The sequence below is a fragment of the Humulus lupulus genome, chromosome 3 (assembly GCF_963169125.1).
Source record: "Humulus lupulus chromosome 3, drHumLupu1.1, whole genome shotgun sequence".
Classification (NCBI taxonomy): domain Eukaryota; kingdom Viridiplantae; phylum Streptophyta; class Magnoliopsida; order Rosales; family Cannabaceae; genus Humulus; species Humulus lupulus.
In genome coordinates, this window is record NC_084795.1 from 270,541,086 (window position 1) to 270,613,174 (window position 72,089).

Below are 72,089 nucleotides of genomic sequence, written 5' to 3' on the forward strand. Positions count from 1 at the left end.
ATATTAACAAGCAAAAATAAACAAATACATATAAAGCATTAAAATAAAAAAAAATACATATTCAAAACTGTTTTTTTAATTTTACAAAAAAAAAAATAATAAATACAAAAAACATATATTATAAAAGTAACTTAAAAATAGTTGTTATTAAGAGAAACAAATACATATAAAGCATTAAAATAAAAATTAATGTTAACTGCTATAATTTTTGTAATTAATGTTAATTTTCCTAAAACTAACAAAATTTGGGCAGCATAACAGCTATATTTTAAACTATCCCAAAATTTTATAAAGCCTGCAAACTACACACAAAAATATAAATAATATTACTAAAGCAATATACAAAATATTCCCAGAGCATGCATAACATAAACCAAGATTAATAACATATATCAAATCTTTTTATATCAGTAACATCAAAACAATTTATTTAGTAAATATTTATAAACAAATAATCTTTAATATAAAAAAAAGTATAATACAAATATACGATATAATATAATAATCTAATCTATTTTTTTAATATACATATAAAGCATTAAAATTAAATAAATACACTAAAATCTATTTTTTTTTATTTTTTAATAAATACTAAAAACATATTTCTTTTTTTCTTTTTCATTATTAATCTGATTTTTCTAAAACTACACAAATTCATTTGTTTTTTTTAACACAACAATATAACTATAATACAAAATATCACACACATACATATATATTAATCATTCACAATTAATTAATCAATTTTCTAAAAAAATTAACATTAAATAAACATATGTACACACACATTCACATATTTAAGAATAAAATTTCTTAAACAATAAATATTAATTTAATTACCTAAAAAAAACTACCTCTTGGAGTTATTCTGCCTATTGCCAAGAGATTGGAGCTGCTCAACCACTTTGGTGGACCTGTTTATAGAGAGAGACCAAGATAGAGAGAAAGAAATAGAGAGACCCATTAAAAAAATTGAGAGAAACTGTAATGCCCTGGTTACCCCAGAATAGTTACGATGATCGGTGAACAAGAAATTTGACCCGCTACCCGAGTCGTTTGGTTAAAAACGTGTTCTAAGTGTTATTAATAGGTTAGGGTGAAAAACAATAAAGAGGAAAGGATATATTTTATTAAGTATATAAACTGCTCATGAGCTATTCAAAACATTTACAAGTTGCTCATTATACAAAATGGCCACTACTGTTTCAAAATTTACAACCCCGCCGACCTAAGCGGAAAAAATAGGGTAAATCCCTTAGTTCCTCTGAGAACTCCCTGGCCGTGGTGGTCAAGCGGCTGCATATGTACACATCACCACCTAAGCTCTCCACTCAAGGCTGGGTGAGCTTTTCTTTCCCTTTACCTGCACCACATAGCACCCATGAGCCAAGGCCCAAAAAGAAAACACAATATAGCATGATATAATATCAACAATGATCATAATAATCATTCAGGACTATCAGTCCAAAACAGATAGGTGACAGTCGCAAAAGTCACTAAATTGGGAATAGCTCCCTTCAGCCTTGTGACGATAGGGTCACCGGGGCTTAACGGATAAGTGAACCTTTCACTAGCTTAAACAGGATAGGTGCATGGTGAGTGGTCACCAACATAACCTTCCTCATGACCATATAGTCATAACCCTGGAACATCGTTCCCTAGCCATGTGACAAGCAGTAACCTGGGCCTTATGCCCTGGCTCTCAGTAACTAGTCTTAGACTAGCCAAGCGCTTATAAGTTCATCGACCTTAGGGTTGGTCCAGTGTTAATGCCTTAGAGCCATTCAACACTGATATCGATTAGATCTAATCTTCATTCGGCCCTGCGTTCAGGACGCTTATGCTAGTTCTGACCCTTAGGTGAGTACCCCTGATTAGTCAGTGCCATATACAAGTAAACAACATTCACTAGCATTTAATATGAAATACATGTCCACATTTATCAACCAACATGCCTCAATAACAATCACGCATGCCATATATATACAGGGTGCAGTTTTCTTACCTCAAGTTCGAGTGAGAAATATTATAAGGACGACCCCTGAGAACGATCGATCTTTTGGTTCCTTAGTGGATACCTAATAACAATCAATTACAACCTCCATTAATGGAAATCAACATGGATAGGGTCTTAACCTAAGCACCACTCTCGCGACCTCGAAACATGCCTACACAGTGAGTAGATTCGATCCCGGGCCTTAAGGATTGAAACCCCAAGTCAAAAACCCTTAAAAACACTCAAAACGGGACTTTGAAGGAACAGAGTAGTGCTACAGCGCTGATCCCTAGCGCCCCAACGCTAAACTCAGAACCTCCAACACGCCCAAATGCCCCCTGAGTAGCGTTGTAGCGCCCTAGGGTGGGCGCTATAGCGCTACCTCCAGACCAAGAACCCCCTGAAACGACCTTCTTCATCTCCTTCGATTCCAACCTGATTCCAAAGCATCCAAATCCCATTTTTGATGCCAAATGAACCCAAAAAACATCTCAACATACCCCAAACATCCCAACCATAGGAACCCTAGCCAAAACTCCCAACAAAACCAAGATCTCAAACTAGAAATCACAACTGCAAAACAGAACTAAAACAGGGCAAACCAGGGAATTCTATGGTTAGAAACTTACCCAAAGCTCAGCTTATGATGCTCTTCAAGGATGGAACACACTCCCAAACTCCCAAGCCTTGCTTCCTAAGCTTGAATCCTCAAGAATGGTTCAAAAATCTCAAAGAAAGTGAAGGAGAAAGAAGATACGGGAAGGCTTAGAAACTTACTTTGTTTTTCTACCTCCTTCTACACCAAAATGGTTATATCTATCCTAGGGGTGAAATGACCATTATACCCCTAGGTCAATTTAAAGTTTCTAAAGGCTCCCAAGGGAAAAATTGGTATTTTCCACCTATCTCGTTAATCATAATTAACGCTCTCCAATTTCCTCTATTCTCAACAATATCAAACACCAATAATTCATGTCCCGTTACCCATTAATTCCCGGTAACGCTCTAATCATCATAATCACCCCGAGACTCAACCCGAGCCTTGAACTTAAACCTTTTGTGACTAAACCGCTAATCAATATTCCAAGATCGTTGTTAGGGTCATTTTAGGTTTGTTTTAGAGATCGTTTTAGGTTGTGTTTTTAGTTATTTAGGATTGTTTAGTGCAGATTTATGCTTGTTTTCTTCTTGTTTCAGGCTTTAATGGTCAAGTACATAATATGGAGTGAAATGAGAAGAAACATGTTAAATATGATAAATAAGATGGATTTCGTGTTGATTGGGGAGTTTCAAGACATTATGTGTGGAAAATACTACATTGAAGATGCTCAACACACGTCGTTTATGCTTTATAACGCAAGTCTGAGACTTCAAGCCACATTTTGACCATGATTTATTCACTTTCTGGAAACACTTCTAGAAATAGAAGTTATAGATATTTCTCTTAGCTTTCCATATATTTTTGAATCATTCAATTCGGAGTTATATAGAAGGAGTTATGATCAAAATAAAATGAACTGACGCTGCAGGCTGTTCGAACCTAGTTTTGTCGATTCTGACTTTAGCGCTACAGCGCCATAATAAGAGCGCTACAGCGCTAGTGCACCAGATTTTGAGGTATTTTTCCACTGTTAATAGCGCTACAGCGCTCCAGAAGTAGCGCTATAGCGCTAGAGACGCGATTTTGACATATCTGATCACTTTTTGATGGGCAATTGGGTCTTTTCACGTGGGGATTTGGTAGGGATTTTTGGAGAAACATATGGGCGACTGAAAGAGGGCGGAAGGGGGTTCGACGGCTGGGAGTGAGAAGACCATCTTGGAGGATTCATTCCTGAGTTTTTCATCTTTTTCTTTAAAATATTATGTTTGTAATTGAATTATCTTATTGCTATAATGAATACTATGAGCTAATTTCTTTTTTTAGGGCTATTATGTGAATCTTTTGGAAACCCTTTTTATGGTTTAATGCAAAATTGATGTTCTTCTTCATCTCTTTCAATTCCTTACAATCTGTGTTATTTGTGCGATTATTGATTGATCACCTCTAATTGCTATTTCATGAATCAAATTGAAATCTGAAAAGTGAAATTTGATATGCTTTGATTGTTTGGATGCAAATTTAATTTAGAACGAAAGTATCTAAATTGTTTGTCTACTTTTCTGAGTTGCGTGTTTAATGCCTTCTTCATGATTCAACTTACCATAGAAATATAGGAAGTTGTCATTTAGATTGAATTTTATAAATCTTAACCAGATTATGAATTGTTTTTGCAACTTATTCTTGAATAGGGAGAAGAGGATATAAATTTTTGCATTAGGAAATAAAAGGGTGGAAAATAGAGGATCATAATTGTCCTAATTTCATTTTCTCTGTCATTTTGTTTAAATTCTCATTGTACTTCGTTAATATTTTTCTTTGTTTGAAATCTCTGAAATTGTTTAATCAAATAGAATTAAAAAGATTGGTTGATTGGTAATTGATAAATCAGTCCTTGAGGATGATACTTGGTTTTTACCATTTTATTACGAATTGCGACTGTGTGCACTTGCATAGCATATAAATTTCGCAACAATCGTCTCATGCCGAATAGCTTGAACAAACCCACATTATAATGTGGTCTCAACATATAACATCAACATGCGTACACATATACAATTATGCCCTCAATGAGCCAAATTACCATCACACCCCTGTAATTAGAATGTGGACCACATACATACATTTAACGTCATATTATAATATAATCCACATATACATGCATATTATCATTTAATGGCATAATTAAACAAGTATGGCCCTCCCGGCCTACTAATCTCGCCATTAAACACATCGGAGAATTCGGGGCATTACAGAAACCGAGATAGAGAGAAAGAAAGAGAGAGGCATTGGGATTATCTTACCTTGAGAGAGGAGTGGATGACAGCAGCAAGGCTAGGCTGGTCGGATGGAGAACTAGAGAGAAGAGAATAAGAAAGAGAGAAAAAAAGAAAAGGAAGAAGAGAAAAATGGGGAAGAAGGGGCTCGGCGGCTGTGTAAATCACTATGACTTTTTCCGGCACGTTTCGTTGTGCCGACAAAAGTCATTAATAAAACCATAGGACAAAACAACGTCGTTTTAATTAGTCCGACTTTTATCGACGCAAAAGTAAACTTTTGTCGGCACAACGAAACGCGCCGACAAAAGTCTAGCTACCTACTTTGTTGAAAACGTGCACAAATTTAAAATGCACGTTTTGACTTTTTCTGATGCATTAGGTGAAATGCGCTGGCAAAAGTGTATGGTTTTTTTTTTTTTTAAAATTTATAGATCTTTGCCGGCGCAATTTTGCTCTGGCAAAAGTCCTTATTTTTGCCGACGTGATTCACTAAATGCGCCGGTAAAAGTTTTTTTTGCCGACGCAATTCCGAATGGCCTTCTTTCTTGTAGTGTATGTTACTTCTTAATTTGTGTTAGCTTTGTATTTACTTAACTAAAATAATTAACTTGGTGGATTATTTTGTAGGTTTACTGCTAAAATTATTTCATTAATTGGAAGAAAAAAAAGAAAAGTGACAGATGTTGTTTCTCAAAAAGAAAACGAGATTGCTAGACTCACAAAAGAAATTGAAGAGCTGAAGAAGGAAAGAGCTAGACAATTGGAGGAGAATGAGAATGAAGAACAATTCTACAATGAAGATGAGAATATGGACACTAAAGTAGAATACAATAATGAAGAAAAAATTGAAGAAAAATTTCAACCTGTAGTTATGTATTAGTTCCCTCCACAACATAGTTGCTGAGGGTGTCATATTTGATTCAGTGGGCTCTATCACAATTCATACAGTTCAACTGGGTGATTTGGTCGGGTGAGTTTTGGTCACCAATTTTATACAAGAGGATATTGAAATGCCAATTGCAGTTGGTGAAGTACGATATGTTCGTGATACAGCAGATACATTCCTTCCTTGGCCGGAATATTTAATTATGACTCATGAGGTATAAAATAATTCATAATTTTCTTCATTTGTTATATATGTATTGTTAGAGAATATATGTATTATTTCTCAATGGAATTATGGAAAAACCAAATACAACTCTATGCAAAAATACAATGGACAAGATAATATTGATTCAATAAGTATTACAACTCAATTGCTCAAAATACAAGTAAATAAAAAGATGTAGAAGAGGAAGATTACAAACTCAATACTATAACAATACAAGTAAGTAAGAAGAACAATAAGAACAAAAGAATGAAAACACAAACAAACTCTCACACAACCAAAGTGTAGAGTAGTGGGGATCACCAACTTGAACAAGGTTCAAGACCTTTGTCCAAAAGCTTATTTCCCCCTATTCTCTAAGCACTAAGGGGTCTCTCTAGGAAATAGCTCTCTGGAATTATCAAGCCTTTTGGTGTATTTTTCAGCCAAGTGCTTTGTGGATGAAAAATGGTGTGTCTTACAAGTGAGCATTAGGCTCCTATTTATAGAGTTTAGAGACACCCTTTGAATTTCAAATTCCACCAACCCCATGGCTGTTACCAATGATTAATTGGGTGTTTTATGGAATTAAAATAGAGATTTGGGAGTTACTTGGCTGTTGGAATCGTTCAAAATTGGATAAAAACCGAAATTATATGAAGCTATCAGCCATTAGGGCCGCGACGCTTGTTCTAGGCGCCGCGGCGCTCAGTCAAGTTCAGCCACTAGGGCCGCGACGCTTGTTCCAGGTGCCGCGGCGCTCAGTCAATTTCAGCAACAAATTTTTTTCAGTTTTTTTCCAAAACGTTCCAATTTATTCCCACTTGATTTTGTAACTTCCATACACAATATGGGAGTTAAAATCACATCTCTATCAGCCATTTCTCATATGGCTTTATGAAATCCAATCTCAAATGTGTAACATATAATATACACATTATTGGGTAATATTTGGGAGTTACAAATTTGTAACTGATTTTGTAACTCCAAAATATGTCACATTTGGACACACACATGTGCCCAATTTTGTGACTCTCAATTATATGTTACAAGGTGTGACAAATCACATTTGTGTGACAAATCACATTTTGTCACATTATTTAATCTAATATTATATTATATGAAATAATATAACATGTATATAGTATTAATGATTTAAATAATATTATACAAGGTCTCCTACAAAAGAACCCTGCAATGTTAAGAAGTGTGTCCAAGGTAAAACATAAATCAATGCCTAGCTCAAATGTATCATCAACTGGATCTCACATCAATGTAGGAGAAGCTGAAATAGAACCCCAACTATTCAATGCTCACATAATGAATCACATCCACATTAGTCTTAGAATTATTGTGAAGGAATACTATTTGATTAAAGGAATAACATGAGTCATATTAATTCCCGTTGACCAATCATTTATGAGTTGCGAGTCTATCTTCATCACTTCAGAAGATGTAGAGCAAGTAGCAACTTTGGATAATATTGGAGGCTTAGCCATGCTTTTTGGCATGAGGTATCCGTTCAACTTCAACTTAATCTTTAATTTAAGATAAACAGGACATGATTCTGCTTATCTCCTCTTCAAACTGTGGAATATTTTAGTTATAAATTGGATGTTAACAGATTTGGGTAGTCCTATTTATAGGGGAAACTCTACCAAATTTTTTTAAAAAAAATTAATTCTTGAGAAATTTTTACAGATGCATTTGGGAGAGCCTTTACGAAAATACACGTGTCTATTTCAAGTTTTTTTATGCCGAGCTTCTTAGTACTAACAATGCACAAGATGTGGAGCGTACAACTTCAATTATGGCCAATTGGTTGATGACAATGGATAGACCAGGACAAATGTACTTTATTCATTGGAATGTGAAGTAAGAACTACCTAAAACTACTTTAACTACTCTTTTCATATAATCATTTAATTAATTTAACTTAATTATTATTTTAATCAATATTGGATGCTAGTGATCGTTATGCCACAAGGAAATGTCGTATTTCTTGGCCCATTAAAAATACATGAACGACCTCCACAAATTGATGTATTGATGATGAGGTAAATTTTATTTTTAAAATTATGTTTCTTAAATTTTCAAGTTTAAATTATTAAATTTTTACATCTTTAATTTCTTAATGTAGTGCATACGAAAGGGCTTCTTCAAATTCCATGCTTGAGAAGTATACAAAGATCTTCAATATTCATTGCCCAAAACAACCAAAGAGTCATGAATGTGGTTTCTATGTATTAAAATACATCCGGGATCTAGTAAGGGCAACAAATGCGGTGGGAGTCCTAAAAAATAAAGTAGGTTTGTTTATATTTTTATAATTTATTTTGGCTTATGATAAACTATAAAATAATTAGTATGCTCATTAATTTTTATTTTTCAATTTTACAGTTTGATTGGAAAAATGTGTACAGTGAGATCGATGACCTCCTCCCAATACAACATAAATGGTTAGCAAGATTGACAACTTTTATTTATTATTAGATGAATTTAGTTTTATAGCTACTTATAATTATATCAATTGCTATAAGTACTATGCCTTTTTTTAGACAAAAGAATGAATGTTTAGTATATGAATGTTTTTATAAGATTACAAATTTGTTGAATTTTATTTATGCAAATGATAAATTAAATCATAATAATATTAGTAAAGGAAATAAAATATTATTTATATTAAACTAAATTAGATTTCTAAATATTAAATCTAAAATAAATATTTGTTTTTATAATATGAAACAAATATATATATATTTTGTTTATTACAAAACAAAAATATATATACAATTTGATTATTACAAAACAAAATAATTTTTTTAAATAACCATCTAACTTCGGTTATTACATAAAACCGAAGTCTATTCATACCTTTAACTTCAGTTTTTATGTACTAACTGAAGTTAAAAGGTTTAAATATTCACGCTAGATCCCTTTAACTTCGGTCATTACATAAAAATCGAAGTTAGAGGTAAGAATAGACTTCGATTTTTATGTAATAATCGAAGTCTATTCTTAATTTTTAACTTCTCTTATTGTAAGGTTTTAACTTCGCATGGATAGACTTCGATTTCTATTTCAGCGAGAACCGAAGTCTATTAGCCTAAAAAACCAAAGTTAAAGGCTATTATTGTAGTAGCGTGCTCACTTTGTTTTAGTCTTTCTTGAGTTTTTTCAGTCATGAAAGTTGTTTCTTGTGAGACTGTTACATCCACTTATGTTACATATGTGTGTGAACTTAAAGGAAGAGATATAGAGAAAGAGAACAACTTTGAGTGAAGACTAAAGATTCAATCATTTTTAATCTTTTAAAAAAAAAAATTCAAAATTATGAACAACAGTAGATGTTGAACTCGAAAAGGAAACTAATTGTAACAATTTAAAAACATACTACAATTTCAATTTCTAAAGTTTAAATATATCCTAATTATATTATTTTGCATCACATATTGCTTCTCTTTGGTAGAGCCTATTGAGTAATAGGCATCACTACATCAGGTGTGCCTATGGAATTTTGTGAATTTACAGGTGTGTATCATAGATCTAAATAAGATTATGTTGGGAAAACTTTGTTGCGTGTATGTTTATATCCATAGTTGTTAAACTAAACAAATATAGATTGAAGCTTAATCCTTTGACAGTCCAAGTCATTGACTGAGCATTCTGTTTAGTATGAATAATTTTATGTAGGAAAGGATTGTTAGCTGTGGAGATTTTTAATGCCCTTCAATCTTGGATTAAATCAGTCAAAACTCAAAGAATAAATCAGCACAATAATTAGAATTAAAGAACTAGAGCAGAGACAACTTTGCTTGGTTCGGATCTAGAAGGATCCTACATCCAACTCAGGGCTTTTCACCCTAGTCCAATTCACTATTAGATTCAAGGATTACTCCCACAACTCAAAGAGAACACATAACACTTTTCTGTAGATACTCGTTTTGGGCTTGGTCTAAAAATTCACGTACATGACCTCAAGGAACATAATTCAACATCATGAAATCCCAAAAATAACTCAAACTCAACTCAAGCTTTTTCCTTGATCATTATGATTGTTTGTTATTATTTGGTCATATTATGGTAGTATTGGAAATCTCAAGGAGTGGGGTTATGAGCTAATAGGAAATAAATAAGATTTATTGATCATGATATTTGTGTTTGTTGTCTTATATTTGCTATTCTCTAAGATAATTTATGGTATGGAATATTGCTAGACTTGAAATATGGTCACAGAGTTCACAAATGTTGATGATGCATGTTTATAGGAACCAACTGTAGATAAGATTTTCGTTGATATTATGGTTGATGAAGTGAATAAAGGAAATATGACAAGTGGTAAATTTGGCTAAAAAACATGGGCAAATATTCTTGAGGAGTTGCAAAGTAAAAGTAAAGGGAAATACTTAATTAAACAAATTAAGAAAACGTTCAATAGGTTGCACACTAAGTATCGCGAGTTTGCTGAGTTGTTGAAACAAACTGGATTTGGATGGGATCGTAAAACCAATACTGTGGTTGCTTCTGAGGATGTGGCAGAATTATCTAATGGTAAGAACCAACTAAGTCTATTATTTATATAAAAATTAGTCTTGAATGAAATTAAGTGATATACTAATTTTCTTTCTTATTTTAGGCAAACCCAAAGGCAACACAATATTGCAAGAAAGGATGTGAACATTTTGTATTGTTGGAACTAATTTTTAGTAAGTCAACTGCCACTAGTCAGTTCCATTGTTCTGCTGCTTCAGGTCCACCCAACACTGATGACGAAAGGGAAATGGAGAATGAATTTGATCGCAAAGACGCACTTGATATTGATGAGAATGATTCTACTAGTTGCTCTCGGCTTGTTGATGATATTTTTTAACGTTCAACAAAAAATTTCAGTAACTACAAGTAGAGAGCGAAGAGCAAAGAGACAAAGATCACAACAATTGAGTGATGCAATTGTTGCATGGACTGAGGTAGCTAAAGTAAGAGCTGAGGCACAAGAGTACACTTGAAGGAGAAAGCCAAAAAGATGATTTTTCTCTCACAAAATGTATGCAGATCCTCGAAGGAATGGAAGAAGTCAGTGATGATGCCTACATGAAAGCTGTTGAGAAATTTAAGGATCCAGATTGGAGAGAGATTTCTATTAATATGTCTGGTATTAGAAAGAGAGCTTGGTTAGATTAGCTTTGACTATACTATGATATGTTTGACTGTGTAGGCTTTGAGTTTTATTTTATGTGTGCTTGACATTACTATAGTATGTTATGTTAAGATAATCTAGTGGAGACTTTGTTATTAGTTTCAAATATATATTGTTTTTTTTTCTAAGTTAATTATGCATGTCAAATAATTTGCAGGATTATGAGTAATCAAATGGATGATTCTAGTTCATCTTCTGCAGATAGCAATTTTTCATATTTTTTGATGCTAAACTTTTTAAGTGATTATAATGAAAAGTTTATCGAGAAAATCCCTCAAAGAACATCTGCTTTATGTAGAGAAGATTTTGTGAGAGAGTTATTAGGTGGTCATGAGAGAACATGCTATGAATTTTTGTGAATGGGTAAAAGTGTATTCATCGAGCTTTGTAATTGTTTAAAACAAAAGGAATACATTAAGGACAGACGGGAGATTAAAGTTGAAGAAGCAGTTGCCATTTTCCTTATAATTGTTGGTCAAAATGTGGGAATGAGTCTTATAGTGGACCAATTTCAACATTCGATTGAAACTATTGATAGGCACTTCCATTTAACAGCAAAGGTAATATATAAATTAGGACAGGATATCATTCGACCAACTCAATCTCCGTTACCTTCTCATATTGTCAACTCCTCAAAATTATACCCATGGTTTCAAGTACTTATTAATTTACATCCAATGTAATATAACTTTATATATAAATTACATTTTCACATATTTTTAGTTTACATTTTTCTTCGATAAATGTTTGTAATGGTTTTGGATTTTTGTACTATCAGAATTGCATTGGTGCCATTGATGGAATACCTATGAGTGCATCTGTCCCTACAGATAAGCAAGTCAGTTACAGAGGGCGAAAAATGTGGTAACACAAAATGTCTTGTGTGCTTGTAACTTTGAAATGTTCTTTACTTTTGTATATGTTGGTTGGGAGGGCACCGCAAATGATTCCAGGGTGTTTATAGATGCAATTAAGAAACCTAAATATAAGTTTCCATTGCCTAAAGAAGGTACGGAAAGTCTAGGATTGAATTATTATTGTTATACCCAGATTTCGAGCCATGATAAATGTGACCTAGAAAGCTGGATTCGCAGCGAATGAACTCATAAAGTTTGAAGTATGTTTCAAGACTAGACATCGAGCCTGCAAAGCTGAGATGACTTCGAATATGGTAGCCTTGAAACCTACACGATCTCGAAGGGAAGCTCTCGAGAAGCATCTACCCTCAGGGATGACCTCGGATCAAGGGTTCTGAGCCTGACGCGCGAACGATCTCGAAAGCCATGTGACCTCGGGAGATGTCATTAGCTCAAACGTTGATGAGAGACCTGTGAGAATAAGGCCTTGGAGATATATGATAATAATCTTGAACATCTACAAGTGTTGTCCATAAGAGACGTGGTCTACATTTATTACTGTAAATCCCCTAAAATCATGGGGATATTATTTGATTAGTTATACACCCCCTGGTCTTCAGGGGACGTTTCCTTTTATATCGGATTACACACATTTACAGTCATTTGATTTATTTGCACAAAAAGAGTAACTACCCAAAATATGTGGGATAGTATTCTGCAATCTTCTCTATAAATAGAGAGGTCATGCACCATTGTAAAGGACCGAATTTCTGAATCTTGAGAGAAAACTCTGAAGAATTCATCCTTGAAGAATTTTCAGAGATCATCTTGAGCTTAATAAAAAAGACTCGTGGACTAGGCAGATTTAACTGCTGAACCACGTAAAAAATCGTGTTTTATATTATCATATATTTATTGGCCATTACTAGTTATTGTTTACGTGCTCTTCTTTCATTGTTGACGAAAAACGACGTCAACAATTATTTTATAATTTATGTGATGGTGCATATAGAAAACTAATTTTTCTTTTTGACATGTGTTTATTATGTAGGTGAATACTATGTTTTGGATTCTGGGTTTCCATGCACAAAAAATTTTGTCCCACCATATCGTGGTGAAAGATACCATTTGCAAGACCACAATGGTGGAAGTAATCGACCACTGGTATGAAAGAACTATTTAATTATAGGCATTCTTCACTTATGATTGTCATTGAACGGTGCTTTGGTGTACTGAAAGCACATTTTCCTATATTGAAGATGATGCCACCTTACAAATTGAGTAGACAACCTTGGATAGTTATTGCATGTTGCACTCTTCATAATTTTATTCGTCAACGCACATAATATGATCATATGTTTAGAGAATGAGAAGAAAAAGAACTTGAGGGTGAAGACAACATAGAGGAAGCCAACACTAGTGTGTCAAGAAGTGAAGTCTATTTATCTGATGAATCTGTTGTAGCAATGGCAATATGTTGAGATCGTATTGCTCAAGCTATGTGGACAACTTATAATAATAGAAATTAGTCAACTATATTTTATTATTAGAAAATAATTTTAATATTCATTTGTGTTTATGGGGACATATTGTAGACTAATGGTGATTTTCTATCTATGAAATATTTTATTTAACATTCATTTATGTATTAAAATTTCTCATATTTTTTAAGCATTATAATATTTTATTGATTTATCTTACTTTTAAAAATTATTTATATATTAAAATTTCTAATTATATTTTTTTAAGCAATATGATATTTAGATATTAAATATGTATGTGAAATGTCACTTTTTATTAAAAAATATCATAATAATAAGTATTAAAAAAATAGTAAAAAAAATAAGTTTACTAAAAGCTACTTGTTTTTTTATCATCCAAACATGTTTTTAGCTTTTGAAAACTGTTTTTAGAAAATATTAGCCAAACACAATTACATTTTGAAAACTACACAAATTGTTTTTTATTCTCACATTTGAAAACTCAAAACAAAAAACAATATTGCCTCCAAGTAGTTTAGAAAAGAAAAATTGTTTCCAAAATAAGCTTAAATTTAATTTTTTTATGGAATGTACAGTATTAATAAATGTGTGAACATAATAATAATAATAATAATAAATGAGAATTGAGAAAGCTGAAAAATGAACTCAGAGGCAACTGTAATGCGTGCCTTTACTGTATTCCATTGAATAATATATGTACACAGAGAAGCTTATCAAAGCTATAAAACAGAAAGTAGTTACAGGGAAATAAACAGCATAACAGAATGGTTATTCTAACAGAAATCCAGCTGGAAAATAACCCCAAATGTAACTAACTGACAGCTGTATCTAAAGCATCCCTAATACCCCCCCTCAAACAATATTTGGAGTTAGCCAAATGAAGTTTGTTACACAGATATTGAAATCGAGGAGAGGATAACGGCTTAGTGAACAAGTCAGCCGGCTGCTCTTCAGTAGGAATATGACGAATTTCCAGGCGATTTTCTGCAACTTGAGCACGAACATAATGAACATCAAGCTCAATATGTTTAGTCCGAGAGTGAAAAACTGGATTAAGAGCTAAGGACTGTGCACTCTGATTGTCACACCAGAGAACTGGAACAGTAGGCTGAAGAGAAAGACCAAGCTCAGTAAGAAGAGAATGCAGCCAAACAATTTCAGTGGCAGCAGAAGCTAATGCACGGTATTCGGATTCGGTGCTGGACCGAGCTACAGCACGCTGTTTGCGAGAGCTCCAAGTGATGAGATTGCCGCCAAGGAACACACAAAACCCACTAGTAGACTTGCAATCATCAAGACTAGTAGCCCAATCCGCATCAGAAAACGCCTCAAGATTAAGCATAGAAGAAGGTTTAAAGTGTAAACCCAAATGTGGAGTGCCTTTAATATAGCGTAGAACACGCTTGCAAGCATTCCAATGATGCACAGAAGGAGCCTTCAAGAACTGGCTAAGCTTATTAACTGAGAAAGCCAAATCTGGTCTTGTCAAGGTAAGGTACTGAAGAGCACCAATAGTGCTGCGATAAAGCTCTGGCTGATCAAATAATTCACTGTCATCAAGTGAAAGTTTGTTGCCTAAAATCATGGGTGTTGAACACTCTTTGGACTCATCAAAATGAGTTTTAGCTAAGAGATCAGTAGCATACTTGGACTGAGTTAGATATAAACCAGATGCATTACGATGAGCCTCAAACCCCAAGAAATAAGAAACAGATCCCAAGGATTTTAGAGCAAACTGAGAGTGCAGATCAGAGATTAAGAGACGAATATCAGCAGAATTTGCACCAGTGATAAGAAGATCATCAACATTAACAAGCACAAGCAGAACTGATCCATTCTTGGTCATATAAAAGAGAGAAGAATCAGAAACTGAAGCCCGAAATCCCCAAGTAACAAGAGCAGAGCGAAGCTTGGCAAACCAAGCACGAGGCGCCTGTTTTAGGCCATAGAGAGCCTTATGAAGTTGACAAACAAAATCTGGTTTAGATGGATCCTCAAAACCAGTTGGTTGTTTCATAAACACCTTCTCTTGTAAGTCGCCATTAAGGAAAGCGTTGTTCACATCAATTTGTTGGATGTCCCACCCATAAGTCACAGCTAAGGAGAAAACAACTCTAATGGTAGAAGCTTTAATAACGGGGCTGAATGTATCATTAAAGTCAATACCAGGAGTTTGTTGAAATCCTTTCGCCACCAGCCGCGCCTTAAACTTATCCAAAGACCCATCAACATGATATTTAGTGCGAAAAATCCACTTACTGCTCAGAATATTCATGGTAGAATCTGGTGGAACCAAAGTCCAAGTGCCTTTGCTGACTAAAGCAGAAAACTCAGCAGCCATAGCAGCCTTCCATTCAGGAATACAAAGAGCTGACTTGGCTGATTTGGGTTCTTCATAAACTGGAAGAGAAGAGGCAGCAGCTAAAAAAACTTTTGGCTTGAATATTCCAGATTTTGAACGTGTCTGCATGTGATGACCCATAGGAAGAGCAGGTGGTGACCGAGAAATAGCTTGCTCAGAAGGAGAGTCAGAGGCTAATAAATTCTCAGATGACAAAATGTCACAGCGACCAGCAGAAGGCTCAGCAGAAGGAACCACATCAGTAGAGAAATCACCAATTATAGAGGTAGTAGGACTAGAGGACAAGTGATCAGCAGCCATACTTAGTTCAGGACAGGAAGGAGAAGAAGACGGAACCTGATTAGAGCTGGAAACAGTAGGAGATATAGGAGGAACAAAGGCAGGTGCAAGCATATTGCGATGAGATGGACTAGGGCTAAGAGCAGAAGACACAGAGAAAAGTGAGGAATAAGGGAATTCACACTCATTGAAATTAACACTACGAGAAATATAGATGCAACCCGATGGATGAAGACAACGATAACCTTTGTGAAAAGGACTATAACCCAGAAAAACACATTTAGAAGTTTTAAACTCAAACTTGTGACGATGATAAGGACGAAGAAAAGGAAAACAAGCACATCCAAAGACCTTCAAAAAAGTATAATCAGGTTTGTAACCATAGAGACACTCAAAAGGGGATTTAAAATCACACACAACAGTTGGGAGACGATTAATAAGGAAAACAGTAGGCACAAAGGCATCCCACCAAAAATGAAGAGGCATTTTAGCATGAGCAAGAAGAGTCAACCCGACTTCAGTGACGTGACGATGCTTGCGTTCAACACGTCCTTGTTGTTGGTGGGTATGAGGACAAGGATGACGAAAGAGAATACCTAAGTTTTGAAGAATAGGTTGAAGTTTTCTATACTCACCACCCCAATCCGTTTGCAATCCTTTTAAAGGTAAGTCAAATTGTTTTTCAACAAAAATTTTGAAATGATTAAAGATGGATAAGGAATCAGATTTGAGTTTCATAGGATATATCCAACAATACTTGGTGAAATCATCTACAAATAGGATATAATATCGGTAACCTTCTAGAGACGGACAAGGGGAAGGTCCCCAAACATCGGAATGCACTAATTGAAGAGGAGAAGTAGTTTTAATTGAAGAAGCAGTAAAATGCATCAAATGATTTTTACCATACTGACAAGCATCACAAAAATTAACATCAGATTTTGCACAAGACAAATTGAGACTAGTTAATACTTTGGTAAGAATTACATGAGAAGGATGCCCAAGTCGACTATGCCACAAAGTAGCAAGCCGAGAGGGTGTGATACATGGAGTAGACTTGCCAGAATTAGAAGTAGAATTATTTTGTCTAGAATTAGACGAATGACTCAAAAATACAGAAGATACAGAAGATCCAGCAGAAGGCAGTGGAGATGACACAGGAAGACATAGTTTGTATAATCCTTGACTAAGTACGCCCTGCAGAAGCACTTTCCTCGTGACCAAGTCCTTAACAACACAAGAATCAGCAGTAAATTCCACAGTAACAGCATTATCATGAATAAAACGAGCAATACTGATGAGATTCTTTTTAATGAGAGGCACATGCAGAACCTGACGTAAATATAATGGTCGCACACAAGGAATTACAGCATAGCCAACATGAGCAATAGAGAGATGAGATCCATTACCAACAACTAGTTTGCCGCGGCCTGTGTAGTCAGATTTCTCAGTCAGCTTAGAGGCATCAGCAACCACATGATCCGAAGCTCCACTATCAAGATACCAGTTCGAATCGGCAACAGTAGCAGCTGTGGCAAGAAGAGCTTGTGAATCTGAAGTAGGTGCTGTGTCAGAGGATGAAGAGTGAGACGGATCACCTTGATAGCTCACATCGAATCGACGGTAACACTTAAGAGCAGTGTGACCAGGCTTGCTGCAAACTTGACAAATCGGGCGATTTCCACCACCACCACGAGAAGACATATGGTTGTAGCGACCTCCACGACCACGAGAATGGCCACCTCCACGGCCCCGAGGGAATGAACCAGCAGAAGGAGGATAGGAGTCTTTTTTAGTAGCGGAAGCATAATTGGCCGTTGGATTTTGAAGATCCAAAGAGGCAAAGGAGTTCTGTTGCTCAAGACGTAACTCTTGACTTTGCAACATCATTTGAACGTCCTGCAATGTAACAGAGTCTCTAGAAGTGAGATTTACAACAACAGATTCATACTCACTTCCCAAACCGCCAAGAATATACATGATGAGATCATCATCAGTAATTGGTTGACCAGCAGCCATAAGCGCATCGGCAAGGCAGCGCATGCGAAGAACATATTCATCAACTAGTGTGGATCCCTTCTTTAGTGATTGCAACATGCCTCGAAGTTGAAGAATCCGAGTCTTGGACCTGTTGGAGAAGAGATCTGCCAAAACGACCCACATCTCACGAGCCGAAACACACCGAGAGACGTGACCGAGCATGCCTTCCAAAATGGAGTTAAAGAGCCAGCTCATGAGAAACTGGTCAAGACGCATCCATGCTTGAGCTTCAGGATTAGGGAGAACACGACCTGCCTCTGCCGGATCTGGTATCGTTGCAGCTGGACGAACACGAGATCCATCAAGAAATCCTTCGAGTTGATGTGCACGAACTGTACTGAGAACCTGAGATCTCCAGTAAAAATAGTTAGACCGATCAAGACGAAGATTAAGAGGAACCAGATGAGAAGGAATGACTTGAGCAGGAACAGAGACAGTGCCAAAAGTGAGATTAGCACTTTGAGCCCTAGAATCGGAGCTTGAAGAAGCCGCCATGGAAGCTTTCAAAAAAAAATTGGGGAAAAGAAACCTAAGCTCGTGATACCAAATTGAGAAAGCTGAAAAATGAACTCAGAGGCAACTGTAATGCGTGCCTTTACTGTATTCCATTGAATAATATATATACACAGAGAAGCTTATCAAAGCTATAAAACAGAAAGTAGTTACAGGGAAATAAACAGCATAACAGAATGGTTATTCTAACAGAAATCCAGCTGGAAAATAACCCCAAATGTAACTAACTGACAACTGTATCTAAAGCATCCCTAATAATGAGTATATATATTGACTATAAAATAGTACAATACCTAATCCTATTCTTTCATTTATTTTATTTTGGCCTTTTCCAAAAAAAAAAACGGGAATATTTTTAACTAATTGTTTTCTTGTTTGTCTTTCAGTTTTTTGAAGCAAGAACTTGACTGGCATTAATATTGGAGTAAAAAGGGGCGAAACAAAAATGTTTTGTTTTTTCCTCTCAATGAACAGTAATTCCACTATAAGTTTCATTAATATTATTTATAGTATTATTCTATATCTTTATTGGCATTCAACTACGACTCGAGTAGAGCTTACTAAAATTAATCATTATCCCAACGTTCTTTATTAATATAATTTTGTAAATAACAAAAACGAGTGAAAATTCCAACTCTCACCCACTCGGTCCAAAGCAAACTCTACTGCGAAAATTGACCGAAACTTCCTCCTCTGCCGGAGTTATATACTATATATGATCCAGCATATAAATATACCCACATACAGAACAGACTCTTGCATCGAAAGTGAGTAGAACACAACTACTAAATCATTCTTCTTTTTAGCTCTCTCAGTCTCACATACATATACATATATAGTTCACTTAATATAACTCTCCAGAACCACAGAAAGTCTTCGAAATAGAGAGATAGAGCGCCAAGAAAGCAGTACAGTCACTCCCTATTAAAATGGGTAGTCTCGGCGACTTTGACTTTCCCCTAAGCAAAAATCTTTCTAGCATAGCCGGTGGAGAAAGCAATAATCCGTTGGATCCCGAGGAGTTCCGGCGACAAGGGCATATGGTTATCGATTTCATCGCAGAATACTACAAAAATATCGAGAAGCACCCAGTTCTGAGCCAAGTCGAACCGGGTTACCTCAAAAAACGTCTCCCGACGTCGGCACCCTTCTATCCTGAATCCATTGAGACGATTCTAAGCGACGTTCAGGACCACATCGTTCCAGGCATTACTCACTGGCAGAGCCCCAACTACTTCGCATACTTTCCTTCCAGCGGTAGCATTGCGGGCTTTCTCGGAGAAATGCTCGCCACCGGCTTCAATGTCGTTGGATTCAATTGGATGTCGTCTCCAGCTGCAACTGAGCTAGAAAGCATCGTCATGGACTGGCTCGGTGAGATGCTAAAGCTCCCTAAGTCATTTCTGTTCTCCGGAAACGGAGGCGGTGTTCTACAAGGAACCACCTGCGAGGCCATATTGTGTACTCTTGTTGCAGCCCGCGACCGAACCCTCAAAATCATTGGAAATGACAATATCGGAAAGCTGGTCGTTTACTGTTCTGACCAAACACATTGCGCTTTCAAGAAAGCCGCCCAGATAGCCGGGATTCACCCCAACAATTTTCGAGTCATCCCAACAACGTTGTCGTCCTCTTTTGCCATGTCGCCTAAGGCTTTACGAAGCACCATCGTTGCCGATGTTGAGGCTGGACTCGTTCCAACGTTTCTACTTGCAACTATCGGAACAACATCCACAACGGCCGTTGACCCCCTCGGGCCTCTATGCGATGTGGCAAAAAATTACGGAATGTGGGTCCATGTCGACGCGGCCTATGCTGGGAGCATCTGTATTTGTCCAGAATTCCGGCACTTCATCGATGGAGTGGAAGGAGCCAACTCCTTCAGCTTCAACGCTCACAAATGGTTCTTCACCACCTTGGACTGCTGCTGCCTTTGGGTCAAAGACCCTGCAGCGTTGACACAATCATTGTCTACGGATCCGGAGTATCTGAAGAACAAGGCCACCGAATCAAAGCAAGTCGTTGACTATAAAGACTGGCAACTCGCTCTCAGCAGACGATTCCGTTCTCTCAAATTATGGCTCGTACTCCGAAGCTACGGAGTCGAGAAACTACGTGGCTTTCTCCGAAGCCATGTCAAGATGGCCAAGCTCTTCCAAGGTTTTGTGCAAGCTGACGACAGATTTGAGATTGTCGTTCCGAGGAATTTCGCCACCGTGTGTTTCAGACTATCTCCATCAGCAATAAGTACTACTGCTAAAACTAACGTACTGTCAGAGATAGTAAATGGTAGCCGAAGGAATACTAATACTCTCCAAAAAATGGAATCCGTAAATCAGCTCAACCAGAAGCTCATGGACTCTATTAACCGCTCAGGTCTAATCTATATGACCCATTCCGTCGTCGGCGGTATCTTTTTACTTCGCTTCGCGGTCGGTGCGAGTCTAACAGAGGAGTCCCATGTCATTGAGGCTTGGAATGTAGTCAAGCATCATGCACACATCATACTCAACTCAAACTAGCTAGCTGTTAATTATTATATATCGATCTCTTTATATTTGATTTGGTTAATGAGGATTGCCATGTCCATATACAATTTGTTTACATTCTTCGAATAAATATGCATTTTTTACGCACAAAATTGGATTTGTAACTAAGGTTTTAATTTTTTGTTTCTTTCTTATACAAGTAATTTTTTCAAGAGTTGTTTTTCACCAATCCCACGCGCATACAGTGCCTTATTTTGTAAGGTTTGTATACAAGGTCACTAGTGACAAAAATAATGAAAATATGATATTTTCCTGTAATAAAATATATATGAGTTATCCACCCCTATAAAATATAAATCTAAATGTGATGAAAGTCAATATTTTGACGAAGTGTTATATCTAACTACTTTTTGTTATACATTTTTAGAGTATTAAGGACACGGTGGTGTCCAACACCTTTTCTATAACATACAGTACAATTATTAGGTAACACATATATTAATATAAAATAATATGTGAGATATCCAATATATAGTTACACAAATCAATATCAATGTGTTAATAGGACCACCATTGAGACCCGCTCGGTACAGCAACGGAAGCAATTTCGTTTGAGAATCTCAACCGTCCAATACAATTATAGGTGCTTCCATATTCTTTTAATCTTGACCCTTTATTATGTAATCATTGACTGGGGAGTGACCTGCGCAAAGAGACTATGCAACTGTCACTAATTTGACATTTATAGACTAGGGAGTAGGGGTATGGCTTTAATTCCATAGTGGTATTGCTAGAGAGAGAGAGCTAGTTCCCATCTCCATCATCTCTCTTAAAATTATATTATTTTCATGACCCTCTTTTCAGGAAGAAAACCCCTGCATTTTTTTTCTTCTTCTGGTTTCATGTTATTATATACAATTTTTAAAATTTAACCCACATACTCACGATCTAGTTTGCAAAAATTACGACATAAAATGGACTTAAATGTATGGATAACATACTCCACAATAATCTATAAATCCTAAAAAAGGAAATCTCATTTAAGAAATGATTTACGTAACTAGTTGTCTTACAACTATATGTCTATTTGGTTTGGTTACGCCTCACGAAAATAAATAAGATTTTTTATTAGTTTATTCGTCGTGTAATCACCCTAACGAGTGCCTCGGTCACCCATAATGATTTTCATGGAAGTCGGTGCACCTGAAAGAGCACTGAAACGGTGTTAATCACACTAATTCGTGACTCGGTGCATCAAAGCGAGTCTAGCTCGGCACTCCTAACCCGAACCCTTGTCTCAGTGAATCGAAATGAGTCTAGATCTTGTGTAATCACCCTAACGAGTGCCTCGATCACCCGTAATGATTTGCATGGAAGTCAGTGCACCCGAAAAAGCACCGAGATGGTGTTAATCACACTAATGCGTGACTCGGTGCATCTGAGCGAGTCCAGCTTGGCAATCCTAACCCGAACTCGTGTCTCGGTGAATCGAAACGAGTCCGGATCTTGTGTAATCACCCTAACGAGTGCCTCGGTCACCCATAATGATTTGCATGGTAGTCGGTGCACCCGAAAGAGTGTCGAAAGGGTGTTAATCACACTAATGCATGACTCGGTGCATCCAAGCGAGTCCAGCTCGGCAATCCTGACCTGAACCTGTGTCTCGATGAATCGAAACGAGTCCATATCTTTTGTAATCACCCTAATGAGTGCCTAGATCGACCATTTTCGTTCGGTGCCTGAATTCACACAACAAATTCATTGTCTCTACCATCCATGGAAAACATTATCATACCACATGGTATAATGCCTTAGTTTACTTCGGGTATTGTAAGTTCTAGATGGCTACTACCTATTTTACGAACTTGTTGAATGTTGTGCTACTTACTCAATTATTTAATATGATACATTGTCAAATTTAAGCACTCTATGTTTCATAAATATATTGCATACATTATAAACTAAATTTTATTTTTTTAAAAATGACCCAATTCCTATATGATTTGGAGCATTGTATTTTAAATAACTAGAATTTTAAAGTTAAAATAACAAGTTTACAATCAAAATTTCATTATTAAGAAAATAATTTAACCATGTATTTCCAAAAAATTATATAATAGATAAATAAATAGTTGATAATCATTATTCAAGTAAAAAAAATTAATATAAATGTTGAAGACCATGAGTTCTAGCAACAAAAAAAAATTAAAATATAAATGTGCATCTTAGAGCAAAAGTTGTGTACCTTTTATTAAATATATGTGCTAAAATTTGTAAATAATGTGCAGTTAGCTATTACAGTGTGTGTGTCACGACCCGAGCCCTAGGCCGTGGCAGATTTGTAATATCCATAACTTGGGTGGTCAAAGGTCAAACTTTGACCCTCGTTGAAAAATAGTCTTTATAAATGATCATTAAAGTTATATTAAATCGTAGTATAATTATAAGTTAAAATAATGAAATAACTCATAGAATTATATATAAAAATATTAGTAATAAAAGTATGATCACTTATCATTATACATAAAACAATAATATTCCCACAGTCATGTAATCACCAAATAGTTAAATTTAATAAATCATAAACACCCAAAATAATACTTAGCATCCACCATTCCTCATCCATAACTACTTCATAGCTCATTTAGATATACCGATCATTAGATTCGAAGTCGAATACATATATAATACTTAAAAGATAAGACAATGACACGAAATAGAAATAGGCAAAACACATTGGCTCCCTCAATAATTCATCTTTTCCACATTCGCGTCACTAGGCTCCTGGAATGGGAGAGATAGGGGGTGAGCTTATAAAGCCCAGTAGGAAAACAACTAATAACATAGGACCCAAAATTTTAATACAACCCCTGCATGGTTTGCTTTGAAAACAAAACATACATCATCATGTATAAACCAAAATAGAGAAACCACAAATAATCATAAGAGCATAGCTACAAGTGCACATCACACCGTCCACTAGATCCCTAGTTCCCGTTACCCACCATAGAAAATCTGACATCCTAAACCGAGTAGCCGGAACTGATAACCACCACAAGGGGGAGGCTCAGAACACTTCCTGTATACAAATCCTAGGTCTTTACACCTATAGGTGAGTGGACACCTGATCTACCTATGATGACACAGAGACTAGGTCGTGAAACAACAATGTGCACCAATCATGATCACTATGGCTCTCATCGGTATAACAAAATGCAGGTAAACATGAAAAGAAAGAAACATATTCCCTTTATATTTTAGAAAATTGGGCAGCATAACAGCTACATTTTAATAAACCAAAAAATCATAACCTGTATAAATAAGTGAACAAAAATATATATTTGGCACTCAGTGCCCTCAGAACAGATTAGAAAACATGCAGGTTAAGTTTTCAATTTTTCAAACATTTTATAAATATCAAAATTGGAATATGTTGAATGCAATTTAATATGAGTAAAATAAGTCCAGTAGTCTAGTTGAGTCTCTACCTCTTTAGAATTTAATCCGAGCCCAAAGCAACGCTCCTAAGCTTATCGATGATCTTAGAATGATTTAGTCCGATTTTAATAGCACATTTTTCCTATGTGCACCAAATGAGAAAACGATTATTATTATTGAATTCCTTATTCAAAATCGTGTCCAACGACATATAATATGACCATATTTAAAATTTCAAGTTCTGAAACCTCACCCAAGCGGTGCACACTAGCAGTTGATAGCGTTACCGGAAACGTCGACGAATATATGCATGGCATATATCAAAACGATCCTCTTGAGTAGTACATCGTGTAAGTACAGCCCCTTTTCCTAATTGACCTCCGATGTCGCCGGAAAATGCTTCTAAAGGGGTGAAGATACACAAAATTTCGCCGGAGAAAAACAGTGAGTTGACTGAAATGACTTAGTGGGCGACGTTCCTCCCTTCACGCTGGTTCCAACGGTGCCATCCACTCATCGAATGGAGGTCTGGGTTCACCGGAAAGTGCGATCAAAGTTTTGACGATGAAACTTTGACTGCTCCGTTCGTGTGCGTCTTCACTCCGATGGCCCTGAGATTTTGGGGATGGGGTTGTCGCCGGCCATTGGTGCTCCAGCTCCGGCGCGTGGCGGCAAAAGGGAACTCCGGCAATGACTTTGTGGTACCCCAACGTGGGTTGTTGCAGAGAGAAAAAGAAGAAAAAAAAAATAGAAGAAGAAGAAGTGCTCGGGAAGAAAAATGGAAAAGAAAGAAAAAGAAAAGAAAAGAAAGATCTGACTTATTTTAAAACAAGTGGGTCCCACCGCTTAAAATAAAACTTAAAATAATATATATTTTTTTTCTTTTTCTGAGTCTCTACATTCTTCCTTCCTTAAAAGAAATTTCGTCCCGAAATTTTCAAAGTACAACCTCAAGCTGAAAATTAAACAAATGAGGATACTTCTCGTACAACTCCAACTCTAACTCCCAAGTAGCCCCGTCTTCTCTATGGTTCTGCCATAAGACCTTGACTACGGGAATCTCTCTATTCCTTAGCACCTTTAACTCTCTCGCTAAAATTCTGATAGGTTGTTCTTCACATGTCACGTTCTCTTAAAGAGGGATAGCCTCATACTCAATGATGTGCGATGGGTCTGGAGTATACTTCCTCAGCATCGACACATGGAACACAATGTGAACATGCCCCAACCGCGCTGGTAAGTTCAATCGATAAGCGACCTCCCCATCCCTCTCGATAACCTCGAAAGGTCCAATATACCTCGGGGCTAGCTTACCCTTCACTCCAAATCTCGTCACACCAAGCATGGGAGTAACTTTCAAGAAGACATAGTCACTAACCTCAAACTGAACTTCTCACGGAGGAGATCGGTATAACTCTTCTGACGACTTTGAATAACCTTAAGTCTTTCTTGGAGAAAAAAAAATACTCTGATCTTCCTAGTAGTACTAGCAATTTGGATCCAATTGTGACATGCTAATCTGGTTCTGCCTAACACAAAGGTGATCTGCATGGTCTCCCATATAAGGCATCATAAGGAGCCATGCCTATACTGGCCTGGTAGCTATTATTATAAGTGAATTCCACCAATGACAAGTGTTCTCCCCAGCTACCCCCAAAATCCAAAATACGAGAACGAAGCATGTCCTCCAAAGTTTGGATAGTCCTCTCAGACTGTCCATCTGTCTGAGGGTAGTGAGCGGTGCTCAAGTTAAGTTTAGTTCCTAAAGCTTCTTGCAATGCTCGCCAAAACATTGATGTAAATCAAGGATCTCTCTCAGAAACAATGCTGGAAGGCAACCCATGCAGTGGAAGTATATTATCTACATAAAGTCGAGCTAGTTTAGAAACCTTATAATCCTTCCTAATTGGAATGAAATAAGCAGATTTTGTCAAACAATCAACAATCACCCAGACAGTGTCATGCCTTAATGGCGCTAACGGTAATCCTGCCACAAAGTCCATCGTGATCTTGTCCCACTTCCATTCTGGTAGAGGTAAGGGTTGAAGCAACCTCGAAGGTCTCTGGTGCTCAGCTTTAACCTGCTGGCAAACCATACACTTAGCTACAAAGTTAGCCACATCTCTCTTCATACCTTCCCACCAGTATTGTCTTTTCAAGTCCTGGTACATCTTTGTGCTTCCAGGATGTACAACAAATCTAGACCTATGAGCCTCGATCATAACAGACTCTCTAAGATCAGGGATATTTGCAACGACTAATCTTCCCTAATGGTATAAGAAATCCTGCAACATTTACTGTTCATCTATCTAACTGCTCACCGTTTTGGATTCGATTCTAGATAAGTCTCAATTTCTCATCTTGCCACTGACATTGCTTAACTTGTTGAAGTAGCACTGTGTAGCAACCGCATTTGCTTTTCCATGAGGATATTTCAAAGTGAAATCATAATTTGCCCTGTACTCAACCCTTCTTCTTTGCCTCAAATTCAAGTCTCTTTGAGTAAAGAGATACTTTAAACTCTTATGATCAGATTATAATTCAAAATTTTCCCCATATAAGTAACATCTCCACATTTTCAGGGCAAAAATCACTGTTGTAAGGTCCAAGTCATGTATGGGGTAGTTCTTCTCATGTGTCCTCAATTGGCGTGAAACATAGGCAACAACCTTGCCATTTAGCATGAGAACTCCACCTAAACCAGTACTAGAAGCATCAATAAATACCACAAATGGCTCACCACTATTAGGCATAGTGAGAACAGGCGCCGTAATCAATCTTCGCTTAAGTTCTCTGAAAGCTTCTTCACAACCGTCATCCCACACAAACTTTAAATCCTTCCTTGTTAGCTTTGTCAAAGGCATAGCAATACGAGAAAAATTCTCCACAAAGCGACGATAGTAACCTGCTAACCCAAGAAAACTTTGAACCTCAGTAACATTCTTTGGTCTTCCCCACTGCAAGATAGAATCTATCTTCGCATGAATTCATAGTAATGTCCTCTTGATATTTTACATGCCCTAAGAATTTGACCTCAGTCCTCCAGAAGTCACATTTTTCTTTCTTAGCATATAATTGATGGTCCCTCAAAGTTTGCAACACAACTGTTTAATGTGCGGTATGGTCCTCAGGTGTCTTGGAATACACCAAAATTTCATCAATAAAAACAACCACAAACTTATCCAAATAGGGTCTAAAGATTCTATTCATAAGGTCCATAAATATTGCAGGTGCATTCGTTAATCTAAATGGCATCACCAAAAACTCAAAGTGTCCATAACGCGTTCTGAAATTAGTTTTAGGAATATCCTCTTCCTAAATCCTCAATTGATGACAGCTTGACCTTAAGTTAATCTTGGAAAAACACTTTGAACATATGAGCTGATCAAACAACTCATATATCATTGGCAATGGATTCTTGTTCTTAATTGTCATCTGAATTAATTTCTTATAATCGACGCACAATCACAAGGATCCATCAGATTTCTTGGAAAACAAAACTGAAGCTCCCCATGGGGAAGTACTGATCCTGATGTACCTTATCCATTAGCTCACCAAATTTCTTTTTCAATTCATCCAACTCTGCATGTGCCATGCGATAAGGGGTAGTAGAAACTAGTTGAGTCCCGGGAATCAAATCAATGCAAAATTTTATCTGTCTATCAGGTGGTAGTCTTGGAAAATCCCCAAGAAACACAACTGGAAAGCCACTAACCACTGATATCCAAGGAAACTTGTCTAGAGGCCTAAACTTATCCTTAATTGCAAACAGACTCCCATAACACTCTAAGTTTCTTTTCCCACCTAAACATGCCTTAAGGATAGGATCTTGCCTTACTGCATTCATATTGGCTCGATATACAATGAAATCTCCACTTGGAGTTAAAAGAGTCACCCTTTTGCGTGAGCAATCTACAATGGCTTGGTACTTAGACAACCAATCCATGCCAAGAATCACATCAAATTGTCCCATAGGTAACACCATCAGGTTTCCTAATAAATTATGCCCTTCAAGCATAATACAAACTGATTTGCAGATGGTTGATACTTCACCATGCCCTCCCATAGGTACACTCAACTGCAGTGTAGGACTAAAAGTTTCCCAACTCAAACCAAACATGCTAGCAAACATTAATGATATACAAGAATGAGATGCACCAGTATCAAATAATACATGAGCCCAAGAGTGTGAGATGAGAACCACACCATCCACAACTCCCTGGCATGCTCCTCCTTGTACATCATCACCACCAAGAGCATAGGCTTGACCAGAGGCTTTTTCCTTTGCTTTCCCTTTTTCCTTGAAGAGGATGGCTTGTGCTTGCACTAGAGCCTCCTCCGGGATTGAACCCTCTCTAAATTCTAGCAGAAATAGGAGTTTGAAAACTCTGCGAGTACCCCTGGTTGAATCCTGAACCGTGGGGCTAGAACTGATGTTAAAATTGAAATTTTTGCCCTAGTGTGGGTGTGAAACCATAGGATGAAGTCTGAGACTGGTTACTCTTAGGTTGTCCTGTGAAAGGAGTAGACCTAGCATAATCCCTATGGATCCTCCAGGTGATGGTTGGAACCTCTGTTGTCGTGTGGGCAATCTTCTTCTTATGACCCTGTTGGCCACAACTGAAACACCCATACGGCCCAATTCGAGTCTTTCCTGACGATTTGCTACTATTGCTACCCCCACTAAGTTGTTGTCATTGGGATAACCATCGCCCTTGATTCTTCTTGTTCATTTTCCTATCATTTCCTCTTTTTCGGGCCGGATTCTTTATTTCAATTCCTTCTTTATGAGCCTCAGTCTGTAAGGCTACTGTCACACACTCATTCAAATTTCCAAAGGTCATAGGGCAAGTGGACCCAGCATTGAAGGGAGTGAGGGACGGAGGAACTACTCAATTAAAAGAGGTTGATCGACCGTACCAACATAAACATAAGAAGATAACTCTACAAACTTCATGTAGAATTCATTCACTCACATCCATCATTATCTAGTCATTCTGTGATCTCATCAACCTATCATTGATCTTAAGCAATCAAATGATCCAATCAAATCCTCCTATAAGATGGGTTAAAATGTTGTTCTTCGAAAACCCATCTCAAAATTTCCTCAAGTCATCCCATCAGTTCCACTCATCCTACTGAAGGCTTCCTACCAATCCGGTGCGCTCCTTTCCAACTTGGGCACATTAATATTAACATGATACTCCTTAGGTGTTCCCATAATGTTTAAACTCTTCTTTATATGCCTTGACCATCTTTTAGCAACCATGGAATCTTTTCCACCTTTAGACTTAAGTGTTTGAATCCGATGGAAAATCTGGGAGTGATTACTCTGTTGGGCAGCTGGATCCATCTGTTTGGCAGGAATGCCTCTTAAAGCCTCAAGAATGGCGTTCACAGGGAATGCAACTGGCGAAGTAGGAACCTCAGCCTCAAGGACATCATCTGCAGGCCTTCTCCTTGTTGTCCTTCCTTTCGGAGGCATTTTCTGAGGTCAGTAAATCAAAAGCTAACCAGTTAGTGAGGAATGGATGCTATCTATATACATACGCCTTTTATAGATCAAAATACTTTATTTTAAAATAAATTTAATCTATTTGGTGACACACTTCGAGGTATTTGAACCCGATGCTCTGATACCATTTTTCTGTCACGACCCGAGCCCTAGGCCATGGCAGATTTGTAATATCCATAACTTAGGTGGTCAAAGGTCAAACTTTGACCCTCGTTGAAAAATAATCTTTATAAATGATCATTTAATTTATATTAAATCGTAGTATAATTATAAGTTAAAATAATGAAATAACTCCTATAATTATATATAAAAATATTAGTAATAAAAGTATGATCACTTATCATTATACATAAAACAATAATATTCCCACAGTTATGTAATCACCAAATAGTTAAATTTAATAAGTCATAAACACCCAAAATAATACTTAGCATCCACCATTCCTCATCCCTAACTATTTCATAGATCATTTAGATATACCGATCATTAGATTCGAAGTCGAATACATATATAATGCTCAAAAGATAAGACAATGACACGAAATAGAAATAGGCCAAACACATTAGCTCCCTCGATAATTCATCTTTTCCACATTCGCGTCACTAGGCTCCTGGAATGGGAGAGATAGGGGGTTGAGCTTATAAAGCCCAGTAGGAAAACAACTAATAACATAGGACCCAAAAGTTTAATACAACCCCTGCATGGTTAGCTTTGAAAACAAAACATACATCATCATGTATAAACCAAAATAGAGAAACCACAAATAATCATAAGAGCATAGCTACAAGTGCACATCACACCGTCCACTAGATCCCTAGTTCCCGTTACCCACCATAGAAAATCTGACATCCTAAACCGGGTAGCCGGGCCTGATAACCACCACAAGGGGGAGGCTCAGAACACTTCCTGTACATAGATGCTAGGTCTTTACACCTACAGGTGAGTGGACACCTGATCTACCTATGATGACACAGAGACTAGGTCGTGAAACAACAACATGCACCAATCATGATCACTATGGCTCTCACCGGTATAACAAAATGCAGGTAAACATGAAAAGAAAGAAACATATTCCCTTTATATTTTAGAAAATTGGGCAGCATAACAGCTACATTTGAATAAACCCAAAAATCATAACCTATATAAATAAGTGAACAAAAATATATATTTGGCACTCAGTGCCCTCAGAACAGATTAGAAAACATGCAGGTTAAGTTTTCAATTTTTCAAACATTTTATAAATATCAAAATTGGAATATGTTGAATGCAATTTAATACGAGTAAAATAAGTCCAATAGTCTGGTTGAGTCTCTACCTCTTTAGAATTTAATCCGAGCCCAAAGCAATGCTCCTAAGCTTATCGATGATCTTAGAATGATTTAGTCCGATTTTAATATCACGTTTTTCCTACGTGCACCAAATGAGCAAACAATTATCATTATTGAATTCCTTATTCAAAATCTTGTCCAACGACATATAATATGACCATATTTAAAATTTCAAGTTCCGAAACCTCACTCAAGCAGTGCACACTAGCAGTTGATAGCGATACCGAAAACATCGACGAATATATGCATGGCATATATCAAAACGATCCTCTCGAGTAGTACATCACGGAAGTACTGCGCTTTTGCACAACTGACCTCCGGTGTCGCCAGAAAATGCTTCCAAAGGGGGGAGATACCCAAAATTTCGCCGGAGAAAAACGGTGAGTTGACTGAAATGACTTTGTGGGCGACGTTCCTCCATTCACGCTGGTTTCAATGGTGCCACCCACTCACCGAACGGAGGTCTGGGTTCGCCGGAAAGTGCGGTCAAAGTTTTGACGATGAAACTTTTACTGCTCCGTTTGTGTGCGTCTTAACTCTGATGGCCCTGAGATTTTGGGGATGGGATTGTCGCCGTCCACTGGTGCTCCAGCTCCGGCGCGTGGCAGCAAAAGGGAACTCTGGCAATGACTTTGTGTTACCCCGATGTGGGTTGTTGCAGAGAGAAAAAAAAGAAAAAAAAATAGAAGATTAAGAAGAAGAAGTGCTCGGGAATAAAAAGGAAAAAGAAAGAAAAAGAAAAGAAAATAAAAATCTGACTTATTTTAAAACAAGTGGGTCCCACCACTTAAAATAAAACTTAAATTAATATATATTTTTTTTTTCTGAGTCTCTACAGTGTGCATACTAACCTGTTCAACATACTATTTTTTTATGGAAAGACATTTATATCCCTATTTAATTAATTTTTTTATTATAAAAAAAATCCAACCCGTAACCAAAACCGGTTATCATGAGTTGAAATTGTATATTAAAATAAAAAATGGGCCTTCACCCTATAAATCAATTGTCATAATAGTACACATAAGTGTACTTGTGCACAACACATCACAACACTTTTACAATAAAACAATTGTTATATAATAAATTGCAGGAGCGAAAGTCATTCCGCTTATATGCCAAGTGGGTTGGAATCGTTGGCGGTTTTATTATTAGACACTATATATATTATGCCCTATAATAATACTCTTATTTTTATGTTGACTCCGCCGCGCTAGCTATATAGAAATAACATTGATAATACCAAATGAAGGCTAGCTATACGGTAGGTGAAATGAAAAAGGCAAACAATTAAATATTTTAAAATAAGAAATCGGATCAAAACTATTACCAAAATATAAAACTGCAGAATTCAAAATTATAATTTTTATTTGATAATTAAGTTTTTCTTTCTTTGAGAATTATCTAAAATATGATATTTATCCAAACATAACGTTCTACCACCTCTGCACTACTTTCTAATCTTGAAATTAGCATACTAAGGTGAAGAATCTGTTAACAATAACAAAACTCACATACAATCCGCCTAAACTCCATGGGGTCCAACGGATTATTGCCTTCACCGCCGACCATGCTGGAAAGATTGTTGTTTAGGGGAAAGTCAAAGTCGTCGAGGCTACCCATTTGACTATAGAGTACTTGGTTTTTTTGGTTGGAGAATATATAACTGAAACATCTATATAACAGTTCAGCTACGACTATCTTGCCTCTCTTTCTGAAACTGTGTTTTTTTGGAGATTTATTGAATATACAATAATGTTTGTATGTACATGAGAGTGAGAGGGCTAACAAGAAATGGTTTAGTAGTGATTATGAGTCTAAGTATATTTATATTAGACTAGGAGTAGCACTATGGGAGTAGCTGTTGAAAATTAAGATGAATTTAAGAGAGAATTTGAAGACTTTGTCGAAAACTAAGGTTAATATGGGTGATAATATTATAATGGAAGAGATTTTTTTATAGAACTCAACTTGTGTTTTTGGCTTGATACAAAATGGTAGGAATACATCTCTACTTATAGGATTCTATGGACCTTTCTACAAACACAATTAAATTATTAGCTAGTAGATTATTCTAGATAATTTTATCTACTAACTAAGAAATGAGAGTTCTAGAATACTAAAGACTCAACAACCTCTAGTAAATACATAAACATTCTAGAAACTCTAGTCAATACCTGAAGACACTAAAAACTCTAGTAAATACATGGAAACTCTAGAAACTCTAAATTCATGAAAATTCTAGAAACTAACCATAATAAATAAAGTTTAATATTTCAACACCCTCCATTAAACTTTATTTGTGACTCCAAGAATGCTTCGTAACTTAGCGAACGTTTCTCCCTTGGGTGGCTTGGTGAAGATGTCTGTCGCTTGATCTTGAGACTTCACATACTCCAACCTCACTTCTTTTCTTCCAATGAATTCTCGTATGTAATGATAACGTGTGTCAATGTACTTGCTTCTTTCGTGAAAGACATGATTCTTTGCTAGTGAAAGTGCCGATTTGCTGTCAATACGAATCTCGATAGGCTCCTCTTGTGGCACATTCACATCTTTTAGCAAGTTTCTTAGCCAAATAGCATGGCAAACGCATGAAGTTGTAGCAACATATTCAGCTTCACAAGTAGATAATGTGATGATTGGTTGCTTCTTTGACATCCAAGTTAAAGTGGTGTTTCCCATGAAAAACACAAATCCAGTGGTGCTCTTTCTATCATCCAAGTCTCCACTCCAATCACTGTCACTGTATCCAACTATCTCATAATTGTTAGAAGATGGATAGAACAAGCCATAGTTGGTTGTGCCTTTGATGTACCGAAGTATTCTCTTTCCAGTCTTGAAATGAGTTGTTGTTGGAGCTTCCATATAGCGACTAATGATTCCAACAACATAGAGAATATCCTGCCTCGAACAAGTTAGGTAGCGCAAACTTCCAACAAGACTTTGGTAGAGAGTTGGATCCACTTTTCTCTTTCGTCAAGCTTTGACAACTTGATTCCACATTCAATCGGTGTGCCAACTAGATTAGAGTCATCCATCTTGAACTTCTTAAGCACTTCTCTAGCATAGCCTTCTTGAGTGATGAATATGCCTTTGTCTTCTTGCTTCACTTCAATGCCGAGGTAATAAGACATTAGCACAATGTTTGTCATCTCAAACTCTTTCGACATGTCTTTCTTGAACTCCTCAAACATACTCGAGTTTCTACATGTAAAGATCAAGTCATTTACATACAAGCATACAATCAAAATATCTTCATTTGTAACTTTGATATAGAGTGCATGCTTATATAGACATTTTTAAAAATTCTTGTCTTGAAAGTACTTGTCAATTTGTGTATTCCAGGCTCTCAACGCTTGCTTTAGTCCATACAAAATCTTCTTTAACTTTAATACTTTATCTTCATTTCCTTTTACTTTGTAGCCCAATGGTTGCTCATTGTAGACTTCTTTTCCGAGACAACCATTCAAGAAAGCAGACCTTACATCAATTTGGTATATCTTCCATCTATTTTGGGCTGCCAAAGAAATAATTAATCTAATAGTTTTAAGACAAGCAACAAGAGCAAATACCTCGTCATAGTCAATGCCTTCTCTTTGACTATAGCCTTTTGCAACCAATCTTGCTTTGTATCTTTCCACGTCTCCATTGGCGTTCATTTTTGTCTTGTACACCCATTTTACTCCAATCACCTTGTGTCCTTGTGGAAGCGTAGCTAGCTCCCATGTGTTGTTCTTCATAATTGAATTGATTTCCTCATCCATGGCGTCTCTTCACTTCGTGATTTCTGCCACTTCTTAGTAGCTTAGAGGCTCACAATCACTAATAGACACATAAGAGAGATGTCATTTTGGTTTTCAGTCACTTCATAAAGCTCTTATATGCTCCAAAATCACTAATAAGGTTTATGAGCCTTGATTAGAGTGCCGGGAGGGCATAATTGGTTTATGTATGATTTAATAATTTAATGCATGATTAAATCATTATATGGATATGAGAAATGCATGTTTATGAGTATTAGATATGCATGTGGGCCCTATTTATCTTATAAGGGCATATTTGTAATTTTGGCCCGTTGAGTGCATAAAATGTGATTATATGTGATATTAGTGCAAGACCACATTATTATGTGGATGTATTTGGATTATTCGGCATGAGGTGATCCTAGTGAGCAATTAGCGAAAAAGATCACAACGGGAATGAATACCCGGCTCGGGGTGAGCCTAGGGTTATTTTGGTAAATTAACACATTACCGGGGATTATTGGGTAGTGAATAAATATTTGATGATTGTTTGGAGATAGCTGAAATTTATTTGAAGAAATTGTAAAGTAGTGGTGAAAGACCAATACACCCTTAGAGACATTTAAGTGTGAGTTATGGACTTGGGGGCAATTTAGTCATTTACTAGTTTGGGGTCTAGTATAGTTAACCACCTAGACCCTTATAGAAGCTAAGTTAAACAAAAAAGAAACTCTCTCCCTTTTTCTCTCAATTTCTCTCTTCTCTCTCTCCCTTAGAATTGAGCTGGAATCATAGAGGGAAAACATAAGGAAATTGAAGTAAGGGAAGGCTTTGAATTTGCTGAAGGAAACCAAGCTTGGATTGAGGCTGGAAGTTGACAAGAATCAGCTGGGAAGTCTGAGAATCTAAGCTCAAGGATTGGAGGAGTGAAGCTGAGGATTTATGTAACGCCCTGGTTACCCCAGAACAGTTACGGTGAACCGGAAATTTGACCCGCTACCCGAGTCCTTTGATTAAAAACGTGCTCTAAGTGTTATTAACAGGCTAAGGTGGAAAACCAATAAAAAAGAGAGGATATATTTTATTAAATACATAAAACTGTTCATGGGCCCATAAAATCTTTTACAAGTTATTTACAACTCAAAAAGGTCATTACTGTTTCAAAATTACAAACCCGCCGACCTAAGCGGCAAAAATAGGGTAAACCCCCTAGTTCCTCTGAGAACTCCTTGGCTGTGGTGGTCAAGCGGCTACATATGTACACATCGCCACCTAAGCTCTCCACTCAAGGCTGGGTGAGCTTTCCTTTCCCTTTACCTGCACCACATAGCACCCATGAGCCAAGGCCCAGCAAGAAACCACAATATAGCATGATATAATATCAACAATGATCATAATAATCATTCAGGACTTTCAGTCCAAAACAAATAAGTGAGAGTCGCAAAAGTCACTAAGATGGGTACTGCTCCCTTAAGCCATGTGACAATAGGGTCACCGGAGCTTAACAGATAAGTGAACCTTTCACTAGCTTGAACAGGATAAGTGCATGGTGACTAGTCACCAACATAACCTTCCTCATGACCATAGGGTCAAACCCTGGAACGTCGTTCCCTAGCCATGTGAAAAATGATCACCTAGGCCTTAGGCCCTGACTCTGAGTAACTAGCTTAGACTAGTCAAGCGCTTATAAGATTCATCGACCTTAGGGTCGGTCCAACGTTAATGCCTTAGAGTCATTCAATGCTGATATCGATTAGATCTAATCTTCATTCGGCCCTGCATTCAGGACGCTTATGCCGTTCTGACTCTTAGGTCAGTGTCCTTGACTAATCAGTGCCATATACAAGTAAAAAATATTATCTAGCATTTAATATGCAATCAATGTCCACATTTATCAACCAACATGCCTCAACAACAATCATGCATGTCTCATACATAGGGTGCAATTTTCTTACCTCAGGTTCGAGCGAGAAATATAATAAGAACGACTCCTGAGAACGATCAAACTTTGATTCCTTAGCAGTTACCTAATCATAACCAATTATAACCTCCATTAATGAAATTCAACATTGAAAGGGTCTTAACCTAAACCCCACTCTCAGGACCTCGAAACATGCCCACACGGTGAGTAGATTCGATCCCAGGCCTTAAGGATTGAAACCCCAAGCCAAAAACCCTTAAACGTACTCAAACACGACTTTGAAGGAACAAAGTAGATCTATAGCGCTGCTCCCTAGCGCCCCAGCGCTATTCTCAAAACCCCTAACATGCCCAAATGCCTCCTGTGTAGCGCTGTAGTGCCCTAGGGTGGGCGCTGTAGCGCTACCTCCAGACCAAATACCCCCTGAAACCTCCTTCTTGAACTCCTTCGATTCTAACTTGATTCCAATGCTTCCAAATCCCATTTTTGGTGCCAAATGAACCCAAAAACCATCCTAACATACCCCAAACATCACAACCATAAGAACCCTAGCCAAAACTCCCAACAAAACCAAGTATTTAACCTAGAAATCTCAACTGCAAAACAAAACTAAAACAGGGCAAACCAGGGAATTCAATGGCTAGAAACTTACCCAAAGCTCAGCTTGTGATGTTCTTCAATGGTGGAACACTCTCCCAAACCCCCAAGGCTTACTTCCCAAGCTTGAATCCTCAAGAATAGCTCAAAAATCACAAAGAAAACTGAAGGAAAGATAGGTACGGGAAGGCTCTTGAACTTCCTCTATTTTTCCTCTTCTTTCACAGCCTAAAATGGCTTATATCTATTCTAGGGGTGAAAAGACCAAAATCCCCCTAGGTTTAATAAAGGTTTCTAAAGGCTCCCAAGGGAAAAATTGGTATTTCCCACCTATCTCGTTAATCATAATTAACGCTCTCCAATTCCCGTTATTCTCAATAATCTCAAACACCAATAATTTATATCTCGTTACCCTTTAATTCTCGGTAACGCTCTAACCATTAAAATCACCGCGAGACTCATCCTGAGCCCCGAACTTAAACCTGTTATGACTAGACCGCTAATTAATATTCCATGATCGTCTCATGCTGAGTAGCTCGAACAAACCCACATTATAATGTGGCCTCAACAATATATCACCGACATGCATACAAATATACAATTATACCCTCAACGGGCCAAACTACCATCACACCACTGTAATTAGAATGTGGACCCACATGCATGCATTTAACATCACATTATAATATAATTCACATATACATGAATTTATCAACTAATGGCAAAATTAAGCAAGTATGGCCCTCCCGACCTACTAATCCCGCCATTAAACCACATCGGAGAATTCAGGGCATTACAATTTAGCTGCCATAAAGGTAAAGATTCAGGCCTTTAAGTTTGTTGAGTTTAAGTTGAGTTTGAATTCTGAATTTAGGTTTTGGGATGAAGTTTTAATGAACTTAAGCTTGGGAATTTTAGGAATTGAAGCGTGGAGTGGCATTGGAGTCAACCTAGGGTCGAATTCCTCTCTAAAGTTAAGGATTCCTTCAATCTTCTGAGAAGTTTTCTTAGTTAGTGTTCTTGAGCTTCAAATCTCAGTTTTGATTTCTGTGTTTGGTGAGATTTTAACTAAGTTTTGATGTAATTAGGTTGTTTTGGGTGAGCTATAGTGATTTATGGGTTCAATTATGTGTTTGGCTGATGATTAGGGAGGATTTTTGGAGCTTTAGCTCAAGGAGATTCGAAGAGGGAAACCCAGAAAATCGCATTTTTGGTAGCAACGTTGTAGCACTAGGTTGAGAGCGCTACATCGCTAGGCTGCAATTTTGGGGCTTGAGTCTCTGACTCTAGCGCTGTAGCACCCATTAGGTAGCGTTGCAGCTCTACTCAGCTTACAGAACTTGGTTTTTTGGTACCTTTTAGGGTTTTTGCTTAGGGGCTCGGGGGATGGTTTCACCACTTCGTTTGGTGGAATTAGAGATCCCGAGAGCATGAGTTTGGTCCCAGGATTGTTCTTTGGAATTTAAACTCATCGAAGTACCATTTATGGATTGTGACTAGGTGTACGCTAGGGCTCGGAATGAGATCGTGCTCGAGGATCATTCTTATTAATGAAAGCACTTGGACCTGAGGTAAGAAAACTGCACTCGTTTGTGTGGCTATGTTGGGACTAAGGTTCCATATATTTGAATGTTGTATGATTATGATGTGCCATGTGAGCATGAAATAAATGACCTAAGAGTGTCGGGATTGATATTTGCGCATGGGACGTGGCTCGGCCACTGAGAGCCGAGGTTAGCTAAACAATCACTAAGCTCGGCTCTAAGTGAGTCTGAGCCAGTGGGTTAAATAGAGGGTGTGGCCTAAGGGCACCGACCCTGATTATTGTATGATGACTATGACATGTTTACTATTGTTAAGTTGTTGCTTATAGCTTGTTGAATACTGGTTTGAAGGGCTTATGACTTGTTGATTTCCAGTGCTGATTATGTGTCTGTCATAATGTGCTGAATACCTGGAGAAATTCTTAATGAATCATTTGATTGTCTGTATTATTTATGCTATGTTATATGGTTTTCTTACTGAGCCTCGACTCGCGGGTGCTGCATGGTGCAGGTAAAGGCAAGGGTAAGGTGGACCAATCCTTAGTTGTAGAGGTCTGGGGGCAGGATGTACATAGTTAGCTGCTCATCCGCCATGGTCGAGGGATGGTGCAGGGACATGAAAACCTAAAATGTGTTTTTTTCCATTAGAGTGGCCTTTGCTTGTATTTAACTTTTGAAAGTTGTAAATTTGTTCTTTAAACCCTATTTTTTTTTGGGATCCCATGTATAAACGCTTATTCAAATGAAAAATGATCTGTTTCTGACCAAATTATTTTAACCCTAGCTTGATTAGGACTTTAGGGTCACATTTTCAACTAAACAACTTGATTAGTGAGTCTTGTACAATTATAAACACACAGTGTAATGGTCTTGGTTATCCAAGGCATTACAACTTGGTATCAGAGCGGTCTAGGTTTAAGGGTTTCTGAAGACTAGCTGGACATGTACATTCGCTGCTATAGACAAGCTTGACTCAGGGTTTGGTAATTGTATATTCATGCTTATATGCTTAAGTGATTGAAAGGAATATGAATGCTTTTACTTGTTTGATTAATAGGAAGCATGGGATACTGATAAGGCCTGGTCCTTGACTGCTGTGTAATGGTCTTGAGGCGTGCTTATTAGCATTGTTGTTGCATGTGGATGAATATTTGGATAATTGTTTATATTTTGATTGCTTGATATTGGTTGTGTTCCAATGAGGGATCTTGGAAGGATTATTACCCTATCATCATGGTCTGACTACCGAGTCATTGATTGCAGATTACCTTGGATAGCTATGCGTCCAAGGCTATCTATACGACTAGCCGGCACTGGGTCCGAGATTAGAGATGATGACCATGGCCAGAACCCTCCGCCAGTCTCTGAGAATGGGCAACATATATTGAAAGACATGCAAGCCCAGCTTCAGAGCCAGGAAGAGCAGATCCATCTACTAAGACAGTAGGCTTCATCAGGGAGTGCGGCATCTATTGTGCCACCTGTTATGGTACCAGCTATTCAAGCACCAGAGATTGGGAACAAGTGGGAGCTGTTGTATGAGCAGTTTAGGAGACATCATCCTTCAACATTCGAGGGAGGACCAGATCCACTGAAGGTCGAATAGTGGATGAGTATGATTACCGCTATCCTAGATTTCATGAGGGTAGAAGGTAATGACCGGGTGGCCTGTGCCACATATATGCTGAGAGAGGATGCCTGCATCTGATAGGAAAGGACATCCTAGACTAGAGATGTCACTACTCTGGGTTGGGATGGATTCAAGATTTGTTCAGTCAAAAGTATTATAACATTTCCATCAGGGCAGCAAAAGTGAATGAATTTGTGGGATTGGTACAGGGCAATATGATAGTTATAGAGTATGCCCTGAAGTTTGACCGACTTGCAAAGTTTGCACCAGACCTTGTGCCTATTGATGTAGCTAGGCAGGACAAATTTATCAGAGGGCTTAATGCTATGATAGCTTGAGATGTGAGAATTACAATAGTACCTGGGGGTACGACCTATGCCCAGGCTGTTGAGAAGGCTCTTACCACTGAGGAGGCAAAAAAAAAGATTTGGAGGGAGAACGTTGCGAGACGGTAGGTTCGCAGGGCAGTGCCTCCATATTTAGGTTCTGGTAGGGGCGGAGGCCCCAGTGATTTGAAGAGGAAGTCCCCTGACACTTCGACTGCTACCGGTCTGGATAGGAGGGATCAGGGTGTTCAGGGTGGTCGCCAGGGAGGCAGTGATGCATGGAGAAGTTACCCAGAGTGCACAAGGTGTAGAAGACGCCATCTAGGCGAATATCAGGCCAAGGCCTATTATGTATGTGGGGTGGTGGGACACCTTAAGAAGGGCTGCCCAATAGTGAAGAAAGGGGAAGCAGGGAAGGTGGACAGCTTGATTCCAGCTTGAGTGTTCACCTTGACGCAGGCAGAGGCCGAGGCTAGTCCCTTGGTGGTGACAGGTCAACTTTCTAGCGCTGGCTCTCCTTTTATTGTGTTGATTGACCCTGGTGCTACACATTCATTTGTTTCTAGTAAGGTGATTGATAGACCTAGTGAGTATTATACTGCGGGATTTGGGATTATATTGCCCACAGGGGAATAAGTAGTAACAAGGAGATGGATTAGAGCACTGCCAGTAATTATTGATTGTAGGGAGCTATTAGTAGACCTGATTGAGTTAGGTATGGAAGACTTTGATATGATTCTAGGGATGGATTGGTTGGTTAAATATGGGGCTACCATTGATTGTAGGAAGAAGATGGTGACCTTTGAGCCTGAGGGAGAGGACCCCTTAGATTTTGTGGGGGCGGTATGTGGACCCTACATACCCTTGATATCAGCATTGAGACCTAGGGACCTATTATAGGGAAGATGTATAGGTTTCCTGGCTAGTGTGGTGGATACTACCATAGTGTTGCCAACAGGGCCGGGAGAGACCATATTAGTTCGTGAGTTCTTGGATGTGTTCCTTGAGGATTTACCAGGGCTGGCACGACACAGGGAGATTCAATTTGTTATTGAGTTAGCACTGGGGATAGAGCCAATGTCGAGGGCACTGTATAGAATGGCACCAGTAGAACTGAAGGAATTGAAGATACAGTTACATGAGCTTATTGATTTAGGGTTTATCAGGCCTAGCTACTCGCCATGGGGTGCCCCAGTTTTGTTTGTGAAGAAGAAAGACGAGACTCTGAGGATGTATATAGACTACAGAGAGTTGAACAAGTTGACCATCAAGAATACGTACCCTCTACCAAGGATCGATGACTTGTTTGATCAGCTGTAGGAAAATACAGTATTCTCAAAGATTGATCTTCAATCTGGTTATCACCAGCTGAGGATCAAGGACGAGGACATACCGAAGATGATCTTCCGAACGAGATATGGACACTATGAGTTTCTGGTTATGTCGTTTGGTTTGACCAATGCCCCAGCAGCCTTCATGGATCTAATGAACAGGGTGTTCAAGGACTTCTTGGATCAGTTTGTGATTGTCTTCATCAACGACATCCTAGTGTACTCCAATTCAGAGGCAGAGCGCGAGGAACATCTTCGACAGGTCTTCCAGAGATTAAGAGAGCACCGATTGTATGCAAAGTTTAATAAGTGTGAGTTTTGGCTACCAGAAGTGATATTCCTTGGACATATTGTTGGTGAGGATGGGATTAAAGTGGATCCATCTAAGGTGGAGGCAGTTAGGGATTGGTCGAGGCCAAGGAGGTTCGGAGGTTAGGAGTTTCCTCAGATTAGCAGGTTACTACAGATGGTTTATGGAAGGGTTCTCGAAGATTGCTGCACCAATGACAGAATTGACACGGAAGAATTTGAAGTTTGTTTGGTCAGACAAGTGTGAGAATATCTTTAGGAATTAAAGTGACGACTTATTATAGCACTTGTGTTGAGTCTTCCTTCGGAGGGAGGAAAGTTTGTAGTATATTGTGACGCGTCGAGGTTTGGTTTTGGGCTTTGTGTTGATGTAGAATGAGAAGGTTATAGCTTATGCATCACGACAGGTGAATGAGTATGAGTAGCGGTGCCCTACTGAAGGTGTGGTGACATTATCTGTATGGAGAGAAGTGCGAGATATACACTGATCACAAGAGTTTGAAGTACTTCTTCATCCAGACAGACCTGAAAATGAGGCAGAGGCGTTGGCTGGAGTTGGTGAAGGACTATGATTGTGACATTCTTTACCACCTAAGGAAAGCCAATGTAGTAACGGATGCATTGAGCCGAAAAGGCCCAGAACAACTGCTTAGTTCTACTCAGATATCGAGGGAATTGGCAGAAGAGATGTCCAGAGTAAGGATATAGTTGTTGGTGGGTAGGTTGGCCAATATTACTTTGAAGTCGACCCTACTAGAGCGGATTAAGGAGGGTTAGTTGGTAGATGTACAGTTACAGGAAGTTAGAGGGAATGTCTTAGCGGGAGCAGCTAAGGATTATTCCATTTATGAGGTTGGTTTGCTATGGTATCAAGGTCGGATCTGTGTTTCGACTGATGTGGGGATTAGACGCGAGATACTGGATGAATCCCATACTACGCCGTACTCACTTCATCCAGGCACCACGAAGATGTATCAGGATCTGCAGACGTTGTATTGGTGGCCTAAGATGAAGAAGGATGTGGTAGAGTACGTGGCTAGCTATTTGATTTGTCAGCAGGTGAAGGCTGAGCATCAACGACCAGCAGGGTTCTACAACCTTTGGGTGTTCCCGAGTGGAATTGGGAGGATATTACAATGGACTTTGTGGGAGGTTTACCCAAGACATTAGAGCTACATGACTCAGTGTGGTTGATAGTAGATAGATACACCAAATCAGCGCACTTTCTACCAATTAGAACGACTTATACTTTGGATTAGTATGCGAAGTTGTATGTGAGGAAGATTGTACGTCTCCATGGAGTTCCCAAGTCTATAGTCAGACCGGGATCCTATCTTTACCTACAAGTTTTGGGGTGAATTGCAAAAGGCTATGGGGACTCAGTTGAAGTTCAGCACGAACTTTCATCCTCAGACTGATGGACAATCTGAGAGGACGATTCAGGTCTTGGAGGATATGCTTAGAGCATGCGTGATAGACTTTGAGGGGTCTTGGAGTAAGTATCTCCCGTTGATTGAGTTTCCATATAACAACAATTATCAATCAACGATTGGAGTAGTGCCATATGAGATGTTATATGGGAGGAGATGTAGATCGCCCGTTCATTGAGATGAGATGGGTGAGAGTAGGTTTTTGGAACCGGACATCGTTCAGAAGACAAATAAGACTATCAAGAAGATTTGAGCTCGAATGCTCGCCTTGCAGAGCAGATAGAAAAGCTATGCTGATCCTAAGCGTAGGGACGTGGAGTTCTAGGTAGGGGACCATGTGTTTCTGCGAGTTTCACCATTGCGAGGGGTGAGAAGGTTTGGGAAGAAGGGCAAGCTGACCCTAGATTCATTGGACCTTTTGAGATTCTGAGAGGATCGAGCAGGTGGCTTACAGGTTAGCTTTGCCACTGTCGTTGTTGAGAGTTCAAGATGTATTCCATGTTTCTATGCTTCGGAAGTACGTCTCAGATACAATGCATGTGTTGAAGTATGAAGACTTGGAATTGCAGACAGATTTATTTTATGAGGAGCGACCAATTCAGATCTTAGACATGAACTATAAGGTTCTACGGAACAGGACGATTCCTCTAGTTACACTGATATGGAGGAATAGCAGGGTCGAGGAACTGACCTGGAAGCTTGAGTCAGCAATGCAGGATCAGTATCTCGAGTTATTTAGGTATATTTTGAGGACGAAATTCTCAGTAAGAGGTGATAGTTGTAACGACCCAAAATCACCAATAAGGCTTAAGGGTCTTGATTATCGTGCTGGGAGGGCATAATTAGTTTATGTGTGATTTAATGATTTAATGCATGATTAAATGATTATATGGATAAGTGAAATGCATGTTTATGAGTATTAGATATGCACGTGGGCCCTATTTAGCTTATAAGGGCATATTTGTAATTTTGGCCCGTTGAGGGCATAAATGTGATTATATGTGATATTAGTGCAAGACCACATTATTATGTGGATGTATTTGGATTATTCGGCACGAGGCGATCCTAGTGAGCAATTAAATGGAAAAGGTCACAATGGGAACGAATACCCGGCTTGGGGTGAGCCTAGGGGTATTTTGGTAAATTAGCACATTACCGAGGATTATTGGGTAGTGAATAAATATTTGATGATTGTTTGGAGATAGCTGAGATTTATTTGAAGAAATGGTAAAGTAGCGGTGAAAGACCAATACACCCTTAGGGACATTTAAGTGTGATTTATGGACTTGCGGGCAATTTAGTCATTTACTAGTTTGGGGTTTGGTATAGTTAACCACCTAGACCCATATAGAAGCTAAGTTAAACTAAAAAGAAACTCTCTCCCTATTTCTCTCTTCTCTCTCTCCCTTGGAATCGAGATGGAATCATAGAGGGAAAACAGAAGGAAATTGAAGTAAGGGAAGGCTTTGAATTTGCTGAAGGAAACTAAGCTTGGACTGAGGATGGAAGTTGACAAGAATCAGCTGGGAAGTCAGGGAATCTAAGCTCAAGGATTGGAGGACTAAAGCTGAGGTTTAGCTGCCATAAAGGTAAGGATTCAGACCTTTAAGTTTGTTGAGTTTAAGTTGAGTTTGATTTCTGAATTTAGGTTTTGGGATGAAGTTTTAAGGAACTTAAGCTTGGGAATTTGAGGAATTGAAGCTTGGAGTGGCGTTGGAGGCAACCTAGGGTCGAATTCCTCTCTAAAGGTAAGGATTCCTTCAATATTTTGAGAAGTTTTCTTGTTTTTAGTTAGTATTCTTGAGCTTCAAAGCTTAGTTTTGATTTCTGTGTTTGGTGAGTTTTTAGCTAAGTTTTGATGTTATTAGGTTGTTTTGGGTGAGCTATAGTGATTTATGGGTTCAATTATGTGTTTGGCTGATGATTGGGGAGGATTTTTGGAGCTTTAGCTCGAGGAGATTCGAAGAGAGAAACTCAGAAAATTGCATTTTTGGTAGCAACGTTGTAGCACTAGGTTGGGAGCGCTACATCGCTAGGCTGCGATTTTGGGGCTTGAGTCTCTGACTCTAGCGCTGTAGCACCCATTAGGTAGCGTTTTAGCGCTACTCAGCTTTCAGAACTTGGTTTTTGGGTACCTTTTAGGGTTTTTGCTCAGGGGCTCGGGGGATGGTTTCACCACTTCGTGTGGTGGAATTAGAGATCTCGAGAGCGTGAGTTTGGTCCCGGGATTGTTCTTAGGAATTTAAACTCATCGAACTACCATTTATGGATTGTGACTAGGTGTATGCTAGGGCTCAGAACGGGATCATGCTCGAGGGTCGTTCTTATTAATCAAAGCACTCGGACCTAAGGTAAGAAAACTGCACCCGTTTGTGTGGCTATGTTGGGACTAAGGTTTCCTATATTTGAATGTTGTAAGATTATGAGTGCCGAGATTGATATTTGCGCATAGGACGTGGCTCGGTCACTTAGAGTTGAGGTTAGCTAAACAATCACTGAGCTCGGCCTAAGCGACCTAGAGTTAGTGGGTTAAATGAAGGGTGCGGCCTAAGGGCACCAACCCTGAGTATTGTATGATGACTATAACATGTTTACTATTGTTAAGTTGTTGCTTATAGCTTGTTGAATACTAGTTTAAATGGCTTATGATTTGTTGATTTCCAGTGATGATTATGTGTCTGTCATAATGTGCTGATGTAACGCCCTGCTAATTAGGGTCCATTACCAGGTGTGTTTTGAAACCAGTGCTGGACTTACTAACAAGCCATTTGGACTAAACATGTGATTAACCACTAAGGTTTGGGTACTAAAAACTTTTGATCATTTCATAAACATTTCCGTTAAGTTAAAGATAAGTTCTTTACATGGAATCCTAAAAACATTAGTTTAAAAGTCTGTTACAAAACTCAGATTACACAATAAGCCGTCCTAAGCGGCAAAAGCTGGGTTTAACCCTAATTTTCTAAAAATAAATAATAAAAATACTAATTTTAATTTTATAATGAGCTTATTTTAAGAATTTTATTCAATCTCCACCGTTGGTTTAACATAGTCAATAGCTTAATGGGGCCTCGAGGCGCTTTGATTCATCCCCCTATGGAAGGTGTTCATTAGTTATTTTGACAAGGTTAGATTTCGAAAGATTCATTCCCCTACTAGACTCACCCCTACGGTGACTACTAGGACTAAATCTATGATTATTGAAACCGTGGGTCTAGCTCATAAAATAAGAGATTTTTTTTTCTTATTTTGATCGAATAGTAGGCTGTTAATAATGGTGTCCATTATTAAATGAGTTTACAACTCTATTTAACTAGTGGTATTTTTGACTCTCGCCAACCGGGACAATGATATCATAGATTAGTTAAAAACCTAAAGAAATAGAGATATGATTGTTTTTGGTATTTTTTTTCTCATATCTTACATATTTTTGGTATATGTTGTGCTATTTCTTGAAATTTGTGTGATTAGAAGTTTTATTGAGCAAATGTGATTGATTTCTATTTTATTGGTACTTTGTAGTTTTAAGCTAAGTAGTGTCTATGTCTATTCCCATCCTTCCTCAACTTTCGATGGGGAAACTCACTGGAGAAAACTTCCTTAATTGGAAGCAGAATATCCATAGAGTTGGTTGGTGACAACTCTGAATTCGTCATGATTGAGGAATGCCCAGAACGAGCACCGTGTCCGCACGTTAGTGATGGCACTGTCAATGTTCATGATGGTACCGTAAATTCTAGGATAGCACCGTCTCTACACGTTCGTGATGGCACTGTAAATTCTTGGATGGCACCGTGTCTGCACGTTCGTGCTCAACTAAACTATGGTTTGATGCAGCTCATGAACAAGCTTCAGATTATTGAACTTGTCATGGGTGGACCTAGTAAAGGAGGTGAAAATAAGACTGCTGATGTTGCTGCTCATCTAGCTAAGGCTGAAGCTAACCAAGCTTCGTCTCCGAAAGCTGGAAACAAGAGAAAAGGAGGACAAATAAACAACCCCAAGCCTGCAAAGGCTGCAAAGACGAGTGCACAACCACATGCACAGACGCCTAAGGGGAAGAACATGAAAAACAAGAAAGGTAAAGATAAATGTTTTCACTGCAAAAAGAAGGGGCATTGGAAACGAGATTGCCCCAAGTTTCTAGTAGCGAAAAACAAAGGTAATGATTATAGTTCATTTATCTTAGAAACATATGTTTTAGAGAATGATAAATCCATTTGGATTATTTATTCTGGATCTACCAACCATGTTTGTAACTCTTTACAGCTTCTTGAATGGTGGGAGAAAGTGAACGAAGGCGGCTTAAAGCTTAGAGTTGGGAACGGAGCATTCATTGCGGTCCAAGCTAGAGGAAGAGCTCGTCTGAAGTTCAGAAATAAATTTTTAATTTTAAAAGATGAATTTTTTATTCCGGATTTTAGTAAAAATTTAATTTCAGTTTCCATGTTGCAATTAGAACGATTTGTTATGACTTTCACAAGTTTTAATATATCTATTTCTTTCAATGGATCACAATTGTGTATTGCATGTTTGGAGAACGGGCTTTATATTCTGCGACCTAACGAACCCCTCGCTCTTAACAATGATTTATTCAAAGTAGCTAAACCTAGGACCAATAAACGTCAAAAGACCGATAACAATAATATGACGTATTTATGGCACTTGAGACTAGGTCACATTGGCTATGATAGGATTCAAAGACTTACAAAGGACGGACCTTTGAGGGAACTCACCTTAGGTGAATTACCTGTCTGTGAATCTTGTCTAGAAGGCAAACTGACTAAGTGTCCATTTTCTGCAAAGGGTAATAGGGCCAAAGAACCACTTGGTCTTGTGCATTCAGATGTTTGTGGACCTTTGAATGTACAAGCCAGGGGTGGTTTTGAGTATTTCGTCACTTTCATTGACGATTACTATAGATACTCATGTCTTTACCTAATGCATAGGAAATCAGAAACATTTTCAAAGTTTCAGGAATTCTTATCAATGGCTCAGAACCAATTAGGTAAAAGGTTAAAGATTTTGCAATCTGATAGGGGTGGAGAATATTTGGATATGCAGTTCCAAGATCATTTAACTGAACTTGGGATTTTATCACAACTTACTGCCCCAGGTACTCCGCAACAAAATGGTGTAGCGGAACGCCGAAACAGAATTTTATTGGAAATGGTTAGATGCATGCTTAGTTACTAAACTCTACCAACTTCGTTATGGGGACATGCAATTGAAACCGCAAATGACATTCTCAATGTCGTGCCGTCAAACTCAATCCCCAAAACACCTTTAGAACGCTGGAATTGTCGTGAACCTAGTTTACGCCATTATAGAATCTGGGGGTGTCCCGCTCACGTCCTGAGGAAAAAGGAGGGAAAGCTAGAACTGCGAACTGAAGTTTGCATGTTTGTTGGCTATCCTAAAGGTACTCGGGGTAGACTTTTCTATAGTCATTCAAAAAAGAAAGTGTTTACTTCTAATAATGCTACTTTTCTGGAAAATGACTATGTCCAGAACTTTAAACCTCGCAGCAAAGTAGTTTTAGAGGAGATGGTTAAAGAATTGACTCCAACCAATGTTCCATCGTCATCAACACGTGTTGATGATGAAATTCCCACTCTTCATGTACAACCGACGCAAGTCGATTTAAATGAAGAAAGTACCACTATTCCTGAGCAAATAGTCACGGAGCCTCGTCGTAGTGGGAGGGTTTCTAGAAACCCAGTTCGCTATGGTTTGGATGGTGAAACCAATATGGTTGTTGGTGACACCAGTGATGATGATCCATTGTCTTTCAAACAGGCAATGGCTAGCCCTGAAAAGGAACTATGGCTAAGCCATGAAACAGGAAATGAAGTCTATGTACTCAAATTCCGTCTGGGATCTTGTGGAAGCACCTAGTGACTTTAGGGCCATTGGGTGCAAGTGGATCTACAAGAAGAAACGAGGTGTTGATGGAAATATCGAGACTTATAAAGCTCAATTAGTGGCAAAGGGTTATACCCAAAGAGAAGGCGTGGACTATGAGGAAACTTTTAGTCTGGTAGCCATGCTCAAATCCATTCGCATCCTCCTATCCATAGCAGCCGCACTCGACTATGAGATTTGGCAAATGGACGTCAAGACAACTTTTCTTAATGGAAAGCTTGACGAGGTCATTTATATGGATCAGCCAGAAGGATTTAAAGTATCTAGACAAGAAGGAAAAGTTTATAAGTTAAATATGTCCATCTATGGACTTAAGCAAGCTTCTCGTTCCTGGAATCTTAGGTTTGATGAAATAATCAAAACCTATGGCTTCGAACAAAATATTGATGAGCCCTGTGTTTACCAACTGAAGGCAAATAAAATAGTGTTATTCCTGGTTCTTTATGTAGATGATATCTTACTCATTGGAAACAATGTTAAGAAATTATCAGAAGTGAAGAATTGGCTGAGCACTCAATTCCAGATGAAGGATTTGGGTGAAGCAAGTTATGTTTTAGGTATCCAGATCATCAGGGATAGAAAGAACAAACTTTTAGCTCTATCTCAAGCAGCTTACATTGATAAAGTGCTTGAATGTTTCTCAATGACAAATTCCAAGAAAGGGCGTCTACCGTCCTGCCATGGAATTCATCTTTCAAAGAAGCAGTCTCCCCAAACTCCTGAAGAGGAAGATGCAATGAGAAAAGTTCCTTACGCATCTGCAGTTGGAAGTCTGATGTATGCCATGTTGTGTACTAGACCAGATATCTGCTATGCAGTGGGAGTAGTGAGCAGGTATCAGTCAAACCCAGGACCGGAACATTGGATAGCAGTTAAGCATATCCTGAAGTATTTGAGACGGACTAAGGATTATATGTTAGTCTACAAGGGTGGTGTTCTGAACCCTGTAGGCTAAATCGATTCAGATTTTCAGACTGATGTCGATGACAGAAAGTCTACCTCTGGAATGGTGTTTACTCTTGGGGGTGGAGCTGTGATTTGGAGAAGCGTAAAGCAGTCTGCAATCTCAAATTCCACCATGGAGGCTAAGTACATAGCCGCGTCAGAAGCAGCTAAGGAAATAGTCTGGCTAAAGAAGTTCTATTCAGATCTTGGTGTTATTCCAGAAATGGATAAACCACTTGTGTTGTTTTGTGACAATACAGGAGCGATAGCCAACTCAAAAGAACCTCGAAGTCACAAGAGGAGTAAGCATATAGAAAGGAAGTATCACATTATTCGAGAATATGTGGCCAGGGGAGATGTGAAGGTTATGAAGATTGCAACTGAAGACAATCTTGCAGATCCGTTTACAAAGACACTACTAGAAGCTACATTTGATAAGCATATCAAGGAGATGGGATTAGTAGAATTAAGACATTAGTTTCAATTAGTGCAAGTGGGAGTTTGTTGGGGTTTTATGCCCTAATTAAAACCCAAATTCTTTTTAATCTAATTTTATTATCAATAAAAGAATAGAAATCATTTTTTGACTTGGTCAATCACTTTGCTCGCATGTTTTATTTTCATGATTATTTGTTTAATATAAACTTCTATTAAATCCCGAGCATATAGCTAATCTTATTTATAGTGACGTAATCACAGTGGAATATAAATATGATTATATGTTCAAAATAAGTTAGTCCTAAGATTAGTCAGTGCAACAGATTTACACTGACTTTCCAATCTATGATATGATCTACTTACACATTACAGTGTTATGTTCTTTCCAGAACATTAGCAAAGTAGATAAGATCGGATGTATTTGTTACATCGGACATGACCGATATTGACAGTTGATAAGATAAGTAAACATACCGTTATTATCTATTGTAGTCATATCATATAGTTGACCATAGGTCAATTCATTTTCAATTCTGAGTGGTTAGTATTCTAACTGATTGTATTATTTGAGTTCTTTGACTTGTTCGTTACCAGCTTACCCTACGGACTAGCCCATACTTACATCTTGGGAACTCGGTAGTATAATTGAGTGGGAGTGTTAATCATAGATATGAACATCTATAGCTTCTGATGAAGAAGTGAAACGATGGTTTCCTTTTAGTTTGGTTCAAGGTGTTAAATGATAGAGATCTCATTTTAGTAATTAAATTAGTTTACTAAAATATCATTTACAAAGAACTAAGTGTTTTAAGGATAAAATACAATGAGGGGTAAAACGGTATTTTAGTCCTATCTCATTGTAGACCGTCTATTGAGGATTGAGTGACAATTATGGTTGTAACAATGGATAGTTAATAGCGTATCTATATTTGTTATAGAGCGTTCTATGAATTCAAGAGTGCAATTCCAAGTCTATAGTGGAGTCACGAGGAGTTAATAAGTTAGTAAATTTATTTGTTAGATTTATGATAACTTATTGGAGCTTGAATTCATAGGCCCATGGTCCCCATTGTACCTTGGAAAAAATCATCTAGATAGTCTCAATTAATTGATTTAATCATCAATTAGAATTATCAAAGTTGACCAGGTCAATTTTGGATAGTTTCACAGAGTTGTGTAATTTTGAGTAGAAAAGAGAAATTATGGCAGATTTATTAATTAAGATAAATTGGTATCTAAATTAATAAATAAGTTTAAATCAAGGTTCAAATTATAAATAATTAATTTGATAAAGGATTTAAATAATTATTTAATTAATTAAATCAATAGAAAATAATATAGGCCTTAATTTTAAGTCCAATGGGTTTATAATCAAATGGGAAATTTCACGGGCCTATAGCCCATGATAATTTCGACCTAGGGCTTCAAAATGGCTGTTATTTTATTGATTTTTTTAATTAAATTAAATGGCCTAATTGAGTCTATAAAAGGAGTGCTTATAGAGAAGTCAAAAAAGAAGTTTGATAAGTCACAAGTCAAATTTTTTGATAGTTTTAGATTCTCTCTAAACACAAGTCTTTTTCTAAGCCTCTTTGTTGTTTTCTCTTCTTCTCTCTACATCTATCTCATGTGTTGAGATTTGCCCATACTAGTCTAGGTGGTTCTAATGATACATTGGAAGATAGTGAAGAAAATAGAAGATCGGTTCAGTTTCTTGATAATACTCTGCGACAGAAAGGATACAAGAGTTAGAGAAACTGAAGGAAGGACTCTTAATTCCGCTGCGTATACTGTAATTATCATATTTTTTGTTTCTCTTTGAATTCAATTTTAGAAACAGGTTTTAGGCTATCTTGTATTAATTTGTTTAATATTAGATATACATGAAAATAAATAAAGATCCTGTATAAGCTTTTTCCAACAGTTACAGCATACCTAAGCAGATATTCACAACATAATTATAATCATGTTCGTCACCTTAACTAAGCTCTAAGCATGCATTCACATAACAGGTGCAGTTTTCTCACCTTTGGTCCGTAAGCGGGTTACTAGCGACAATCCTCCGAACACGATCCTCGATTCAAGCCCTTAGCGAAAACCTAAGCTGTGATGAAACCCTTGAGCTAAACCTCTAGTTTTCCCCAAGTTTGGCACCTTAATTCCCAAGCTTCACTCTTTGAATTTTCCAAAAACCTCCTCAAGCTTCTATGTCACCTAGAGAACGTGAAAGAGAGAAAGGGGCTGCTGAATTCTTTTTTTCATGTAACTTCTCAAACTTTCTGAGTATATCCCAGCCACCTAAGCCTTAAACCACAGTGGAAATGACTAAGTTACCCCTTGCTCTTAGCTTATACCTCAAATATCTATAAGGGCAATTTTGTCATTTGCCTTAAATCCCGCTATCCACAATTTGCGTCCTATAATTCCTGCCACTTCCATTATTCTCACACAATTACCAATAATTCCCCATTACCCACTAATTCCCAGTAATGTACTAAATTACTAGAATGCACCCCAAACTGGGTATTTAGACCCCGTTGTGACTTTTTCGCTAACTTGCTCATCGGGACCGCCTCTCGTCGAGTAACCCAAATATATCCACATAATAATGTGGTCCCAATCACACAAGCACATATTCACATTTATACCCCCGAATGGTCAAATTTCTAATATACCCTTCTTATAAGAAACGGGCCCACATACACATATTTAATATCTTCAAAAATACAAGCATGATTATATTATAATATAATTCACATAATAACTCAATTATTGCCTCCCGGCCCCCTAATCCAGGCACTAAGCCTTATTAGGAAATTTGGGATGTTACAGCTGAATACCTAGATAACTGCTTAATGAATCATTTAATTGTCGGTATTATTTATGCTATGTTATATGGTTTTCTTGGTGAGCCTCGGCTCACGGGTGCAGCATGGTGCAGGTAAAGGCAAGGGTAAGGTGGACCAATCCTAAGTTGGAGAGCTCTAGGGGCGGGATGTACATAGTCAGCTGCTCGTCCGCCACGGTCAAGGGATGGTACAAGGACAGGAAAACCTAAAATGTGTATTTTTCTATTAGAGTGGCCTTTGCTTATATTGAACTTTTGAAAGTTGTAAATTTGTTCTTTAAACCCTGTTTTTTTTTTGGGATCCCATGTACAAAATGCTTATTCAAATGAAAAATTATCTATTTATGACCAAAGTCTTTTAAACCTAGCTTGATTAGGACTTTAGGGTCACATTTTCAACTAAACAACTTGATTAGCGAGTCCTGCACAGTTATAAATACATATTGTAACGGTCTTGGTTATCCAGGGTGTTACAGTCCCAATCCCAAGAATCTTCTTCATCTAACTCTACATCACGACTAATGAGAATCTTTTCAGTAATTAGATTGTACAACTTGTAGCCTTTGGATCTTGAGTCATAGCCGATGAATACATACTTCTCACTTTTGTCATCAAGCTTGGTTCTCTTCTCATCGGGCACATGAGCATAAGCAATACTTCCAAAGACTTTAAGGTGAGAAATTCCGGGCTTTCTTCCACTCCATGCTTCTTGAGGTGTCTTCTCATACACACTTCTTGTTGGAGAGCGATTTTCCAAGTAGACCACAGAAGCCACTGCTACAGCCCAAAACTCCTTGGACATTCTTTTGCTTTTGAGCATGCTATGAGCCATGTTGAGTATGGTTTGATTCTTCCTCTCTTCTACTCCATTTTGTTTGGGGGATCTCAACATCGTTGAGGGGAGATGAATTCCATGATTGTCACAATAATTTTGGAACTCGTTTAATGTGAATTCTCTTCCTCGGTCAAATATCATGGCCTTAATAGGAAGACAACTTTCTTTCTCAACAAGAGCTTTGAACTTCTTGAAATTATCGAACACTTTCCACTTATCTGTTAAGAAATAAGCCCATGTTTTCCTTGAAAATTCATCAATGAAAAGGAGAAAGTATTTACTCTTACCCAAAGAGTTTGGTTTTATCGGTCCACAAACATCAGTATGTACGAGCTCGAGCGGCTTGGTGGCTCTTGAAGATGTCTCATTTGGGAAGCTTCTCCAAGATTTCTTTCCAAGAAAACATCCTTCACAAAGTTGATCTAGTTGGTTGATGCACGGAAGGCCTCTCACCATCTCCTTCTTCTCTAAAAGTTTGAGCCCGCCAAATTTAAGGTGTCCAAAGCGTAGATGCCAAAGCCATGATGAGTCGTTATAGGAGGCTTATAGGCCTTTTGGAACATCATATTGTATATTCAAGATGAACATTTTAATATTTGACATGGGCACCTTGACAATCAAATTACTTTTATCATCTCTTAAGAAAATATTATTTTCTTTTAAGTGAATATCATAATCTTTCTCTAGCAATTGTCCCAAACTCAAACTATTGTTCTTCATGTTGGGCACAAAGTAAACGTTTGAGATGAATTGATGGCCTCTATTTTTCAAGCGTATGAGAACTTTAACTTGGCCTTCCACGGGTATTTTTGACTCATCTCCAAAAGAAACATTTCCTTTTACCGCTTTATTAAGCTCCACGAACATTCTTATTTTTCCAAACATGTGATTGCTAGCGCGGGTATCAAGATACCATCTATATTCTTGGCCTTCATCTTTGTCTTTGCAAGCTAGTAGCAACGTTCCTTCTTCTCCACCTTTGTCTTCGACGAAATTGACTTTTTCTTCAACCTTCCTTGATCTACACTCAGAGGCATAGTGGTCGAACTTAATGCAATTGTAGCATTTGATGTGGGATTTGTCATTCATTGACAATGAGTTGCCTCTTCCGCGTCCTCTTGTTGCTTGTGGATTTTGATTTCTTTCTCCATGATTGAAGTTGTTGAAGCCACCCCTTCCTTCTCATCCTTGTCCACAGCCACGTCCACGTCCGCTTCTTTGGTCACGTCCTCTTCCTCTTTGATCTTTATTAGCAAGTTGAGTTGTAGTAATTGCTCCACAGTCTCCCTTGGCTTCTTTTTCCTCTTTTGTTTCTCCTCATAGGCTTGTAAAGAGCCCATGAGTTGCTCAAGTAATAGTTTCTAAATCTTTATTTTCTTCAATGTTTGTAGCAATGTATTCAAAGGTTGGAGTTACAGTGCGAAGAATTTTCTCTATAACCTTCACTTCACTAATATCTTCACCATTTCTTCTTAATTAATTGACAATTGCCAATACTCTAGAAAATTAATCAGAAATTGATTCAGATTCTTCCATGAACAAAAGTTCAAACGCACCTCTAAGAGTTTGAAGACAGATCTTTTTAACTTGCTCCACTCCTTTGTTGCAAGTTTGAAACTTCTCCCACGCTTCTTTGGCCGTAGTTGCATTTGAGATCTTCTCGGATGCATCTTCATCCATTGCTTCATAGATGAGGTAGACAACTTTCTTTTGTCTCTTTCTTGAATCCCTCAAGGCTTCATGTTGAGTTTGAGAAAGGGCAACATCTTCTTGCTCCTTATGGTCTTTCTCAACAATCGCCCAAACATCTTGAGCTCCTATTAGCACCTTCATCATGATACTCCAATTGTCATAGTTGCTCTTGGTGAGCATTGGAACTTGGAAGGGATCCATTCATCCACTTGCCATTTTTCTTCAAGAACCTTGCTTTGGTACCATTTTGTTGAAAATTTAGATGAATTTGGGAGAGAACTTGAAGATTTTACTGAAAACTAAGGTTAATATGGGAGATAATATTATGATGGAAGAGATTTTTTTATAGAATTCAACTTATGTTTTTTGCTTGATACAAAATGGTGGGACTACATTTCTATTTATAAGATTCTATAGACTTTTTTTAAAAACACAATTAAATTATTAGCTAGTGGATTATTCTAGATAATTCTCATCTACTAACTAAGAAATGAGAGTTCTAGAATACTAAAGACTCAACAATCTTTAGTAAATACAAGAACATTATAAAAACTCTAGTAAATACATGAAGATACTAGAAACTCTCGTAAATACATGGAAATTATAGAAACTCTAAATTCATGAAAACTCTAGAAACTAACCATAATAAAGCAAGTTTAAAATTTTGACAGTAGCTTGTATTGAAATTTGTGTGTGGTTTTGGCTTAGACCAATTGAAGTGGGTCAGAGTAGAAAATGTCACACGTTTTCAAGATGAGAAGACTTTGAACTTGAAGTGATTGGGTGTGTTTTGTTCCCACAATATGTTAAAAGAAAACATATTTAGTTTAGTGTTCTTTTAAAATATATATTTATTTGACTGGTTGATCATTTTTTTTTCTCCATTCAAAGAGAACATACGTAAAAATTAAGATAATATATATTGAAGTTACATATATACTGTACACGGCAACACTATCATCACATATTAGACGAAGTCATTACTTAAAGAACCCCATTTCAAGTAATACATTTTTTTTAATGACATTTCAAGTGACACTATTGAAATATTTATAAATATATATTATTATTATTTCTATCTTGAGTAACTAATGCCTTTTACCAATTATTTGGTATCATCTCATAAGTATTATTATTTTTAGTTTTGATACATACACTTCAACGTAAATATTTGACTTCCTCAATTCCGTAGAGTTAAGACTTTTTTTTATTTTTTGAAGAGACTATAATTTATTTGTAGAATTAAGACTTAGGATGGAGCGTAGGACTTTTTTTTTTTACATTTGAATATGCAATGATAATGAAATGTATATGTCTTACACCTACATATACACATTTCATTTGTATAAATATAACTTTGTTAATAGGGTTGACAATAGGCAGAGTAAAACATAAAAGCGCGTAGAAGACGTAGTTAATTGGGGTTTTGTTTTGGTATATGGTCAAAATAAAGTTTATTTTTTCTCATTATTGAGCAAACAAAAAATAATAATAATAAAAAGAAGATGAAAGAAAAATAATTACCAAAAAAGAGAAAAAAAATGTTTTAGAGATGGCAAAGAAATTAGCTTGTATTTTTGTATTCTCTTAAATAATAGGATTATTTTATTCGTACTTTCTTGATAAATATTTATAGTTGTAGTGTGTTTAAGGGTTCTTTAATTTTTACTTGTTGTGTTCAATATTCGATTTAAGATCAAGGAAGAAAATAATGATATCAATGGAAATATCAATCGTCACTATAATTTTATTGAAATATGAGAGATATTTTCGATATCGATGGAAATTTAAGAAAATTTATGGATATTCCAGGTGTGATTGAATGATGCAATTTCTTTTTATTTTTATTAAAAAAATATTTTTTTTTATATATAATATCAAAAAAGTAGTTGAGATTCATGGTGCTCTCTTGGCATGTGGAAGACAAGGGAAATGTGATTTGCATATTTAAAAAAAAATCAATTTTTTTTCTACCGATATTAATACTAATATATCTTGATTACCTGTAAAATGTCTTCTGTATAAAAACGATAAATCAGTCAATTTTTTCTTCATTATTTAAAATATGCCTTAGGTGAAGTAGTTGAACATACATTCATAGTAGATTTCATAGAGTCTAGTAAATCCTAAAATTGGCATATTTTATAGAAATATCTTTTTCATTAAAAGATTAATTTTTGTTTTCCTTTTATTGTGATTTTCGAAATTCACTTTCATTTTCTTGTGATTTTCGGAATATTTACATTCCTTATTTAACTTTATATTATCACAATTTGATTATAAAGGGAAGATATATCTTGTTTATTTCAAGTAAATATTTAGTACTCACTCAAAGTCATTTCTAGAATATTTGATTTTAAATTTTCGTGCAGCTCACGATTATAAAATTCAGGAAACTGAATCTTTGATGTCATTAATTGTTAAAACTATCTTGGGCATTTTGATTCGACACAGGTATTAGATGTCTCCACCAAAATCGTATCTGTCGGATCAACATCTTCTAATAAATGCAATTCTTCATCAATCAAGAATATCTTCAAATATTCTTGCCTTTATTAGGAGATTCATTCTCAGCCTTTATGAGCACGAAATAAACTCTATAAATAGGTCTCTAAGGCTTTGAGAAAAAGTGAACTCTTAGATGCATAATTTGTGAGTGTTTTGTAATATTTGTGAGAGTTCCTTATTTGTATTCAAGACCATAGTATTCACGTGATCTTGTGAAAAAATGCGTGGTTAGTTTTTTGTGGTGAGTTTATACCACGTTCATGAGTGAATACATATTGTAATTTGAACACAACATTTATAGTCTTCAGGAGAGGATTTTTACAAGCCTTGCGTCGGGAGGATGCAAGCACTCATCGGCCATTGAAGGGAGTTCAAGTGGTTGAGCGTTTCAATCAAGATCAGATTAGTGAAGAGAAGTACAACAAGGTTGCGGCAAATCTCAAGAGGGAGTCTTGTTTTGATTAAGTCAATATTTTGTACTTGTGATCGCTTATTAATTGATTTTATTCTTTGGGCGTGGCCTCAAGGAGTAGGTTATCCGAAAGGGTTTCCGAACCTTGTAAAAATTTGTTGTGTTCTTTATTGTTTTTGCACTATCTTTTTATTGTGTTCAGTTTCTGTCGTGACAAGTTCGGATTCTGTCCCGATAGAACTGAAATCTGTTTAAACAGTTAATTATCATTCCGCACTTTAATTAATTCACATGGTTTAATTAATTTGGTAATAACTAAAAATGGAATTTCAAGTCTCATTAGCAGAGTAGTGGGTGAAGAGGGATAATCAGAGACTAGCTAGGCATGGTGCCTAGTAGAGAAGAGATCAAGGCAGTGGTGTTGTGTTTAACATGCACCCTCTGAAGGCACCAAGACCAGATGAGATACATGATGTTTCTACATAAGCTACTTCGAATTGTTTGCAATAATGTGGTTAATAACATTCAAAGGTTTTTTAACATAGAAATCTTTGATCTAGGATTGAATTACACATTCATTTGCCTCATCCCCAAGGTGGAAAATGCAGAAAGAGTGGACAAATTCAGAGTAATAAGCTTATGCATGCAACTTCGTCTACAAATTCATGTAAAATATTATCTTAAACCTCTCAGGCCTGGGATGGAGAAGTTGATATCCCTTTTATATTCGGCCTTCATACCAAGAAGATGGATTGCGGAATCATCCATTCTAGCTCAACAGCTAGTTCGTACGATAAAAAGAAGAAGGGAAAAGGAGGATTGATGGTAGTAAAGCTGGACATGCATTAAACATGTGATAGAATTGAATGGCCTTTCCTTCTGAAAGTATTGAGAGCTAATGGATTTGGTGACCATGTTTGTAAACTCATCATGTACTATGTAACCTTAATATCCTACTCGGTTATGCTGAATGGTCTCCCCCTAAGGAAATTTAATCCCAAAAAAGTATTGAGACAGAACCCCTTGAAACCATTCTTAATCTTACTATGTTATGAAGTTTTTTCCAAGCTCATTCAAAGGGAGAAAGTCAGAAGAAAGTTGCATGGTATATCTATTACTCGAAATATGTCTCCAATTTCACACTTAATATTTGCATATGACACAATCTTGTTTGCTTGGGCCATTGAAAAAGAAGCTGAAAGTCTAATACGATGCATCAAAACCTATGATGCATGCTCTGGCCAAAGTTGTAATAAGCAAAAATCTAGTGTCATGATTTCAAATAACATGCCGAGTTTGAGGAGAGAAGAGATTCAAAGAAAATTGGAGGTTCTTTCGATTTCAGGTCAGGAAAAAGCATCTAGATAATCCTTTTTTATTCAAGAGAAGGAAAAGAGAGGAATATAAAGCTTTGAAAGAAAATTTGTTGAACCATCTTGAAGAATGGAAGATTGGGCTCTTATCCTATGCAGGTAGAATGACAATGGTAATATCTGTTGCTTTGAATATTCCTATATACTCAATGTCGACCTGCAAGATCCTTATAACTATTTGTAGGGAGATGGATGCTATGATTAAAAAATTCTATTGGATTGGAAATTTGAAAAAAGATAAATTTAAGTCATCCAAAGCTTGGGATAATTTGTGCCTACCCAAGGGATAAGGAGGACTGGGATTTAGAATATTTGAGGACATCAATGGAGCATTGTTGTCGAAACTTGCTCAGAGTTTAGTTGCTGGTGTCCAAAAGCCATGGGTGGACTGCCTTACTTTGAAATATTGCTCCAAAGTCTCCTTTTAGGAAGTAGAGAATAAATTAGGTGACATCCCAACCTAGAGAGGTATTTTAAAGGCGCGTAATGTATTGAGTAAAGGATGTTGCAGCCTGCTAAGTAACGGCCAACAAACAGATGTTTAGAGGCAACCTTGGATACCATGGTGCATGTACAAGGAATTCTAGGATGTTATGGAGGCTAATAGAACAAAGGAACCCCACTTGAAAGTAGTTGCTAGATTCTTGGATGAGAACAATGAATGGAACAACCCAATGGTAACTAACTTATTCGAGGTAGAATTGGGTAGGAAGATAATGGAGAAGGATAGGTTACCAACTCACTGCCATGATACATTGATCTGAAAGGTAAAGAATAATGGAGCTTTTTCAATAAAGACTACTTAATTTGAAGATCAGAGGCATAGGTTCAATAATACTAATTGGATTTGGAGGAAAATATGGCACTCTTGGATTCATATCAGAGTCAGCATGTCCCTTTGGAAGGTTATGGCTGATGCACTACCGAGCAAGTTGGACTTCGTGGAGGTGAAGCATTGCTTGTCATGTGAGGAAGAATTGGAAACTAGTATGCATGTCTTCAAAGACTACCCTTTGGCCAGAGCAATGTGGTTTGCAGGTCCCTTCTCTATAAGGATACTTGAATAGAATATGTCATTAATCATAGAATTCTTGGAACAGACAATCAACACCATAAAAGGATAGCAGATGGTGACCATTCTTAACTATGCAAGATGCATGTTTGAAGTGTTATGGAGACACTGAAATATCAGTATGATACATGCTAAATAGACCATAGTGCCAATACTAGAAAAGCAGATGAGAGAAAGATTTGTGGAATTTGGTATGAACTTTGTGGAAGCAATTCAGTAAGATCTAAAGCCATCAGTAGTGAAAGAATGTACAAGATCCCTAGACAGGTAACCTGTGTGATCTTTACTGATGCAGCATGGAAGGATGAGAAGGCTGGTCCAGCAATTATTGTTACCCATAGAGACACATGAGACTGGGAAAGTTGTTCCAAATAGGTTAGAGCATTTCTACACTTGAAGGGAAGATTCTGGCAATAAGGATGGCCTTACTTTGGGCATTCGATAAATGGTGGAGTCAAATAGCTATCATCTCAGATTCTAAGACAGTGGTTTAAGACTTTAGCATGAACAAGTGCTCTTTGGAGTAGCAGACCTGGAGCAGCGCTTATGATGTTTTAGCTTTAGTGAACAATTTTAATTTTTGTAGTTTTTGTTATATTAGTTGAGATGATAATGTAGTAGCAGATGGATTGGCTAAAAGAGCTAGAATCTCTAGCCATGTATCTTCTTAATTAATGACCAATATCATTCGAGAAACAAAAAAAAAAAGCATTGGTTGACATCTTTTTTCATCAACTTGAAAACATAAGAGCATGGATTCAAGAATAGAGATATGATAAAATAAATAACACCATATTTTATAGTGGTTCGGCCCCATAAATATGACCTACATCTTTAGTCACTTTTATTGATATTTAATCTTGAAGAACCATAGTTTCGGGAAAACTTACATTGCTGGTTGTTCTAAAGTCCTCCTTTGCTTTTACATTACATAAGGACTGTTTATACAAGAATGTAGTTTCGACATTAGGAATTTCCCTCCCTTATTTTTATCCATCTCCTCTTATTTATAGTGAGGAGTTTAGGGTTACATTTAAATCGTGGGCCTAAGCAATTCGGCTTGGCTCGTAAATAATACAGTACAAAATTATAATTACAAAAATATATCTGTATTTTGATAAATGACGACTCTGTCACCCATCGCTATTTCTGTTAGCGAACCTCCTTGTCTCTGTTAGCAGACATCAATAGAGAAATATAGCTTAGGCGACCAGATCCCTTCTATTAGCGCTTGGTAGTTGGCTTTATGAGAACATGAATGTAATTAGTTCTGTTAATCATCCCTTTATAATTGCTAATTTTTAATACATCATAAATGCCCAAAAATGGGCATAACATTTGCCACCTAAGTCAGTTTTCGTGCTTTGGACGAATTTGACTTGTTAATTGAATAATATCCCCATTCTTTTTTGGTTATACACTTTAAATGATATTTTAATAAAATAACTTTTTTCTTTAAAACCAAAACGAACAGTTCTCTTAATCGTTCTATAAGCATTCTTTTTTATAACAACCTTTTGGGCTTGTTGAATCTTGCATTCTTTAACAAATCAGTTGTAGGCCCACTATTTTGCAAGAATTTTAGGCCCATGCTTTGCAAACACTAACCCCAAAGACATGTTGTTCACTTAGAGAGTGAACCTAGGTTTCAAGAACCAGTTCCCACCCACCCGCTTACTCTAAGGAGAATCTGGCGCCGGACAAAGAAAAGTCGATCTGCTGCTTGTCGAAGTGAGTCAGCAACATCGGAGAAGGTAATACTTCTGACGAAGAAGCCCAACATTGTTGGAGCATAGTCGATACTGTTGTCTTGCTCGCACAAATTAGTAAGTTTATTTTTCTCAAATTTAAGTTAAAACTAAAGGAAATTCGCTGACTAGGACCACGATACCTTGCTTTTCAGGAGCCATAAATTTGATTTTGGGCATACTTGGCTACCTCATTTCCATTAGTAGTCAAAGATGGTAAGTCCCTAATCTCCTTCTGATCAGAACAAATGAGTCTACCAATTTTGAGTTGTTCCTTATAAATGTATATGCACGAATAGAGATTTCTTTATACTTATACACAAACAAGCGAATATATGTATTTTTCTGCTTGTGTTCCGAGTATCCTCTAAGACTTTTTACTAATCCTGTTCATTTCAAAGATGTGTGTGGAATCCTTTGTGCCTTTAACTTCTTGTACACGAATGAATAGAGAGATTTTCCTTTATATGTAAAGAAAAAGAATAGATCCCTCACTTCTGGTTGTTTCTTGCGTATTGAAGTTCTGTGAGGTAAAGACGAACATGCGTCTATGTTCCTTCAGTGGTTTTTTTCCATTAGCCTCGAACAAATAGGTGTGTTTTTTATATACAATCAAATGAATAGACATTCTTCTGGTCATTCCTTAAGATATTTCTCACGCAATTTTTAATGTTCTCAAGATATTGAGTTATTAATCCATGTTGTTTGTTTAAATAGTTTCTTGTCCATTCGCTGCTAGTATATTCACGAGTGAACATCACTTCTTAAACTTACTACATATATGGCTTTGTTTGACTCTAGCGAATAGATTATCTGTGAACACACGTGTAACATCCCAATTTCTTGAAGCGTTAACTAACTAATACAATAATTGGTTTTTGAAATAACAACACCCTTTTCATAGAAAATCCATTGTGAACAACAACCCAAAAGTTTAATAGAATGAAACTCCGGAGTTTCATAGTTACCGTAAATAAAGTAAAATAAAACAACTTTTAATCCAGTCAATAAAACTAAAACATCATTCCAAAATACTTAATAAATTTCCTTAGTAGACTCAATCCCTTATAGTCATTACATCCTTCACATGTACGCCCTCCACTAAAGCTCTCCAACTTATTTTGTTGTAACCACATCTTTGCCTTTACCTGCAACACAGAGTACCCATGAGCCAAAGCCTAGAAAGAAGAGTTGTGTAGGACACAACCCCATAACCTTGATAAGGAATTTAAATCAATAACAATAAAGACAAACATTGCATGAAATGAAATATCGCAGCCCAAGTTGACTTGGACAAGTGCAGTGACCACATTATAACGTAAGCATGCAATTTCATAACGTAGCACATGCATTTTAACGCAGTTATCACATATACATACAAAACACGTAAACCACAATTGCATGTAAGATATTAAGCATAATCATACTTTAGCATATTCATTCATTAACATAAACATATCATATATGACAAATTCTACCATAGAAGTACGTCAAGCATACACTCTATGTGAAGGTGTCCACTATTCTTACCTCAAAAGCATCAACAATCCACACACCCTAATGCGTCTCTTCAAGCATCTTCAGTGAACCTAATCATAGCACATAACATCAAAGTTTTAAAAACCTCAACCAAACCAAACCATATTAAGATACACTAATATTCTTTTTAAGGCTAATTCATCCCCACATTATTCTTAAGAAAGTCTTAAAACTCTACTGCATAAAGCTCCGAAAAGGTACAAACTTACAATTAAAGGGTGCATTAAAATCACCAAAAATCATGTTTCTGGGCAACTAGCCCGGTCGCGCTCACAGAGTGCCAGGGCAAACCAACCATGTAGTGTGGTCGCACTAGGGCTGGGCACAGTCGCACTAGGGCTAGGCGCGGTCGCACTAGGTCCCTTATTTTGGAAATCACATATGGGACTTTTAAACCTAGGAATCGACCCCAATTGCAAAACGTCGATGCCAAATCATGAAATCAACTATCCTAATATGTTTTAAACCCTTGGAACCCATATATCATCAACCCTAAACCTATATTGCACATTCCTAATCCCATATACATTTGAATTCCTCTAACATTATCAAAAATCTAGTTCTACCATAACTTGAACAATCACAATTCAAAGAGTTACCTTTCAAGTTCTCAGATTAAATCTTCAAAGTATTGCTTCACTTGTACGATCCTTAGTCCACAAACATAAAATCCCTGCTCTCCTTCTATTCTCCAAGCATCAAAATTCAGATCAAGAAGGATCTTCTTAGCCTAATACTCTATCGCGTACTGTAACCCAAAGTGTCTGACTATCGTCTAAAACTCTAAACTTAATTTCCACCATTAATTTTATTCATGGTAATTAATCGTATAAAACCCATTTACTATACTAACCCCATCCTCTAACTTTTCCTCAATAATTACTTAAGCCTCTAGTTGTAATTTCCACCATTAGTTTCAACTTCTCATAATTACACTTTCTACCATAAAACTCATAATTCTAATTTGACCCCCGTAACTCAACTTCTGTCATACTTTGGCCCCTAATACTTGAAGAAACATATGTGTGGATTGCCTATAATTAAACACATAAGAACATAAAATTTACCATAATACCCTAACCCAAGCCAGATTACCATAATACCATTACTAGCAGAAGCGGATATTACAACTATCCCCTCCTAAAAAAGAAATTTCGTCCTCAAAATTTACCTGAACAACTCTGAGTATTGCTCCCTCATATCTGATTCCAACTCCCACGTTGCATCTTCGGTAGAGCCATTTTTCCAAAGAACCTTGACTAACCCAATCGTCTTATTCCGTAATACTTTTTCCTCCTTATCAATAATCTTTATTAGCTTCTCTTCATATGATAGATCTGGTTGCATTTTCAACACCTCATAACTAAGAATGTGAGACAGATCTGAGACATACTTTCATAACATGGACACATGAAAGACATTATGTACTCATGCTAGCCCTGGAGGCATGGCTAACTTATAAGCCACTTCCCCAATTCTCTCTAAAATATGAAATGGTCCAACAAATCGAGGACTTAACTTTCCTTTATTGCCAAATCTCTTAACTCCTTTCACAGGCGAAACACGGAGGAATACATGATTTCCCACTTGGAACTCAACATGCTTACGCTTAGGATCATCATAACTCTTTTGTCAATTCTGTGAGGCGATCATGCGAGCTCTTATCTTGGCAATAACTTCATTTGCTTCTCATACTGCCTTTAGACCTAAATACTTGCTTTCGCCCATCTTATCCCAATGAATCAGCGATCTACATTTCCATCCATAGAGCATCTCGTATGGTGCTACCCCAATAGTCGAATGATAACAATTATTATACAAGAACTCTATCAATGGAAGATACTTGCCCCAAGATCCACCGATGTCCAATACACACGCTCTAAGCATGTCTTCCATAATATGTATTGTTCTTTCCATCTTCCCATTTGTCTGGGGTGGAATTTTGTACTGAAATTCAACTTAGTACCCATCGCTTTCTGCAATCCTTCCCAGAGTTTACACTTGAATTCTGGGTCTCTATCCAAAACAATCGACTTCAGAATTCCATGAAGTCTCATGATTTCTTACACCTAAAGCTCTGCACACTTTTGTGTTGTGAACATTTTTTTGGCATGTATAAAGTGTGCTAATTTCGTGAATCTATAAATGATCACCTAGATTGAATCATGTTGCTTTATGGTCTTAGGTAATCACACCACAAAGTCCATAGCAATCTCTTCCTACTTCCATTCCAGACTGTTTAATGGTTGTAACAAACCAGATGGTCTTTGGTGCTCTGCTTTGACTTGCTGGCACGTGAGGCACCATGTGACATACTCCACTACGCCCTTCTTCATTCTAGGCCACCAATATAGCATCTTCAAGTCTTGATACATTTTCGTAGTCGCTGAGTGTAAAGATAGGGAGTAGTATGGGTGTAATGACCCGACATAAGCTAAATAATTTACTACAAAACATTTATCGAAATGCATTTGAAAACAAATACGAATTAAATATCTTTTACAAAACATGCAACTCGAGATCTCGTTATTTAAAATAAACGATTTCCTTACATGCATATCGCAGGTAAAGTACAAGTTATTAAAACTTAACATATAGCCATGACTTGAAGACTTTTAAAACAATGCATACATAGCAACCCCTTTTGACCCCTAGGTCAACCGATCATGACATGCACACATCTGACCGAGCCTGCTCCAACTCATCACCTCATAAGAATGCTTATGCCTTCACTTGCAACACAAAGTACCCGTGAGCTAACGCCCAACAAGAAGAGCTACATAGGACACTATCCCCAAAGCCCAATAGTATAAGATATAAAACATAAAACGTAAAACATAACATAGCATAAACATAAACTAACTCATATCTTCACAAGCTAAAATATAAACAACTCATAGTCGATATCTTATCACACAAAGTTAAAAAATTAATAATATTACTATTACATAACTATAGTATAATGTAATCCATCAACCAAACCATAGCGTAGCGAAAACATAGCATAAAATAACCTATCCTAGAATAGCATTTTGTAGAGTCCATGAACTTTACTTAGCTAGTTAGATATTGGTAGTAATAGTAATAGCTAGTAGTAGTTTTAGTATCTTTATAAATATGGATTTTGGTTCAAGCCGGGACTTAGTTGGACACTCGTAGCAACACTTGTAGATTTTATAAGTTTAACCTATAGTTTAAGAATATTAATTATAACCTAAGGTTTGATTAATATGACTGATTATGAAGATGATATTTATTATACTATAATGTTTAGATAGACCCAATAAGATAATGACATTTGTCATGTGCATGTTTAATGAGAAATTAAGTATTTTTGAGGAATAGCTTATTAAGAGTAATATTTGAAAATCCTAGAGTCTGCTAGTAGCTTTGAAATCATTTTTGGACTCAGTCAAAGCTGTTTACTCAATTCAAATTAGGTTGAAAAAGTGTAATTACGTGTATAATATTTCAGCGTATGCCGATATATCGCAACTCTAGGGGGCGATATATTGCCACACGGGGATACAAAAAACACGTAACTTCGCACGACCATTTCGACGAGCCTCAGGAATATGAGCCCAAGCGATATATCGCCTATGGTAGGCGATATATCGGCTCTAGGGCTGCATTTTCAAATGATTTTGAAACCGGGCTCATTTTATTCCATAAACCTCTTGATAATCCAGAATCTTTTTGACCGAGTCTTTAGCCTCTGCTGAACGATTATTCAAATGTTTTTCCATTAAAAAGTCATTATTTTTATTCAAGCTAAATGGAGATCTTTTCATTCTTGAACTCTATAAATAGGACCTAGTACCCAGCCATTTATTTCATTCTTCAAGCTGAGTTCAGAGCCTACAAGCTGCTAGGTTTACTTTAGAGTGTTAAACACTTGGGTTGGGGTTATAAGCTTTATCATTCTAAGCTTATTAAACACTTGGGAAGTAAGGTTCATAGTGTGTTTATCGTTATCGAGGTGTAGTTCGGGTATAGCAATTTCAAAGGTATTCCTATTCTTAGTTCCTTTCAGTATTGTTTCATTAGTTCTTATAGTTTTTCTCAACTCATTTCCTAACTCATTGTTTTCATTCATGGTTAGGCATCTAAGTTCTTTGAACTTGAGGTTCTTGTCGGTAAGTACCTTCTCGGTGGTCAAGCTCATTCCTTTTCATCTTTTTCTTTTAGAATACTCACCATTCTCAATTATGGTTTTTAGGAGTGTTCCAAAATCCCGTCCTTGTTCTCACATCCCGGTTTTTGGTAAGGAAAATAGGATAGTTCCTATGTGATATGTGCTATGTTTATATAATATGTTATGATTATGCTACAGTATGATTTATATGTTATGATATATGTTTTGGGGCTTATAGTTGTTATATAACAAACCCTAACACTTTTATGTTTTGGGCTTATAGTTGTGATATAGCAAACCCCAAAATTTTTATGTTTTTGGGGCTTATAGTTGCTTAACTAGCAAACCTCATTGTAGTTTGAGGCTTATAGTTGCTTAGTTAGCAAACCCCAATAGTTACCATGTACATGGGTTAGAATTATGATATATGTGTTATAGTATATGATATATGTTCATAGTTTATGTGTATGATTATGTTTCATGCTTGTAGTAGATTTTCCTTGCTGGACATTATGCTCATTCCTTTGTTTTATATGTGCAGGAAAATAGTATGGCAGTAGGAAGATTCTTGGCAGCTTAGGATTGTGTATTGAGGGAGAATGGATTCGGTGGACTGCGCGAACTATTCGAGGACGAAGTTGTTTAAGTCTTTTAATTATGATTTCTATGTATTTCCGCACTTGATTTTGTAAAATTTTTTATTTAAGATTGAAGTTATGTTATGTTTTATTTTCAAAACAATGGGATCCCATAGCCTACTCTGAATTTTATGTATTTTAACATTTGTTTTACAGTTTTAATGAAGTTATGATTATTTCATATGTAGGTTTTCTTTAAAATTAGTGTCTATATATAGTAGATATTAATGGTCCGAAGTCTAGAATAAGTTGGGTCATTACAGTTGGTATCAGAGCAACGGTTCATTCGCATGAAGTTTTCCTCGATACACACACTCAAAGCTCTAAATTTGACTACCAAGTAAGTGTTTAAGTTATAGTTATTATGTTTATATGTATAGCTAATGATTTTAGTCTTTATGTTTTCAGTTAAGAATGAACGGAGCATTAACTTATGAGGATATCAGAGCCATTAAGGCTTTAAAAAGAATTAGAGAACCCCGAAACACCGTAGGAGTGTTAGAGAGAATCACTTAGAGGCTACTTTTGTTCCACAGCGAGATAGGTCACCTCAAAGAATCTAAGCAGATCATGATGAGATCAATAGAGCAATACATTTTAGTACTTAGACTTTTTAGAGATTATCCTACTATGACTGGAGCCTTAGAAGAAATTTGGGAGACGATAGATGATGAAGATGAACTGTCGGTAGCTATGAGATATTATTTTCTCATACTTTGGTTCACTTCAAAATTGGAATTTCAGTTTACAAATGAACAAAAACATAGAATTTTTACGAATCTTCCTCGAGGGCATTTTGAGGAACAAGACAATGATGACTATGAAGAGATAGAAGACGATATGCTAGATGAAGGATAGGAGGTAGAAGATCCCGATTTTTAGAATAGACTAATTTCATTGTTTATTTTTATTTATTATTTATTTTCTTTTTTGATTGTAAATAGTGAAAAACTTTTTCCAAATTAATATCATGGTTATTTTGTTATCATGTATGAGTTTGATTTTTTTGCAATCATAATAAATAATAAATTTAATAAATAATGACTATGTTCGGTGTGGGTGGATACAAGTCAATGAACCAAGTTTCTATATTGAGAGTTAGGGGGCCATAGTAGTGGGAATGATTTTACTGATCCCAGCCCTCCCTCAATATGGTTAACTTTGGAACAAAGATGAGTTTCGAGCTTGAGAATTAAGTCATATAGGATGATTAGAAACAGACTTAGAAAATAAAGATGGCTTATTTTTCTAAGTATAGAAACCCACTCTAACAATAAAGAAGACTTATATAATTTTCATAAGAAGTCATAATCAATAGGTCCGAGTTATGTTTGTTTAGATTAAGTTTTTGCCTTAGAGCCTATTAGGGTAAAGTTCTGACATGTTTCTCTCAACTGTTAGAACTCTGCTGCGATGTCGCTCCGAAGATCTGCTCGCACCAACGGAAATGCCTCCAACGCTGCTCTAGTGAAAAATTAAGCCCCTCAGGTTCGCAGAAGGGGAGTGTGTGCTTCTGCCAGTCGCAATGCACCGCCGACACCGCCAGTTGACAATGCTACAGAAGTCGCAATATTGCGACAACAAGTCGAGGAACTATTGCAGCAATAGCGACAACAGGCTCAGCCTCAGACTCAGCCTCCACCTCTGCTGCAACCACAGCCACA

At 37.1% G+C, this 72,089-nt stretch overlaps 1 protein-coding gene across 1 annotated transcript; it reads left to right on the plus strand.

Annotated features, from left to right (window-relative positions):
* The first annotated feature begins 19,467 nt into the window (after positions 1–19,467).
* On the plus strand, positions 19,468–21,482 carry LOC133824192 (tyrosine decarboxylase-like). The gene has a single exon (XM_062257063.1). It carries the CDS (start codon positions 19,643–19,645, stop codon positions 21,233–21,235), a length of 1,593 nt encoding a protein of 530 aa, XP_062113047.1. The 5' UTR covers positions 19,468–19,642; the 3' UTR covers positions 21,236–21,482.
* Positions 21,483–72,089: the final 50,607 nt, after the last annotated feature.

What these genes read in the sequence shown, in the direction of transcription:
- LOC133824192 (XM_062257063.1), top strand. Translation starts at nt 19,643, where the DNA reads ATGGGTAGTCTCGGCGACTTTGACTTTCCCCTAAGCAAAAATCTTTCT.